Raw genomic sequence first — 72,089 nt, 5'->3', positions numbered from 1 at the left:
GCGGCCCGGATCGCCGTGCCGAGTTACAGCAGCCCAAAAAACCTCGGCCTCCTTAGAGAGGGTCGACAAAGTGACGTGTGCACTGCATAACCCCTGGACTTGTACATTCCGGCGCGCCGACTTGAACAACACGACCAGGTCAGTTTGGCAATACTTTTAATTAAACGTGGCTGACACCCTGAACGTTATTTCATTAAGCGCACGAGGGTTCGGAAGTCCTGTAAAACAAGTCGAAATTATCAGTGTGGCCTGCGCAAAAAATTGCGACATACTGTGTTTGCAAGAAACAAATTTTCTTCACCATTGGACATGTTCTTACTTTCAAACGCATTTTTAACCTAGAATGTTTTTTCTCCTTCGCGACATCACGCTCTAGTGGAGTTGGTATTATTATTTCCAACAGAACTCTCTTTCGAGATCATCATGTCTTTTATGATGGGACAGGGCGGATATTGGAATTTGATTGTGTACTATCTGCATTTAGATTACGGATTTTGTGCATATATGGACCCGCGCAGGCCATTAGGAACAATGATTTTTTTTCGTGACCTGGATGTGAATTTCCTAGACGGTCGTCACGTGGTGCTTGTTGGGGATTTTAACTGCGTCTTAGACGCCAGAGCAGATGTGAAAGGCCCGGGCTGTGGTCACCTGATTGGAACGCACGGGAGTTGCGTCGCCTCGTCCAGCACTTTTCGTTGCTGGATACATATCGACTTTTTCATGGTTCTTCATTTGCCTAGACGTGGCGACGCGGCGCGTAGTCAATGCCTATGTGCCAAACAGTTTAGCTCAGTATGTCAGCCGATCTGGTGTGATAATTTTACCTTCATTCCCTGTTTATATCTCCGAACACAGACAAGTTACACTTGAAATTCGCTTCCCTGCTTCCTCCCCAGTAAAACCTTGGCGTCTATGCATCCGCGTTCTACATGACGCGCGCTCGCGCTCTTGTTTGTCAAGAGTTTTGCATTCTTCTGTTTCTAGATTTGACCCAGAGTCACGCGCTCAAGGTGCAGTGACGTCTGCATTGTTCAGTTGCAGGACGTGCACTTAGATGACGTATGTCTGAAGAACTGGTGGATACTGCCACGAAACTCCGTATAGCCCTTTGGGTCAATCACCTGACTCCGTTGATGCGGTCATGGCAGCGTGAGCTACGGAGGCGTTTCCAACGCCTCATCGCAGCGTCGTCTTTGTCAGCTGCTGTTTGGCGATGCAGACGTAATCCGTGTGCACACCCTGAAGTTCTGCGCTTTGCAAGAAACTTGCTTTTTAGACAGGCGAATGCATTCGGTTCTGCGGCCCCAAGAGCACTAACTGTTACGTCGCTTCCCATGCGTGATTAGTCACTCTTTGTAACGCGTCTCTTGAAAACATGGCGCGTACGACTATGAAAATAGATCCTGTCTCTCTAGGATTTCGTACAAAGCTTAGTGGGCTGCCTCAGGTTCCACCTGAGGTAGCTGACCGTCTTTCTGCATGACTATTAGCCGATGAAGTGAAGGCAGCATTATCTTCCATGAAGCGTGGATAGGCCCCAGGGCTGGACGGGTTACCCCTTGAGTTTTATCTAACGTTCTGGGAAGATATTGGTGCCACTTTTGTATCTGTTATCCGCCGCTGCTTTGAAAACTTTGAATTCCCGTCTATATTTCGCGATGGTCGTACTGGGCTAATACCTAAGCACCATCCATCATCAGTTCGTCCAGAGGAATGAAGGCCAATAATGCTTCTCAACGTTGACTGCAAAACCTTCACTGCTGTTGTCACCACAAGTGGGTAGTCTGATACCTTTCTTAATAGGACACAATCAGGCATGCTCAGTCCCTGGCAGAGAGATACACAGTCTTTCTTTCGTTAGGCGTGACATAATGACATACACGCTGACCAGGTCAGCACGTGGTCTCTTAATTTCACTAGATCTAGAAAAGGCATTCGGTCGTCTTGAACATAGCTACATATTTGATGTGCTGACCTCGTTCGGCTTTTCGTCAAATTTTGCTGAACTTATTAGCAATGCCTATTCAAATATCCGAAGTACATTGTTCCTTGATGGTCGTAAAAGTGCGCCATTTCGCGTGAGTCGTGGTGTTCTTCAAGTATGCCCTCTATCCCCAGTACTATTTGTGCTCAGCGTTGAGCCATTTCTGCGCTCAGTAGTGAGAGACCCTTGTGTATGCGGTCTCCCACTGCCTGGTAGCGGTGTTGTGAAGGTGGCAGCCTTCGCCGATGACATCACGTTATATCTCAGGCATGAAGAGAGCTTAACCCGTAGCCTCCAAATTTTCACTGAGTACGCAAATATTTCAGGTGCTGCGCTAAAATTTTCAAAATGTTGTTATTTGCTCATTGGTGCACCACTGACACGCCTAAATCCCCTTTTCCGTCTTCAAAAGAGCAATTCTCTTTGTATTTTACGCCTTGATTACACCTATGATCGCATATCAGACTCTGTGTGGCTCTCAATTCTTGAATACGTAAGACGAAATATTCAAGATGTTCAAGGGTATGATTTACCCCTATTAGAAAGAAGGTACTTAGCGCAGTCTGTATTTTGCGGCCGAGTGTGGTACATTTGTCACGTTGTACAGCCACCATTACGGGTTACTAGGTCCTTGCAGTCCCTTCTCGGTTCCTTCTTCTGGTCGGGACGTCCACAACTTGCCTGTCGCTTGGCGCTTGGGCAACCACGCTCTCGCGGTGGGTTCAAGTTCCCATCAATGCCTGTCCGCTGCCGGCTGCTTGCTCTGGGATTTATGCTCCCCCTGTTACAGCGTGATCAGTGTCTTGCGCGTGAATTCGCTTGCTATTTCCTTGGCACAAAAATTTGTTCCATGTTACCGGGCGCGCACTTAAATCGCGGACCACAAGTGTTAAACGCACCTACATTTTACTGAACAGCCGTGGAATATTATCGCCACATACAACAGGTATGTCCTGATGTAGACGTTCTCGAAAACCTGTTGTAGATTCCATGTCAGCACCCCCCTGCCCTCCCCCCCCCCCTTATTTCCTCCTCTAGTTCCCCCAGCGCACCTCGCACGTTCCAATAATGTGTCGTGGGATGCGATAACGGCGTCATTTCTGCCTCGCTACCTACGCGACTTCATGTGGCGTCTAGGGTGGCAAGTGCTTCCAACTCGTGACAGGCTAGAGCGGTGGGGCGTTGTCCCATCTTCGCCGTGTCCTAATTGCCCGTTTCAAGAATCCAATAAATATGTGCTGCTGCAATGCGTTGTTGCCAGGATATTTTGGAGGGCTGTGCATACTGGTTTCCGTGGCCTTGGAGTTAACCACTTTGTTACATCTGGTCGCTGCTCACGTGGCCGCTTCGCGCGACTTTAAATTGCTGTGGGGGCCTTTTGTCTATGGCGTAACCGATGCGAGACAGTTGCGGTGGGACCACGTCGCCGCGCTCTGTCTCTACTTCTGGGGAGAATGAATGAATGAATAAAGCCTTTATTTTAAGGAAGGGCACGGCTCTAGGCCGCTGATGGGGATTAGGAGGGAAGGGAATGTGAGTACCCTCGCCACACCCCGTGGACCAAAATTCATACCTAAAGATATTGGCCGCAGGCTCTCCTAGCAGAGCACTGATGCATTACATTCGTACTAAAATAAAAGCAGACAGTAAACGGAGATTATTAGAAGCTACGCCAGTACATGTGTTTGATGACAAGGGCGCGGTTACCCGCACGGAAGAGGTTTTCTTGAATAAGGTTATGGCCAATGCTGCATACACACCACACATACTTGAGAAATGGCACCAACCCAGACAAGCTACGATTGCGAAGACTTACACCCGTTGTACACATTGCCAGGAGTCATGCAGAGCAGACTTGCAACATCTCATTTGGAGCTGTGCAGCTTTTTCACAAGGGAGATCCAAAATTCAGCATCTACTACACGGAGACATTAGAACACTAGGAATTGCAATACAAACTAACCCTGAAACGCAGAAAGCCATTGCGACATATGGCAGAGAAAGTGGCCTGTTTCGAGTAGTGTAGAAGGGGTCGATTAGCCCATGTGAGAGCGGCGGAACTGAACATGCACCTGAGCCTGCATAAAGCGGAAGATCCCAGACTGAGATGAAGAAGTGTTTCAGCCAACAGTCTGGGTACTTCTGGGGAGGCTCTACTCTGAGCTACTCTGAGCTACTACTCTGAGCTACTCTTGTTTCTATCAAAGGAGTTGTTCTTCCTTGAAGAAGAAGAGTACATTCGACAGTGGCCATGCCGTTTCCTGTCATTGGCTGATGGACGCGTATGGCTTAATTTTCGCTAAGCCTGATTCTTGTAACTAGCCCATCAAAAGTATTCATTGAATGCACGCACATATTATGTAGGTGCCCGTGATTTCTGTGTGCGCGTGCTCTCGTATGCATGAGAATTTTTGTATATACAAATCTCATGCCATTAACGTATACCTATGCAAAGTGCCACTGTCGCATCGTCAGTGTACATAACCATGGTGTACGCTCTATATATTAAACATCGTTTTATATAAAGTGAGAATTACTTAATGCGTAACTGTGCGTTCTTGTGGGTCTATGTGGTTATATGTTAGTGAGGTCATGTTGATTCGGACATTTCATTGAAAACGTACCTTGTGCATAACGTTCAGTACTTTGTAGATGTCATCGACCTTGTAGAATTGTGCCGCCATTGTGAATCAAAGCGTTCGTATAGTTTTTTGTTGAAATAAGCTTTTCCTAAACAACGAAATTTTCAAAACTGAGGTGTTGCAGATAGCGCAATTCTAACCTTGGAACTAAATTACTCAATGAGTGACATCACTTCCACGAGCAATCAAGTGCGTAGCTGACTAATCAAAGAAGGTGATTAATAATGTTGCTTACTAATTAGCTTACAGCGCAAATTGTGATTTACGAATTGTAGCTAGTGAGTTTGCACGGCATATAAACTTGGAGCGAATTCTAAGAATGTGACTGGTTTCGAGACATGCGCCGTCAAACGTGTGGTAAAGATGCACTGTTGTTCCCCTAGTTAAAGAAGACGCTGTTTTATGAAGTCCCAAACTATGCCGTTTTTAAACTAATGTATTCCATCGCACTTTGAAAATTAATAACTCGATACTCGTGTTATCCTGAGAATTCGTTTCAAGGGCATATGCTTTGCGAACTCACCGACTACAATTCCTAAATTGCAATATGGGCCGGGAAGTAGTACTCTAGAAAAATAATTAGTTCGACTTCGTTAATTATTCATTTAATCATTGTAATTAATTGAAGCAATGGTCACCTCATCGATTAATTTAGGGTTAAGATTGTAATATCTGCCACAGGCGATATTAAAAAAAATTGTTGCAGCAAAAAGCACACTTGGTATAGGTGTGCCATAAACAAAGGTGCATTACTTACCCTCAGAATAATCGGACATTGACAGTGTTTCTGGGCCCCTTAATGCGATAGCAGTATAGGTGGTCGTCGCACACTTTGTCCGTCTGACACTTTATCGGTCTGACAAAAAGTGTGGGCGGATCCCCAAGACAGTGTAATTCAACACAGCATTTCAAAGCTCTAGGTACTGTGAATGAACAATGTGGGAAAGAGGCGCGAGACGCACTCGCTAGACGTTTCAAAGAGCTCCTTTGGCTCGGAAGCCGCATGCATGCCATCGTGGTCTATAGGTTCCAGTATTGGGCCGGTACACTGGGAGAGAGAGGTTCGGTCGCACTGTCCGTCACGTATTTCTTTATAGTATATATTATACACAGGCTATACCCACTTTATGCGACATATAACAGAAAATTGCAGGTGTCTTCAGGGGTTGCGTCACAGTGTGCATGAAATGGCGAAAAATTTACTGACGATTACGACACTCACTAATGCGAAATTTGAACGCAGCTCAAAAGTGTTTTCATCTCGCGATATATTGGCTGGCGCGGACAATCTGTTACGTGTGGCACGTTCCAAACAGAGCGAAGAGTGGCGCGTCTGCCTCGCTAATCAGGAGATTGCGAGAGGCATTGCGTGGGTGCTACGCGGGTGCGATTCACAGCAGCCGCCTCAGACAGACCTCCGCTCGTGCAGCGCTTTCTTTCCATACAGACGCATGTTACACTGGCGCCATGTCGTAGCCGTTGTAGCCGCATAGCTCGTCTTACACGCCAAAACACTTTTCTTCTCACGCTTTCATTCCGCCAACGATGAGAGCGGCCCTTCGTCGCGGGAGAGTCGTACCACGGGTGTCAGCGGCGACAACACCCAAGGGAACGTCACATCGAGCCTTACTCGTAGCCTCTCGACATCGCCCCTTGCAGGAGTAGTGATCCCCGTCCCCCACGCTGGTAACGCGGGCTGACCTGAGTATAGCCCTCCCAATTCACGGCACATTGTCTCCCTCTCGGAAGCGCAGATGAGATCGCCCATGCGGCGTCGGTAGCTGCGGATGCCGTGGCCGCGGGCAACTCAGCGCATGCGCAGGCTGTCTCCCCTCCGCTCCTCCTCAGCTTTCTGCCTCATGGTTCCGCGGCACCCTTCTCCTGCGCTTTCCTCCTCCTGTCCTCGCTATGGCTTTACTTTTCATCTACCGCTGCCCTCTGCGTTCGCTTTTATTCTTCGCGCCGCTCGCTCACTCGGTTACGCCGAAGCTGCCGATGCTCACTGCAGGAACCGGTTATTAAAAGCTACGGAAACCCAGTCTGCGTATAATGTCTCGTCCCGTTGTTGAGTGGGTGAGCCTTAGCTTTTGCGCATTGAGCTGCGCTTCCATGAGTTCGTCAGCCTTGCATTGCATTCGGTCTGTGCGACCCTCTCCCAAGCAACGCACCCCTGGAAAGTCGGACGTCTTGCCGGGGGTTGCTTGTATCCGTGTGAGTACAATTAGGTGTCCGGTAGCGTGTCAGTAAGTGTCCGCCGGTGAGGATCGAAACACGCACGCACGCACATGCACAAAGCTGTTAGCGTGTATTGGGGAGGTCTGCGGCAAGTTGACTGATAGACGATGAGCTGGTTTGCGGAACAAAGTGCCTTCAAATCACCGGAGACGGAAAAGGAAAGAAAAACGGGAAAAAGACGAACTGTGCAGAGAGAACCACGCTGCTTTCTATTTTTAGCACCAGTGTATATACACACGCACGTCGGCACGCGAGCACGCGGTTCCGTTTCGGCTGTTTCGTGACCCCCCGAAGTTTAAAGGAGGCGAGCTGAAGAAGCGTGTCGCTTGCGTGTAAGCGACGAGTAGAAGAGAATTGTGGGGAGCAAAATAAATGTAAAAAACACCAGAGATGGAGGGAAACAAGGCCACCGTTGAAGGCGGCCATGCCCGTCATTCTCTGATTCCACTGGCAGCTGCAAGCACATTTGTTTAGTTTTTCATCCAGTTAAAGTACAAGAGAATATAGTAAAGCGTTTACAACTTTTCTCGTCCTCCTCATAAAGCAATTGATCCCTAACTCACTTTGCTTATTACCGCATACCACCTAGCATGGAACTGCAACTGTTTTAAACATTTTCTCGCACGAACTAGTTCAACCTATTCTTGCCGCAAATGTAAATCTTTAAAGAGTTATTGAACTAAAGGCATTTCCTAATCATATATCGGAACTGGCTACAGCGACAAGATATGTATACTCTTACAGATGTAGCATTCACGAAAGACGGTTTCTTCAGAGCTGTCCCTCACCCTCGCAAACTGGCATTACCTTGGCACGTTTGGTGGATCGTTGGCATTAGAAATGCCCCCAAAGCCATCTCTCTCCGCCTACCAAGTCCTGCATGTGCCCGTACTAGTCAAGACTTGATTTATGACTGCAACTTTCATTAGACTCTAGGGTTTTATGTGCCAAAACCACGATCTGATTATGAGGCACGCCGTAGTGGGGGACCGCGGATTAATTTTCACCCCCTGGGGTTCTTTAACGCGCACCCAATGCATGGTGCATGGGCGTTTTCGCATTTAGCCTTGATCAAAATGAGGCCGCCGCGGCCGGGATTTGAGCCCGTGACCTCGTGCTTAAGCAGCGTAACGCCAAAGCCGCTAACCAACCACGAAGAGTTGCGGCAACCTCGGCTAATTGCTCGTCGCAATACAACAGCGGAATACGGAGGAATTTGTCCAGTTCTGTCGGCCCTACCTCTACGCTATTAGGATCACAAATTGAGCAAGTTGTCAACGATTCATTGCGAGCGGTATACTGCTTAAGACAAAGACAGAAAACGAAGAATCAGAGGCCCCCATACGTTCGGTTTCATGGACTAAAGATTCCAGCTGCTAGTCGGTCGCGTCGTCTCACCTCCTTTCCATCCTGTTCGTATAATCTTAGTCGGTGCGCTACTGTAATTATGAACCAATTAGGTCGGATGAAATCTTGGGCTTTTGGTGGTGCAAACTTCAGCAAACTTGGGTTGAATCGGTTAACTATGTGCGTTGGTTTACAACCAACGCACATAGTTAATCGATTCAACGCGTCAACAGTCCAAGAACTATTCTAGTTTCAGAGATAACAACGTAACTAGTTTCTCGAACAAAAGACTCAGGTACGTTTTCTTTTGACGCGCTCGAATGCCGCACGATTGCGCCAGTTGCCGCCTTCGTTATGAAAGTATGCTTGTGTGCGGTGTTTGTAGATGGGTGGTGAGCACGTTTGACTTCGGTCAAATTCATCGACAGACAGGTAGACGATTCATCCCAGTTGAGCACATGAATATTGAAAACTTGAGCTAGTTAAATGGCGAGAGGAATGAATGCCTGCTGTGTCGATTGAACAAAGTTGTGAACACAGGTAAAGAATTCGCGCTGTCACCGGAGAGTGAAACGTGATGGTAAGAACAAGAACGTGGACAAATAAACGTGAGGGCCTATCTGACATTGAATAATTGCTATGTTAAGTTCAGTGGCAGAGAGCACTTATCACGCTTCGTACATCTAAGCGTGCTTTGTAATCCTTGGCTTACACAAACACAATTCTTTGCTTCTGGTTCGTATTGTCGCCTTGCTGTCTTACTTGCCTATAGGGAGACCGGCTGCCTGGTTGACGCGAGCACAGAGAAAGAAAGCAGCAGGGAAAGGGTCCTGGGCTGTGCGCTAGCAGGCATGAGTTCAACAACAGTTTTGTACGAAGCCGCACCAGTCGGCTGCAGTACAAGGTCTGCTATGACACAAGCGTCGTAAATTTCGCTGCAGCACGGCAGTCAACGAAAGTGTCGTTTACCGTATGTGTTGATAAAAAAGATGAATAGAAATAAGCGGACTTAAGTCAGTCCTTTGTCGCTGAACTCATTTAGTGCGACAGCAGAAGTATCTCACAGCTGTACAAGAGTGTAAGGTTGGTCTAGTTGGCAAAACATCATTCCAAGAAAAACAGCGGATCGACATGACTGAAATAAAGAGAAAACAACATCGCTGTTTGTGTTTTGTTTTTCGTCTGTAATGTTGCTGGGCGCTGCGTTTTTCTTGGATTGACTCTCAAAGATGACACCGCCATCTTCTGAAAAGCAACGTTGCGACTAACGCAACATCGTCGGTAGACACCCCTACTTTGAATCGATGTGGAGTACAATAGCGAGGTCATAGTATCCAGGCTCAAGCCGGCGCGTACCGGTATGGTTAACGAGTTGCGCTTTTCAGTGCACCATATCGCAGGGTCACCAGTTCTAACTCCCCTGGCGCTGGTGAGCAAAATTTCTTCAATATGTGCAAGCATTTACTTGGTTACCCTGCACACCTTGTTTGAAGGACTCCACGAAATACTGCGGATGACAACAGTATGACAGCTTGACACACTTGATAAAGAATTTTTTTGGCATAGGCAGTGTTTGATCTATATACGCGCAGCTAACTGGGTACTTAATAAAAGAAGGAAGATCACTTTCTTCCGTGACACCTCTAGTCCAAGTCGTCCTTGCTTGTGGAGTGGACCCTCAACGCTGTTGAATTGGCGACAGGTGCAGTCGCCCCATAGTTGGGGTGGACGTGGAGCACCAGGAGGAGCCACGGATTCTGGCTCAAGCCTTCGGGTGGTGCATGCCAGTTCACCCGGGAGTAAGACATGGATGGGGGGATGTCGGTGCGTCTGATGATATGATGTGGAGTGAGGAGAGGGCGCCTGGACATTCACAGTACGGGTATACCGCATTAGGACTCTGCGCGCAGACCTAGGAGATGCGGTGGCCCGGTCCACGCTCAATGCGATGAATAATTACATCGTTAAGGAAGGTTAGGGTCTGTTATTGAGGGATGAGAGACGCTTCTGCACGTAGAAACAGGTATAACTGTGTCGGAAGTAGCATGCAGGATTCGCGGGCTTCTTTGAGTCAAGCGCGTCGTTGCTTGCGGTGCATTGCTCGGCAAGCTTTAGGGGAATAGACTTCTGGGCATAGGAGTGGGATGCTCGGTGCGTCGACGTGGGCTAGCGAAAGACGTTGCCTTCTATCCCCCCATAGTCAGGAATGCATTTCAAGAGGTGTCGGAGGTTTGGATGAGATGACATATATGTGTTTATGTGAGCACTAAGGTAACAGGGAAAGGAATTATGTGTCTGATTTCGGTGCGCGCCTTGGCTGTCCGATCGCATAGTAATTGTGTCTGTGTCATGTGCGAGTTGGCAGAAGCCGTCTTCAATGGCCTGCGTTTCAGCACCCGTGACAGTTGGCACGCTTATATAGGAAGCGATGAGAGAAATTAAGGATGAATACGTTGGGCCCACTACTGCTGTAACAGTTCGCTCCGGTCTTTGGGCAGCATCTACATGGTACGTGGTGGGCGGCAGGTTTGGCAAGGCAGGTGGCACTGGCCTGTCGGCGACCCTGTTGAATACCCGCGTTCATTTTCTGAGATACCAGAAGTACATCATTCCGTGGAATCGAATCTCATGGTAGCGGGCTTGGTGTAAATGTTGGGAAGTGTGCAATATCATACCCAAGGCGAGCCATAATAGCCCGGTCCTGAGTGGACGTGGGGAGTCAGGGATGATGCGCTTGGTGATACGCTCGGTGTTGCGTTTGGATTTTTCTTCTAGCGTACTGTACACTGCTGCGGCTTTTACATTACTGTATACGCCGTAATTAGCTTTGATGCTTTGGATAACGCTTACGCGCAACGTAAGCGTTACGTGTCCTTTATTTCTGCCAACTATCAAGTTAACGTAATGTAGAGTTTCCTCGGGACATTCGGAAACACAACGTAAAAGGCTCTTATATTTCTTTCCAGCACTTACTAAATGAATTTTTTTTACAAAATCTCTATTTCATCCACGTGCGTTTACCTTTTCAAACCAATCTGGTATAGCGCGGTCTCTGTGTTCGGTAAGCGTGGTCTCGGTGGCACGTGTAGTTAAGCCAGGACAACGTGCTCAATATTATGCCACTCATAAAATACACTGACGAGGCTCCGGAGCCCTTTAATTCGTGATTTATTGCAAAAGAAAACAAAAATTCAAGTGCGTTGTTTATACCCACGCACTTGAATTTTTGCTTTCTACAAGTTACCCATACTGTGTCCCTTAGCTTTGCCAAATGCACAAGGTGCCTAGTTAAATTCGCCAAGGACAACGATGAAACTAACTACGAATCCCTTATGGCGCATAAATATAGGGAAAGAAACGAGGGTTCGGTAATTATTTGCACCGCTTCTAATTAAGTCCACAACGCGAAAGCTTCGCCACACATTAGAATTAACATTTCCCTTATTTTCACTGAATGTTAAAGGGGCGTCTTGCATAGATGTTTCAGGACATTGGGAAACATAGCGGATACCAGCGGTATGATACAGCGGAATGCATGAATAATCAGCTTTATACAGAAGCTGTAATTCACCTACACAGCTTAAACATTTAACGTTAGTCACTCTCAGCATGCTTGCTTCTTTAACGACTTATTTAATGATATTTCCCGGAGGAGCCCGAGGAAAAGCAACTACCTATCACGTATGAAACATGAAATTTCCTACATTGCATAAATTCCTGCATGCATAAAGTCATGCATATGGCTTTCATGCATAAAGCCCTGCATTGAGTAACTTTTTTGTAAGTACATATCTAAGCTACACACCTCAAACTTTTGATACTCGTCGAATCTAGGGTAGGCCGTAATTACTACAAATATGAATTTTCTGCCGTTTATAGTCCTCTCAGGAATATGGGGTAACATTTTGAGCATTTCATATAACGCCTGTAAACGAGCCAAGAGCGATGGTCAAGAAATTTTTGTTAAGCCATAATCGACATAACACTTAAAAAATTGCCTGCATATCGCCCATAACTTTCCTCATATTTCCTTAAAATACAAACTTAGCGAATAATATTGTTTTTTTTTTACATAGCCGTGAAAACTGGCATACAACGTTTTGCGGGCGCTGCAGTTCACCTGAACAGCTTCGCTGTAAAAACAACTTCGCCGCTTAGGCGAACGACTTATCCGTAGTGAGTGGACCTAACGCGCGCTGAAGCAATTTAACTGTGGTGCTTTCGTTCAAAAACCTTGATTTGTCCCCGAATACAGGTGACACAAATGCTGCCAGGCTCACATGCTTCTTCTGCCACCGCAATATGTAAAATCGGCAGCGCTACGAGTTTTCGAGTCACCACCGTTCGCCAGGTTATTGCCGGCCCGCAATTCGACCCTGAATTCTGTGACGCGCGTTTGCGGCCACTCCGCAACGCCTGCATGGCGCGGCCTTGTCGTTGGCGTCACCGCGACCAGCTCCTATCGCGACCAGCGAATCAGGGTCAAGTGCGCGGCCGGCGCCAAGGCGCGGCAATCCGCCGGCTCGGCCGCTGCCCGCACGTCCCGTCGCGGTGTGGATGCTCGCCTCTCGCGCTTCCCATGGGGGGGGGGCTCCTCTCTGAGCAGGCCGCGCAGGAGTGGACTTCTCTTTCTCGCTGTCCTCTCGATGCGTCTTCCCTCCTCCCCGGTATCTGCTGCAACGAGTCGGCGGCGCGATTTGCATTGCGGGGTCAGGGCGCGTCTTTCACGGGCAAGTGCAGCAACGCCGGCGGAGACTCAGCCACGCTGTGAGGCGCTCGCCGCGTCAATTAGCGGTGGACGAGCAAGGCTCAGACGCACTTTTTGAAGGATGTAGAGCACACAGGCACGGCGGCGCCGCGGTTGGCCTCTGATGTGTACTATGAAGTGCCCTGAAAGCGTACGTACGTGATACATACATACTTGAGCGTACGGACTTTTGTGCAGAGTGGATCCGTACTTGCGTTTTCCGATTAATATCCGAGACCATGACATGAAGCATTAGGATAACGTTTTAAGGTTCGCGCACATGCGGCTTTCTTTATCGTATAGCCCGGCTTGAACAATAGCCCCTTGTCGGAGGATAAAATACTCGAACGCTGGTCCAAAACGTTTTTAACGCGTGGCTCCACTTCTTGAAAACACCCGGACTGAGTGAGAGTCCTTAAAACGTGCCTCGCTCTGCTTCACGTCTATGCGCACAGTTTCTTTTGTTATCTTTTTACGTCGTCATGATCTCGTCTTTGTTTCTCTCATGTTTAATTCCATTTACCCCCTCACCCCAGCGTATAGGTTAGCCAGCCGGTGTTTACTCTGGCTAAGCTACCTGTCTTTTTGATAATCCGCCTCCCTACACCCCCTCTGCCGTCTTAAAATATATATTTTTTGGGGGACTGAGAAATAACGCATCAGCACAACAAAAACTTGAAGGAGAGGTAAATATGGCGAGCCATGTAGATTTTTATCTCTCTGTATGTTTATTTCTTGAATAGCTTTTTTATATTTCCGTATGATTTCCGTATGAATGCGGAGTGCCGTTCTTTCTTGCGTGATTACAAGTCAGATTTTATGTTTGTGTGCTTGGCTTTGATGATGTTTATTTGCTTTTAATGCCGGAACGAAAAAATAAGCATGACGTAAACGTCCTGCAGTGGACTTAAAATAGGTAGTTGTTGTTGTTGTTGTTGTTGATGATGATGATGATAAACGGACAGCTTTAGGCAGTCAAATGTGCTCACGCAGGCCAGTCGTCCTCAAAAAGTACAGAACTCACTTTACTCCCCTGTCTACTGAAGAACAATGGAAACGTTGTTCTAGAGGCGTTTCCATCGGCATTTAACGACCTTGCAGCCGTCCCATGGCTTTGGAACGGTCGATACTGGTAACGCGATGGAACGCACATGCTAAAAAATTACGTATATATCGCTCTTCTAGATGATAGAGTTGTGTTTACTTATCATTTTAAAGCAGCTTGCTCCCTAATCCGTGTTTGATAGCTCCAATCACATCACCGAAGAAACTTGGGGCCCAACACTGAGAACTGCGGCGGAAAACACTACAGTTCAATTTATCCAAGGCACGTGTAGCGTCCACTGCTTGCGTTTATTATTACGCTTTGCGGCAGTTCAGAATTATGGAAAAGACGCAGCTGTTTTCGGGAGTCGGAGTTCCACCTATGCTGCGCGCCTCATAATAAAATCGTGGTTTTGACACGTAAAATCCCAGAATTTAATTAAAGTTCTTACCTTAATTATTAATATCCGCGCAGTCATCTTTAGAAACGACATGTTCAGGAACGACTAGAGCGTGAAGGGCACCCTGCGGAAACATTTCTTCGCCTCACTTGAACTTTCGAATCGGAGTTCACCGCGACCCGTGAAATCTCGAAGGAAGTCGATCGTCAGAAACCGGAAGGAATGCGCATGGGCGCGCTCGGTCACCGTGACGGTTTAGCGGGGTGGCGACATTCTCGCAAGCGCGGCAATCTCGGCAGGTCGAACGGAACGAGCAGGAAGTTGCGGAGCGGCGGCCAACGGCAAAATTTAAGTCACCGGCATAAGCAGCGGCTGGTGCGCGGGCGACGTCATGACGCATATTTTTGTCGGGGCGTTTGCGGAGCACCCGTGCGCGTTTATGCGGTATAGCGTAACGCAGTCGCATGCCTCCTCCGCTTCTGGTCTCAGGAGGTTCTTCGGAATGAGACTGTGGCGACAGATGAGAAATGCATGTTTTTTCCCATTGTAATGACCTTGAACCGATTGCACCGAAACGGTCCGGCAGCACACTAAACTTTAATCTGCATGTCACCCTTAACGGGGTGCCAATTTTCAAGGAATGCGAGCTTCGTGTCATGTACGGCAGTCCTTTGTGAGAGAAAGCATTGTCAATCTCCAGATTGTAGCACGAAGCCAGCAGGAAGACGGGTTTCCCAGAAAGAAAACGATGACAGTTTTTCCTATCGTGAAGCCTCGACCACTTTGCGAACTTCCGCAGAACTAATTTGCCAGTGCTTCTGTGGCACTGAGAAACACAGCTGATAACGGCCGTATTACGCTTTCGAGCACTTGCTTGCGGAATTTTCCGGAAAGCCCGCACTATACCGACACTCTTGAACTTTGCTCGCGTTGCCCCTCAAAATCCTGACAATCGCTTCAAAAAAAATATGCCTTGCTAACTCACCGGCTAGAATTCGTAGGTCGCTGTATGTGGGCCAAGTAATAATGCATCATTATTACTTACAGCGCGCACTACAACACGGACAAAGAAGACAGACGAAACACGAGTGCTGACTCACGACTCGCCCAGCTAGATACCGTACTGCAACGAAGTAATTCGTTAAAAAGAAATCAGTAAAAAAAAAACGGAATAATTGTTCAATTGCGCATTTTTATTTATCATGCGAATAATGCCGGCCTCTTCGAAAATTTCGGCTGAAGTACTAAACTCGTGCTATTTGCCACAGGTGGTTTTCAAAATTCCTGCATTGTTAAAAAAACACCCGAGGAAAGAAAACCCTTGAACATAAGACAACTTATTTTCGAAGTAAAACTTAGTTACGCGTTTTAGCGTTTGTGTGGTGCGCCTTTGGTTTTATTTGGATGAAAATGAAGAAGGTGTTGTCATTTTTTTGTTGCATTTGGTGCACTTCGCCCTTAATCGGTATTGGCCCTGTTCAACACTAGCTCCACTACATCCAACAGTGATAGCGTCCCCGATGAAGCCAAACCACAGCAATGGCGGATGGGGACAGAAAGTGGTCTCGGCCTTGGACGCTGAATGTCATGTGATTCTGTGGATTGTGCCACCATTTCAAGTGCTTGTCGAACAAACGTGGTTACTAATTCGCGCTGGTTTTGTCTGCTTTCCTATTGGAGGTTAGCAGATTGTCTTAAGAAAAAAATATTCTAGCACAGCTTGAATGCCAATTGGAGCATAGCAATTCCCTCCTCAACACAATGGTAGGATCCTGAAACCACGTTTTTACGCAATACTGCCTGCTGATAATTCAAAAAAGAAATGCTGCAACTTAGGTCCCGAGTTAGAACAATGTTCGGGCTCGATATATCAGCGAAGCGTTCAATAAGGTAACCCATAAGACTGTGCTCGACAGCCTACGTGAACCAAAGCACGGACCTTAGACGAATAACTGCATCACAAGCGTTCTTCACTGACAGAACTGTATAAATAAAAATCTAATATTACACCAGCTCACCCTTACCAACTGACAAAGGCTTTTCCAAGGGTTCCATATTACCTCCTACACTCTACAACCCAACATTCAAAGACCTACCGATAAAACTTGCCAACATACATTTAAATTAAACATATATGCGCCAACGATATAACATTGGGGTGTGTACGTCAGGCCACCTTGAAGAACAAAAATCGTTATTGCAACAGAGCAGCCATGCAGTACTTGTTAGAGGCATCTTCAGCAGTTTTCTCATGGCAAAACGAAATACACAGTATTTTTTGCTTAAAACACTTAAAAAAAAGAAGCCCCAGAACGTAACTTCAATCACACCGCTGCTCATGACTAGTACGCCTAAGCGGACATCGTTTGCAAGAAAAACCAAAGCAATTAATTCAGTAATTAAACTAATGACAATGATGAACTTCTTAGAAAGACTACGGCACGCGTCCAAATCATAGTAAATGTATAGTTTTGTGTTTCAACATTTTAAAACGACCCCGTTAACTGAAATAACGGCCTCGTAATATGTGTCGAATTTACATCATTGCGCGCGCAACACCGCGAAGCGTGGCTCGCGGCGCAACCCTCCTGTGACGTAGCACGTGACGTACGTAGCGAAGAGGTGAAGCTGGGCTGTAAGGCGCGATAAAGCGCTTCTTCTCGCCTCTGCTGTTGAGATTACTACGAATCTTACGGCCAGTTACTCACGTCACCAGTAAGAATATAAGAATAAGGGAAGCGTGACGGCGCATTCGTTCGGTTCTGAACCCAACTACTGCGACAGCAACATTCACTTACAGTGTCCCCTACCAAACACCGCTCGAGCAGGAAAAAGAACAATTAGAGGCAATCCTTAGGAAAGCTTACAAATGCGCTACCGGTCAACACCTCGACGGAGAAATTCCTTCAGTTGGGCATAAACAATACAGTGCAAGAACACATGGAAGCTCAGCTTCTCGCGCAGAAAATGAGACTCATGCTGACTCCAACGGGCAGGAGCACGCTGAAGATACTGGGTATGAGAGATGCTTGCAGAGAAATTAACAGCACGGAAAGCATACCTAAAGAGATTCGAGAGATCATTGAGGTTAGCCCGATACCGAGAAACATGCACCCTAACTTACACAAGGCCAGAAGAAAGGCAAGATCAGAAGCACACAACAGATATTTCTCGGCGAGAAAAGACGTGTTATACGTCGACGCGGCCACATACAATGAGCACTCCGGGGCGGTAGTCAGCGTTGTTGATCACCAGCTTAGAGAAATCAATTGCGCTTCGATCAAAGGCAACAACATCCTGGAGGCTGAGGAAGCGGCAATCGCACTCGCCATCATCCACAAGGGCGAAGAGGCCACTACAACAATACTTACGGACTCGCAAGAAGCCTGCAGAAGGTACAGCAGTGGACGCATATCCACTGCGGCCATCCGCATACTCAAGACGAGAAAAATAACCTTTTCGAGATGCTTCATTACGTGGACACCAGGTCATGAGACTGTGACAGGGAACCAGCGTGCCGACGCCAACGCCCGAGCATACGCCAACCGGGGGGCGCACCACGACGGGGAACCGGACACAGCCACCAGACGCTATGGAGCAATTTTAGAAAACCAAAGAGCCCTAAGGAGGATCTACCCCCCTCCCCACAAAGACCTTAGTAGAGAGCAGTCGGTTGCCTGGAGACAACTGCAGACTAATACATACCCCAATCTGAGTCTGCTCAGCAAAATCTATCCGTCAACATACGACAATATATGCCCGCTATGCGGTGAACACGCAACGCTTTACCACGTTACATGGGCCTGCCAAAAGCCAAAGGTAGCGCCATTACACAAAACACCAACACCGGAGCAGTGGGAGGCTGCGCTATCCTGCTCGAAGCCTGAAGAACAGCTCAAGCTGATCGACAGAGCTAGCAAGATGGCAAAGGCCACTGGGGCCCTGGACTGAGAGCTCCACCTTCGCCGGTATACCTTCTTTGGGGCAATAAAGTTTTTCATTCATTCATTCGGACGCCAACTGGTTTCGCTCGCCCGCTTTTTTCTCTTATAACTGCGTTCACCTATTACAGGGAACTGGACAACAACCCAGCGATTATAGGATGGTTTGTTAAGGGGGTGTGACTCGTTCGCACAAAACTGTAATTGGTATAAAGCCAGAATCTGAAGAACAAAAATTTATTGTAATTTTTAGATATAACTACCATTACGATAGTACATAAAGAGCAGTATGGATTAGATATATAAGTTCTGACTTGCCCTTAATGCAAGTCAGAACTTAATGCCCTCAATCACACATGTGCGAAGCATGTAATTACATAGTCACAACCACTGATTATAGCAAGCCACGCAAAAAAAAGAACACTTCGGACTATCCATTAAAGAAATAGATGTGTCACGCAAGCTTTCCCTCTTAGAGATATATAAAATGCTTCCACGAGCTCCAGGGCAGTGACAGCTTTGATTCAGTATCTTGATTTCTCGGAAATCCAGAATTTGCCTGCGCATCCTTGAGAATGCTCAGGCAAATGCGCATTCCCTTCATTTTTAATCGAAAGCTCATGTTCCCTTCCACAGTCCTTAATAGATTGTCCAGTTTGCCCTACATATTGACTTTCCACAAGGTAACAGAATGTCGTAGACAACGCCAACCAGGCGTTTCCCATACTCTCGAGCGTGCTTTTTGCCTCAACATCAGGGTTCTTTCTTCTCTTCCGAAGACATTCTGGGGCAAAGCCCAGCCCGCTCTCGCGGGGCGGAAGAACGATCGGTACATTGTGCCTGCTTGCTATATTTTTCAGGTTGTGGCATAAGCTATGCGTATACGGCAACACTTCTGAACAACTCCTACCTAGGGGCCCGCCGTTCATTCTGGAACAAGCTGCTGCTTCTGTTTCACGCAGAAGAACTTCTGCAATTGCAGTTACGACCACGCGAAAGTAACCGGCATTAACCAATCGGCGTACCTGATTATTAAATCTACTCTGCATTGCATGTGAGCACGATTTGCTGAGGGCACATCCCAGGCAAAGTTTGTCGATCCCCCTTTTACCCAACTTGGACTGCGCAGAATCATATTGACACGTGTACTTATCTTTATCGGGCGACCACGTTTCGCCGCCTAACAAATGTAATCGCACAGCGCGGGACGCGCCTGCATGTATCCGAAGTTTCTGGAAAGTTATCGATGCTTCTACCCGGCTGTCTGTTGTCGCCGAACCTTGTGCTATCAGATTTCATCGCGTGACGCGAATGGTGCAGAACTTTGTGGAAGGCACGCGGGTCCCAACGATTAGTCTGGAACATTCGACGACTGTTGTATAAAAGCCGACGCGCTTGACCCGCTGATCAGATTTTCGACGATCGCCGAGCGTGTTCGCCGCTATCGTTGCGCTATAAGTGTAGCCTGTTTTGTGGGCACAGGTTCGCCCAATAAAAGTTTTCTTGTTCACAGTATTGCTACTGTGTTATTCAACGTCACCACCACGTGACAATATGGTAACCACAGCTTTCGTGCTCTGGGGCTATGCGCCAAACACACATGTTCCCTTATAACCAGGCGTAGTTCTAAAAACCGCAGTGAGTCGTCAGACGATAACTCATGGGTGAGGGCAAGCTCTTCCTGCTTTGCCGAAACACTTCAAGGATCGAAACAACAGACTTGTCTAAGGTGACATGGGACTTATTTAAAAAGATTAAAAAAACATCTATGTACCTAAAAACTTTGAGAACAGTGGCCTCGTCAATGACAATATTCAAGGATTGGTCGACGTCCGCTAGGAAGATATTGCGCAAGACAGGCGCAATACAAGGGCAAATGCAAATCCCTTGCTTCTGGACATAAAATACGCTCTCGAAAGAAACAAAGGTAGAACTAAGAAAGAATTTGAGTGAAATCACAAAATTATCGACAAACGGGCCCGCAGAATTCTGAAAAGTAATAACCCCACTTAGTTCAACGCAGTCACGAATCGAAGCAAATGAATGCTCATGTGGAACTGAATAGAATAACTATTCTGTATCAACAGAAAAGGAGTGATCAATAGAATTTTGTTGCTGCAGATACCGCACAACTTCATCCGAACTCTTGGTGGCAAAGGGATCAATGACTGTCAGCCCATTTAGGTGTTCAAGCAGAAACTGGTTAGCTAGGTGTGGCAATGATCCCCCACCATGAAATGGTACTACCGGCTTGTGTACTTTTTCAACGAAGAAAACACTGAGCGCATTTCCTTTACATGCACTAATAACTCTAGCCAGTCTATGAAGTTCTTTACCTATATTTACGGCCTTGTTCTTGACATGGACGGCACTTCTTTCACCGAATCGAAATTCTTATTGACGGCCTTCCTGGCCTTCTCAGCGAAGGATTTCGCACTCAGAACCACAAAACCGCCCTCCTTATCAGCCTGAAGAAGTCAGAGGTCATTTTCTCTAAAGTGCTTCACAACCTGATCTGTCGGGCCCTGGCGCTGACGAAAGTTTTTCTTGTGTACTGCCCTAGATAACACGTCAACACCTTCTAGCATATTGATCCTGAAGTGCTCTATTCGCAATGCGTCTGTTGAATGGCAACAGTTCGTGGGGAGGGATAACTGGTTCGTGGCTAAACTTGGGACACTTCTTGAGTAGAGGCTGAACGTCTTCCGGGATTTCCACATCCTCTCCTAGGAGCAAAGCCTCCGTCCTTTTTGTCTTTTCTTTAGAGCTGGTTAAGAACGCCACTCAAGTAAGAAGCCCCGCGCAGTGAAGGACCTTAAAGAGCGAAGCTTCACTTCAGCCTTCCAGGGAGGGTCCCTCGCATAGCACAAGTCTCGCAAGTATTCCTGGAGAGGCCGGATTTGCTTGCTTCCAAAGTTCAGGCCGAAGTATGCGGCACAACCATTTTGCATGCCCCGGGGATGGTCACACAAACCCAGACAGCCCCAAGACTTCTGCAGGCACCAGTACTTTCCGTAGGCAGAAAGCATAATACCTTGCTCGGCAGGTAGCAGCGACAATGCGGCTCACCAAAAAGTTGAACGTTGACGACGAAGCTGAATAAGAGGCATTGAAGAAAGAGCCCGATGTAGTTAGAAACGTGGTTCAATAAAACTTATTGTTCGGCGAGTTGGTTCATACTGCGAGGAAATAAATGTATTGCGCAAAATTCGCCGCAAATGGCTTGGGTGGGCACGATGTGTTATACGCAATGCTGTGCGCTCGGAGCCAGTTTCTGGGATTTTTTCGCACTCGCATGGTCTTTTCAATGTGATATGGTGTCTTCTACGTGGGAAAAGGTTCTGTGAAACGTACCAAAGTGAATTAAGTCGGCATGGCCGGAGTTTCTGCATGGAGCACCCGGCGCGATGTGTGCACGAGTGTTTGGGCCTGCAATAAGGCTCGGAGATCAGCTTTGTATTTCTAAAAATTAGTTGCACGGATGTAACTTTACTGCAGCATCCTTGCTGTAACTAAAAGGTCTGGTTTAGCAGCAATGAGTAGTTATGAAACGTATGACCATCTTAGCAGCGTTGGTACCGTTCTGTTACGGAATAAGATGTGCTGTTTACTTTAGACGAACGCTCAAATTGTTATATATAACTGCATTGCTCAACTGCCTTATTTGCTTAACGAGGTTCCCGCCCACGAGTATAATAGTTTTCCTTAGTAATAACAGTATACCGTACAGTGTAAATCACACTTGTGGAGTGATCGAGCGACGTACCGGCTGCTGACTGCACAATTATCCAAGTCAGTGCTATAGGTGCTGTGTTATAGATCTGTTTGTTTCCATATAGAAGATGGCCCAGGTATGTGGTATAACCATGCGAAGCCTTAGTGCGGCGTTGACCCGTGTTCAATTTTGTTTTCACGGAAGAAAAGATAACCATTTCTTAAAGTCTTGTTCGTCCCGTCCCCTACGACGCACTCGCCCATTTTTCGGCACTTGTGTCTTCATATATCCGCTGGATTTTTTTATGCGATTACCTTTGGATGTCATGCCTTACAAGGCAAAAAGGCAATGCCGAAGCACAAAGCTTATGTATTATGCTGGTTTACCAACCGCAGTGATCGTTATGTTGAGCAAGGCCATCGGCGTCACACAGCTGGGTAACGTAGACGTATCATGGTGCTTTCAAGTCCGCTAGACTTCACCTGAAGGAGAACAGTGCCTGCGGTTGACGCCAATATTTTATAATTAACGATTGGTGATTTGGTGTTTTTGGGGTTGCATTGGGTTCGCCCCACACGAGCACTCTCATGTTTCAGTTCCCACGCCAAAAAGACGAACAGTGTGATTTTCCACTTCATGCTGGCAATTCAAAAACGCCGATTCTCTTCGTCGAGTGAAAAACGATACGGCCAAAACAGTTCACAACGTACACATACAGCACGGCTGATGATGCATGGCGCGTATGTTTGCGCAGCCAAGAAAAAATTCCGCATGCTGTAATTATCGCTACACCGGAAGGCTACACAGTGGTTCTTTGACGACCTCGTACGAACTGTCATCATGTAAATTTTACAAAGAGCGAACTGCAGCATCTCCAAATCGTTCTGCGGCACGCAACCGCAACTCCTTCAAGCAGCGCCGCACCGGCCCACACAAGCCAGAAAGGAGGAAAGGCTCACCTCCTCGCCTGAAGAAAATGTATATCGAACGCTTTCCTAATAAATGTTGCTTTCTGAAATGGCCCTAAGAATTCTGGCTTCTGACCTGCCGTTCTCTATCTCTACGTCGAGCTCCTCACACAACCGCAACAAGCTAGCTCTCGTTAAACTCATTAGGTCAATGGTCACTACTTTAAGCTCAACTATACCACAATACTTGTTGCGAAACCCACACAGGTCTCAACGCAAGTAAAAACTACCAGCGGTGCAATTCTGTTTTTCCATGAGAATTTGAAGGCTGGCAAATACTGCAGAAACCAAACGCCTATCCACCAAAGTAGCACCAAGTCTCCAAGTTCTCTTCCACCGCATCCAATCAGTGTACGAAGTTGTCAATCCTTAGTAGTGTTCAATTGATTAGAATTCCGGTAGATCACCACGTCCCAATTACTCCCACATAGGTACGAGGTCTGGCTTTAGTAAGTAGTTAAGATCTATGCTGAAGGCTGCTTTCTGATGGACACGCTACAAACACAGCACCATTATGTTGATTTGTATACAATATATCGGTTTTTAACAAGTCCGGGCTAAAAGATCCGATGAATCGCAAGGGCAAAGCCAGGCACTCATCTCGTACAGAGCAGTCATGAGGGTCTACGCTCAAGCAGCCGCTCGCGAACCAGTTGTTTCCATCTCACCGTTGTCATCCATTTGTGAGGCCTCGGAGTAGCGTTTAGAGCAGAAATCATCCAGGCACAGGGATGACTACTTCCGGGAGCAGGAGCAAAATAAAAATAAAAGGTTTATTTTACGTATTTACACTGGCTCGAGATATCGGAGCTTACTTCATGTAGAAGCCCTTCATATGTATGAGTTCATTGCATGTTTGAGCACACTCATGTCAGCATACGTCAGGACACACTCACTGCACCAAAGGTGTCCAGATTTAAAGCAGTTTATTTCGCCCTTTCGTCTTGGAGGAAATTCAATGTCCGTCTTCTCGGCCAATAGGATCTGTGGCACAGTCGACAAAACACTCATCCATGACGTCACACCGGTCGGCAGGACTCCGCCTTGAATGTTGTGCGATCGCCCCTGCATACGACGCAACCACGTGGCAATATGGGATCCTGAACTCGACGCAGTTGCCGTGGAAGTCCTCGACGTTGGCCCCTTGCATCAATTAGTGGGTTCTCCGTGAAGGTCAGCTTGAAGCAACCTGGGAAGCCTGGTCTTCACTGTTGTTACCGCGTCTACAGAATCCGGCGGTCGTTGTCATCTTGACGGGAGGTTCTCTGTTGACCCGTCAACAGTCACTGCCAGGGCTCCATCATCGTATAGGTGGGTGCTGGTCAAGTGTTCGTTTCGAGGGAAGCATCCAAGCAATGCCCACTGACGTTTAGAGACGTAACGCTACCCTGCAGTATTCATCAGCAAAGCCCAAACTGGTTCACTCCTTAGGGAAAACTACACGCACTATTTCTGTCGGCTACAAGGTACACCGCAGGGCTCAATATGTGGAGCATGTCCCAATAGCAAACACAGTTTCGGGAATATACCCAGCTGCACAGCAGATAAAACGACAATATATAAGGAAGAAACCTGCTCTCTTCCAGCTAAACTCCTCGGAAAAGTGGATCGCTTCTCGACGGCTTGCCTAGCCAGAATTTTGGAATCGTTTGTCGATTTCGCCCAGCAAATTCTTGAAGACTACGGAGTAAAGGGCCGGTCGTTTGGTACCAGTAAAACATTCGTTCTATCTGTCTGTCTGTGTACTTCATGGCTTGTTGTTGAGTGAAACAATCCATGCTGAAACCAGCGAAGCATATTCCAGCTATTCCCGGGAGATAAGTTGATGCAACCACATTCTAGTATTTGAATATTACGTATTACCAGAAATCTGCCGTCAAACGGGGAGTAAACGTTACTCCCTTAGGAATAAGCTATGTAGTAAGATTTTTCTGTATGAAGTTACACATTACAATAGTGATATGGGTGGTTGTTTCATTTTCTCTTTATTATCAATAACGATATTATTTTGGTCAAATACAACACAAACATAAAAGAACAGAAAATACACATTCTACTAAAATTGCCATGCCTCTGTGCTTCTTTAAAAAAGAGAGAGAATTGCAGTGTACTGTATGCAAAATAAAATTTGTGTCTTTACTATCCTCACTAAACAATTTGTGTGCAGCTTTACTACCCACAAATGTATAGGCAGAAAGGTATGTTATGTGCGAGCCAATTGGTTTTAATTTTTTGAACAAGATGTAGCTGCTCTCAGAAGGCGTTATACCACTCAAAACGTGGCTATATATACTAGCAGAGCGGCTATGCATCTGCCGCGCCGGGCTGAGAGTCGTGTCATATTTCATATTATATATGTAGCCTGCTTATTTCTACTTGTATGACCTGTTACAACAGCAAGCCAGCATTTGACTCTTCCGCACTCAATTAAAAGTGCAGTTGTGAGCACAGTCATGGACTTAATAAGTTGTTTAAACTACAGAAAAAGTGAGAAACAGAAAACAGAAGAAAATAGAAAAGGTATGTTAATATATGTTCCATGCTTTGTCTGTAATTCACAAAAAGTTTTACTGTGTAGATTTATTCATGAAAGCCGGCTTGGGTTGCAAAAATAACTTCGAACGCAGTTGATTTGCGCTCGCTAAAAAAACCACGTGCAATACGTCTCCGTTTACGGCTACTTTGTTGGCCACGTGCCGTCTCTTGCCCTGTTCAACTGACCACCAGAACCAAAGACTAGGTCAGCTTTCCATCCGTCTGGCGGCGAGTACTTTGGAGACTGGTATTCGGGAAGGCCCCGTCCGGTGGCCACTCGCGAAGCTCCTCTCCGAGCGCTGCGCCCGAATCACGACGGTTTGTGAATGACTGCCGCCGCCGTCGCTTCTGTTCCGCGCACGTCAGTGCCGAGGCCCACCTGGCTGCCTACGCAGCCGTCAAGCCGGCGCACCGGCGCTCACGTCCTAGTAATAACGGAGACAACTTCCCGACTTACCACCTCCCTCTCGGCTGCTGCCTTTAAGGTCACTTCCACCGGGACGTGCGCACACCCTGCAGTCGGAATACCTGCGAGGTCCTTGGCCCCGCGCTCGCCAGCCGTCGTCCAGCCGGCAACGCCACGCTCGTAGTACGACGTTTACGCGCGCGCGCGTATGTGTGTGTATGTGCGTGCTGGGCGCGCGCGCAGAGGGGCATTTAAGGGTCCGTTTCTCTTCCCCCCCGGTGTGGAAACTACTCCGGCTGGTCGCACTTTCTGACTCGGCCGAGAAGACGACGATGGAGCCGGCGTTTTTCTTCCTGGCTTCCTCGGTTTCGTTTTCGCGCCGCCGCCGCGTGCTGGCCCTTTCTCTAAAACCCTCGTCTTTTTTTCGCCTTCGCTTCAAAGCTTCTCTCCCTGGGTCGCCCTTTCGTTATTTCTTTCTCTGTTTCTCTCTCTCTTTCGTGCCGTGTATGGTGTCCCGCTGTGGGAAGCGAGGCGTGATGAGCACGCAGCTCGGGCAGGCGTGCGTCGACAACGACGAGCGCGTGCCCGCTTCCTCGACAAGTCAGCGAGCTCCGTCGACACACTGCGCTGCTCTTGCTTCTGCTGCGAGCCGCCGCTGTCCGAACATTGCGTTTCTCCAACTTCTTTCTCTGCAGTGATTCCTTTTTATTTTATTCTCCAGCCCCGTCCTCACTCCCTTCCCCCGTCTCTTTCTTCCTTGATGCTGCTTCAATGGAGGCACATCTGTCCGTCTTCCTGCATGCCTTGCGCGGTTGGTCGGACCCAGACCAGCGGCGTTGCGGTAAACCGAGCCAGGACACGTGCGGTATGACCGAGGAAAAGAGAGCGTAATTAGAATTTCTTTTTCGTGATGTGGAGAAAGCGAGAAAAAGAAACGAAAACGAAACTGTAGACGTATCTGGCCTACTCGCACTAAATTTAGTCGACATGCGTTGAGATGCTCCACTCGAATTTTGTAGGAATTTGTTTGAAACGAGTTGCGGGCGTTCGGACAGCATTCGCGTCGCTCAATGACAAGTTGCACGAAGCGAGAGCTATGCGTGGAGCACGGCTTCAGCTGGCGGCTTGCCTAGCATGACGTTAGCACGGAAGTGTCGATTGTGATCTTTTCGAACAACTGGGTCCTCAGAGTTAAGATACACTTTGGTTAAGTCGGCTTTTCCACAGCAAATATTTCTGCTAACCATGGCTTACCCACACTTCTTTCTTTTATTTGGTGATCGAGAACTTTTTGGATAAGTTTTTATTCTTCAGGCAACTTGTTTGGCCTGCATGGAATGCAAGTTCATCGAGATCATGGGAAGCTCCGGATCAGTCGCTGATGATGTAAGAAGAAATTACAAATTGGCTCAAAGCTATGCCTTTAGACTGCGACAAGTGTAATGGAAAGGAAAAAAACACCAGCGGTTATCCAGTGAGAGAGAGATAAAAGGAATTCAGGAATGTTAAACAGCCAAGTGTCTGGTTGGCTACCCTACGTTGGGGGAAGGGAGAAGGAGAATGGAAGAAAGGGAGGGAAAGAAGGGGTAGAAAGACGTGCACGAAGAGCACTACAGAGTCAAAGGTGCTCGCACAAGACAGACGTCCACAGAAAGCACAAAACTGCCTTCACTGTCTTTTGAGCCGATGATCGGTGGCGACTGTGTTTTAGTATTGTCTTCACTCGGAACACGGTCATACAGTTTCCTGAATGAGTTGGACAGAGATTGTCTTTTTGCTTCAAATATAGGACAAGGGCACAGTAGGCGGTCAGTGTTCTTTTCGCAGCAGCAGACATCAGATGCAGGACTGTCAGCCATTCCGATTACTGCTAAACAAGCATTCGTGAAGGCAACTCCCAACCGCAATCGACACAGAAGAGTCCGGCCAGAGATCGGTGTTGCAGCGAACGACTTAGTCTGTGCAGTCTGGTGCACCTTGTTTATGTGGTATTCCTCTCAGCTAACGAGAATGTGCGTGCTAGAATGCGAAGTTGTTTCGCACCGTCTGTCCTTGATGACGCAGCTGCCTTATCTGCGTCGTATTTTCACTGACACCGCAATGGCCCGGTCTCGATCACAAAGAGATATCACGGCCTTTTTCTCTCAAGTGATGGATAAGTTTCAGGATTTCGCATGTCAGTTGATTGCGAGTTCCGGCGGAGAAACGACTGCATACATTGCAAGACCGACCTTGAATCGCAGAAGACTGCTCATTTTCCAGGACTCCCTGTATTTATCACATGTAGCGCACGACGGAAGAGCTGCGAACTCTGCATCTGACGACGTAGTGATATGGGAAGTCTTGAACAGTTGCCTTGTTGGTATAACTACAGTGCCACCGGAACTAGTTGATGTAGTTGAGCCGTCAGCATAGACTCGTGTGCAGTCGCTGTATTTTTCGTGCAATAGAAGCAAACTAAGTTGCTTGAGCGCAGAAGACGGTAAGTCCTACTTTTTCTGAAGTCCTGGGATTGGGAGGTTTACTTGAGTACGGCTCACACACCAAGGAGAAATCGAAGGTATTGCCGCAAGTGTGTAACCTGATGTAAGAGAGGCAGGGGGCGCGAAGACAGTTGCACTGAATGTCATGTGTGGCTTTTCTATTGCGAGGCTTGCGAGGTGGTGGGTAGGGGTCGGGGCGAAGCTTCTTATGTGCATATGGATTCATTCAATGGTACTGTGCGTTCTAATAGTCTAATTTTGAGTGACTGCAATAACTTCTGTCGTTGATACGCTCCGCAATTGACCAAGACCTGAAGACTTGGGCTTGGATACCTTGGATTATATTCAGGTTGGTTCTACAGCGGTTGGAAATGACTGTGTAGGCCGTACCGTAGGAATCCAAGAAAAATGCATTGTGCAGTTTGCAGCATGGGGTGCTTTCACACACCCCAGGTATTTCCTGCTAGGAACCTGAACATATGGCAGATTCCCGTCACTTGTTCTTCCCCATTGTTCACTTGAGGGGTCCAGGAAAGATTTCTGTCAATAAACACCCCAAGAAGCTGTGTCTTGTGTTGTACGTGACCAGCTGTCCGTCGACAGAGATCACATATGGACACATTGGTTTCCTGGTAAATGCCACTACTGCACACTTTTCCCATGTTATTTGAAGCCCTTGTTCCCGAACGTAATATGATGTTAAAGTGCCTGCCTTCTGAAGAAGGGCGCCAAGCTGAAGTAAAGTCACACCCGACGTCCAAACACAGATGTCATCCGCATAGATGGCGAGCCGAACGGTGCATGGAAGGATGTCGGCGAGTTAAATCGTTGTTAGATTGAAGAGAGTTCGGCACAGTAGTCCGCCTTGAAGGACATCATAGCTCTTGTAATGCAGGGAGGTGAGTGGTAAAGCGTCGATGTTCCAACGCAACTAGTTTCGCCAGCAATTCTTCTGCAGAAAACTTCAGCGATGTCAATCAATGTTGTTGATGAAGGGCGAAAGACTTGAAAGGGTGGCGCTGCTGAGGATTTCCATGGAGACCACGAACCGTTCCCCATATGTGAGAGAAAGGTTGTCTTGGATTCAAAGACTCTCATGACGGCATTCATCTTTGCGATGTGAGTTTGTCCATGCGGGCTCAATTTTCTTTTGAGATCGTCTGGCCAACCTCAAGCCATGTACGGACTTTGTAAGCCTATATCTTCTCTCTGTACGGTGACGACCTGCACGAAACTTATCCAGCTCAATAACATAGTCGGTGCGTGTAGACTTTCTCGAAAGGGAATCCATGGCCGCCTCTAGGACACCCTTTATAATGTCCTCTAGGCTAGAGGATAAGCTATCACGACATCCGATTTCCACAATTTATTTGAACATTGGCCAGTTGAGACATTGGGTGACGGCGGGTAACTTGGAGTTGTGGGAAGATATGTGGGCAGTTAGTCACTTTCCCGCGTTTCAATATCCGAAAACCATGTAACCTTTCCGGTGAAGGAGCGTGAAACAAAGGTGAGGTCCAGGCAGTCACTGTAGACAGTTACACGCAAAAAGGTGGGACATCCATCATTTAACAAACATAAGCCTTGTTTGAAGGCAAATGATACTAATATTCTGCCCCTAGAATTTATCTCAGAGCTTTCCCAGAGATAGTAGTGGGCAGTAAAATCTCAAGTCGTCACCAAAGGTTGCGGAGTCATTGTCTTGATTCGCCGTAACCGCTCGCAGTCCACCCGACTTGAGGGCGATGTGTAGGCTCCAGCTACTGTGAAAGTGAGCTTGCCTTTCTTAACTCTCAGACACACATACCAGTTTTCGTGGTCAGGCGGCACTGGATGATGAACATACGTAACATCACGTCGTATGAAAACAATAATCTTGCTGCATTCTCCGTGTGTGGCGGACATGAAGCACTCATACTCGGGCAGTTTGATGGCAGCTGATAGAGGCTCACAGATGACGATAATGGGGAACTTATTCATGAACACAACCTTTCGACATGCGTTAAGTCCCCTGTAGTGGTAGATGAAGTTATCATGCTGTTCAGTATAACGCGAATGGCGTTCATAAGAGACAGCAAAATGTTGATGACCTGGATATCATAAGCCAACGTCGTTTCTACAGCTGGCACAGCCGTCCAGGTCGGTGCGCTTTGAGGTAACTCAGCAGCACGTGCCCTCTGTAGTTCAGGCTATTATTCAGAACAGGTGAAATTTTCCACTTTCCTTTGCTTGTATGCGTCTTGGTGGTGCTATGCGTTGATGAGGCTACCCCCCTGATGGAAGATGGCGTGTCACTATCTGCAGCTGTGGTTTTTCGTGCGCTTCTTCGGTGTCTATGCCCACGTGGACGAAGTGCAGCAGCAGTTTCTCCATGCGTTGAATTGTCCCTCACCAATCATTTGAGGATTGCGAATTTCTTCTGCACCCATGGGCGATCCTTTTGAGGTCTTGTGAGCACCACTGCTGTTAGGGCACTTTAGAACATCTGTGCGGCAGGTGTCTTCTGACATGGACTTAGACTAGGACTTAGAACACCTCGAGCACACGACGTTGTTCATGCAGACACCCTTTACGTGGTCAATGTGGCAACACTAGGAGCGCTAGAAGAATTTCGGTACGAATGGTCATAGTGGATGGCGGACACATCCTACTTTGCTATGGGATGGAAGGATATATCTTCCTCAAACAAAATCTTCACACAGCGTGTGTTTCCAAGTCTGGAAATTTTCGTAATGAAAGTGCATTCTGTCCTTTATTTGATCAGCATTGGCAAGTCGTCATTCGGGATGGTGACGTCGACGTCATAAATGACGCCTGCAGTACCAACACCGCCTGTAGGGATCATTGATCCCACCTTTACATTGTCGATCTCAGTTATATTGCGTAGGCCTTGTAGGGCGCTATTGTGTAACCCGTCAACTGCTAGGGCATTGTTCCGTGAGTATATTTTCACGTCTTTAATCTCATTTGGGGCAATTTTTGGAGCAGCGAAAGGAGGAACTGCCTGTTTAGCAGCCGCAAATTGGTCGTCGGGTTCAATGGCCTGAAGAGCACATTGTGTCGCTAGCGCTGCGGTGTACTCTTCATGGCAGAAATACTTCTCAACAATGACGCCCGCAGTATTCTTTTTGCTGTTCTAATCATCATGAGCTTGAAGTCGTCGTCTGAGTGGTCGTAGCTGCCCGAGCCTACCTAAGTAGAATATAAGTGGATATTACATATATATATATATATATATATATATATATATATATATATATATATATATATATATATATATATATATATATATATATATATATATATATATATATATATATATGTATATCTTGCACTTAAAAGAACTTCGGGTGACCTCGGTGACGGCCTTATATGAGAATTTACAAGACCTAGCTCATAGTAGGAGCCAGTTCAATTTCACAGCATGAGTCCTCTCCCCCAACCACGAATCTGTCGCGTCTCGGTGGTGTAATACTGCTTCGCCTTTCCAGCGAAACTGCAGTATCTCTGTGTCTTTCTTTTTCTTTTTCTGTGAGCCCAAGTATAAGCGCCCCTGTGCATGACTGCTGTTGATAGTGATTTTGAGTCAATCCGGCTTGGCCTCATTTCGGTTACGGAGTGAATTGCACTGGGTGGCCCCAAATATCATGCACCAAGTCCTAAAAGAAGAGCAGTTGCTTTACTCGAAGGAAACCTAGTGCATATCGTTTCCAGTACAGTGGAACAGCCGCCAGTAATTCTTTCGCTCCTGAAATTTAATTCGATAATTGCAATTAATTATCTAGTTCGAGAAGTACTGTCCTAAACATCAAATTCTCATTGAGGCATTTGTGCGCACCCTCAAATGACATCTAACTGCTCTGTTTTTAGTGGCGTACTAATTGTGTGCGATTTTTTCCGACTTGCAAACAAACCTCACGAAATTTGAAAAATACCACGTGAGTGCGCTCCCACCCGCATAATAAAGCAGCGCCCTCAATAAGCTGACTGAAAGCAACTGCATTGCCTGTCACAAAGCCGAAAATGCAGCGCATCAGCTTGGTAACGGTACGGAAGGAGCACCAACAGCAGGTTTCACGGCTTTGCAGCTATTCGTTCCTCCTACGCAACATTTATTATCCGTCTCTCAAGACAGACTAACCAAATTATAACAAAATCCGTTTGATAACGCGGTCGAAGCGCCGCTCTGACGCCGCACGAAACGCGAAAAGCAATCTAATAGGCACAGCATGTTTCAAAATCCCGGCTTTGCTCGTGCCGCACCGACAGAGTCCGTGCGCATCTATAATTCGCGCCAGAAACTTGCTTCGCATCAAAGCCAACATAAAGGGATGACTTTATTTTTTATGAGAGTGTATACGTGCGGCAAAAACAGGGTCATGTCATCAAATAAAGGCGATATTGACACGTGTACTTGTTCATCTTTTCCGGGTGACTGCTTGTCACCGCCTAATAAACGTTATGACACAGCGCAGGACACGCCTGCATGTATCGGAAGTTTCTGGAATGTTATCGATGGTACCATCCGCTGTCTGTCACCGAACCCTGTGTAATCTGATTGCGTGTGTGCGCGACGCGAATAATGTAGAACTTTGTGGAAGGCACGCGGGTCCCAGCGATTACCCTGGAACATTCGACGAAGGATGTATAGAAGCCGACGCACTTGACCCACTGATCAGATTTTGATGATCACAGCTCTATGTTCGCCGCTGTCGCCGTTCTTTAAGTGTAGCCTGGGGCTCTATTCTGGACACGCATGGCGGCTGCACGGCCGCCATTATCCGCCATGTTTACTCTCTGATTGGCTGTCGAGAGGTCACGTGTTTTGAAATTTGTGCCGGGAAGCGGAAGTATTGCAAAATGCAATTTTGCGTTTTCATCAAGATGACGAAACGTGACGTGGAGCTGCAAATTTTATGGACTAATACATTTTTGTGGTCCTTGGCAGATATATTGTGATGTTAGCGCTTCAAAAAGAATGTGAGCGGTCTATAGCGTGCAGAAGCCAGTGCAATGCATCTGAAATTGCGCGAATATGTGGTGGCGATCCAAGATATGCGCCATGCCAGCTTGCTGATTGGCTGAAGGAATATCTCGTGAGGAGCGTCACAGGAAGGGCTGTTTCGTAATCGTCATTTTGACAATGCGTGACGTTGCGCTGGGCCGCCATTGCTGAGATTTTCCGCCATAATTTTTACTGCGACGAGCCGCGCGAATTATGCTAATGGGCAGCCATATGCAATGGCAGCCGAGAGGAATGCGTATCGCCACATTTTCCCCGTCGTTTGGCGCCACGAAAATCTTTTGTTCATAACGCGTGCTCATAGTATTTGCATCGCTCTCGGGTGGTGTTGGCATTTGTGTTTGGGGCCATCGTTTTTTAAAGAACGCGTTTATACGAAATAATATTGGTTGAATATAGCAAACTTTCAGCAATGTTGTCCACTTTTCACTGCTGCATCTGTATTGTAATCGAGATTAATGCCTTTTCGCACAATCAGACGTTATGACAACGGCCTCTTTCTAATTTATAAAAAGAAATGAACGCAAGGCGGCGCCTTGAAGTTTCCTCCCACGGTGCGAGAAACCAGCGAAATGAACAAGAGATGGCAGCGCCGGCGCTTGCGTCGCTCTAGTGGATATCTCTGGCGCGCGCAACGCTATCGGTGATGTTCGGCCGTTTCTCAGCCAGCCGAGTCGGGCTGAGTCACTTGCGTTTCACGAAATAGCGATAACGTGGCCTAGAACGTGCGCGTATCACCACTGGTAGGTCGCGTATGTTGTCTCAAGAAAGAAAACAAGCGCGTTGGCACCAACATGCGATGACTCATTCCATTTTCCAGGGACACGCATCCTAGCTATTGAAGCAGACGACGGCTTGTACGCAGCAGACGACGGAAGCGAGAAGCGTTTTCGACGGAATAATCATACGCTTTGAGATAGCTGCTTTATTTTTACTGCGGAGGAAAACTTTTCTACTTTACCGATAACGCTACATTCAGTGCCTTCATTTCAGTTTCTTAGGCAAAACGTCAGGTTGGCGTCACGTTACGTAAGCAAAACCGGGCCACCAGCGCCATTTTGTTTGCGTCGCACCTACGTCACGCATCGAAGAAAATGACGGAATGTCCAGAATAGCGCCCCAGTTTTTGTGGGCACAGGTTTGCCTAATAAAAGTTAGTTTCGTATTTCACAGTATTGCTACTGTCTTCTTTATACGTCACTATCACGCGACAATATGAACAAACCGAGATGCGACCCACGTGTTGAGAAATGGCAAAACCGATGAGTTCAAGAAAGTAAACAGCCACTTCTAAATGAGCGGAATTGGCAATCGGGACGCCTGCACAAAAAGCAAACACAAAAAACCCATCAGATTTCAGTGTGCCCTTATTATCTATCAATTCGTAAGGGCCGTTGAACATCAGCTGCACCCTTGAGGACTTGTTCGAATAGGTCTCCTTCTGCAGCTACGCAGTACTTAGTGCGCCTTGTCACATCTTCAGTGGTTTTTTTGATGACCGACGCTCGAATTCTACGGCAGACATCCGTTATCCTTGTCTTCAGCTAATCTGACATCCGTCTTGATCATATAAGCATGATCTTTCACATAACCCCAAAGAATAAATGTTATACACGTTTTATTAAGCTTTACGCGGAATACGCTGGCAAGGGTGAATGTGGTATTGTTAACAGCGACTTAACCTTTCACCAGGCTCCATATCGGTTCGATAGGATTGAACTCGCAATGACATGGAGGAAGCCTCACGACGTCGTGACCGGCACTGTTAGCGATAACATCCACGCGATAGGAGGAAAACATCTTTTTATTTTGGTTCACTAGCTCCAATAAATATGCCTTTAATTGGTCAGGGGAAAAGCGAAGTTCTTCTCCGCCAGCCAAAACTGAATGTCAATCTTTCGTGTTGACGAAGTTGGAACTTTCTCGAGGCAAACGCTATGGTAAGGGGCATCGTCCATTACTCCGACACTGCATGGTTTGGATGCTAGGCAAAAGCTGCTCAGTGAACCACTTCTCGAAGCGCGGCCCATCCATTTCCTTGTGGTAGTCAGCAGTTCCTTACGCTGCTCGGAAAACGACGCATGCAGCATTTAAGACGCCATCCTCGCTACCGGCATGAAACAGGACAAGCCTGACACATTTGCCGCGTGGGGAGGCACGGTCGGCCGTGGGCGTCCGCCCGGGCCGCTGTGTCTTGAAAGCCATCTGCGACGTGTACAAAATCAGCCGTGCGCTGTGTTTTCGCCAAATTCACGTTGATGCAAGCGGCTGCACGAAGGCCAATTCGCTCGCTGTTGCTGCCGTGATTACTCACTGCAGCGTTTTGTCAGCAAGTTTCCGTGGTCACCGAGTGAGATGCGTTCATGTTCGCTTGTGCACGCGTGACACCATGCTTGTTATTTTGCTTAGTATGCCGATGTTTACAACTTTATACGGCCGATAGAACTACTATCCTTATTAGTACAGCTGTCCGCTAACTTGCTATCGCAACCGATGCTTCACCTTGCCGGAGAAAATGCGACTTTCTTTATTATGGTAGCAATTATATGGACGATCGAGGTGAATTCTAGTCATCGGCTCTATCGCTGCCGTAGTGCCGTCCCGTTATCCGACGGTATACACGCGGCTTGCGCGTGATTGGGTAGAGTTTTTTTTAATAGGTGGAGTGCGTTTGGCTGCACAAACAATGAAGCGAAGTGTCAACGCTACATTTGACGACTTCCATGGCGGAACCAGGGCTGCATTCGGCATTTCACTGCATCCTGAAATCAGCGTTCTGCGCACGAACACCCCAAGCCCACTAGCGTTCCTTCTGAACTTGTGTTCTTATGCACGTACGCACAGGTATGAGCGATGTGAGCCGTTGGAGGTGGACGTGGCGGTCGTGATGGTGGTAAAATGTTTACTTTCTTTAAGAATGCAATCGCCCCTTGATCGAAGTCGTATGAAGGAAAGGGAAAGAAGCGTAAGGTAAAGCTAAATAAAATGTCGAAGATTACTTTTCCGGATATAACACAACAGGCTCTCAGAAAACTAAATCAGCACATCCGGTTCAGGAGTAGGATGGGGCCAAGCCCGCAAGTGCAGCGGGCTATTCCTCAGTGGCAGCATTTTCATGGCTTGTTGGCACTGCCGATCGGGACCAGGGCTACCCCACATGATATGCTGCAGGTCCTCAGGCGCGGTGAAGGCTGCGAGTACATTGCCTGCCATCTCCCGATCATCACTTTGGAGTCACCGCTGTGCGTGTGAGGAAACTGTAAGGAGTCACCGCTGTGCTTGCGTGTGTGGCCGCTGCACGAAGAGAGTTTGCAAGGACGGGTGTAAGATTTTCAAGTAGTGTCAGTTGGAGTGTTTTTCGTCGTTCTGAGCGCGCAATGGTCATCGCTTCATCGCAGTCGTGCAGCGGAGCCGAGATGTCTGAGGGGCTGAGGGGTTGTGCAACTTCTCCTGTACCCGCCGTGGTTGCTTTAGTGGCTATGGTGTTTGGCTGCTGAGCACGAGGACGCGGGATCGAAACCCGGCCACGGCGGCTGCATTTCTATGGGGGCGAAATGCGGAAACACCCGTGTACATAGATTAGGCGCACGTTAAAGAACCCCAGGTGGTCGAAATTTCCGGAGTCCTCCACTACGGCGTGCCTCATAATCAGAAAGTGGATTTGGTACGTAAAACCCCATAATTTAATATTTTAACTCCTCCCGTACCAGACGGTCAATACGCACGTTCCCGTGAAAGCCACTGTGACCAGGGACCTAAACGATTTTTACATGACAGCCAAAACTCTCGATCTGGTGGACTGCTTCATTAAGTCATGTACGGCGCCACTAATGGGAGGTATGTCGTAGCAGGCCCGTACAGCTTTCTGGCTGCCAGACATTATGTCATATGTATACGTCCAGAAAACGTCACGGTAAGTGAAGTAGAATCGAGGTCTACACAGGCGAGATCAATGGCTCCGCCGTCGCAGCAGATGACAAGCCCGTACATTCGTTGGGACCCTATATCCGCGTTTCGGACAGCAAACGTCAAGCTAACGTTGCATAATATTTCACTCGGTGCTCACTAACGTCGATGGCTTCTGCGGCTTCCCGTTGGTCTCGTCTCGTGCACCTTCGTCGTGCGATATCCTGCAATTCCACTGGCAGTTCTTGGCATTACTCCGGTGCTTTCAGAGGCCTAGTATCTGCCGGGGCGCTGCCCCTTACACCCAGCAACAGTTGTCTTGCGTTCTCTGTCGCGCCGACAGGTCGAACGCACGCATCGTTCGAGCACTGTCCGAACTATTTAAGCGCAATGCTAATCTTTGATATTGTTGTCAGTGCCTTCCCCTTCGGGCGAAACTGGAAACTTTTGCGACAATTCTTTGTTCACATCACCGTTCCATGTAGTACACCGAGTGATTGCGAAGCTGCGGACGATGACATGCGTAGCGTGGTTGCTATTTATGCAGGTGATGTGAGAGACCGGGCGAACACAGAACACTGGCTGAGTGCCCTACGGTTGAATATCATTTGCCGCCGCTATAGCATTTTGTCATAGTGGGAAAGTTGGACAAAGTCCTCATTACAAAGAAAGCTGCTGTAGCAGGGAATGATGATGATGAAGCAACATTCACTGGGCCCGAAATAAATCGGTGGTGCACGCAGGCACCAGACGGGGTGGTTCCCTAGTTACGGGACCCACATGTTTCCAGCAGCTCCTGGCCCCTGTCCGTCAGTGCGAGCTGAATCGGTAGGGCGGGGCTGGATAACAAGGTCTCCCATCGCTCAAGGGGTTGGGGATTGGGGGTGTTGGTGGGAAAGGGAGGAGGGGGGGGTCTTGAGTTCTGTGCACTCTGCCAAGACGTGCGGCAGGGTGCGCTTTTCTCTTCTGCAAAAAGGACAGAGCATATCGTATTCCGCAGGGTACATGCGGTTCATCAGTACGGGATGCGCAAGCGATCCCGCCTGCACTCGGCGCAGGATCGTCTGTTGATGCCTGGTGAGTTTGGGGTGCGGTTCTGGCAGTCTGCACCTTTCTTCTCGGTACATTCGGGTAATGTCGCGAAAGCTGGTAACTGGGTGCGGTAGCTCTTCCGGCTCGTGCTCGGCCCGGATTGACATTTCTCGGGCATGGTAGTCGGCGATGGTGTTGCCTGCTACCTGCGAGTGAGCCGGGACCCACATGAGCTCTATGGCTCTTCCCGGAGGCTTGTGCTTGGCTAGAATGGCTCGGGTCGCGGAGGAGATTACCCCCCTGCGGAAGCTTCTGTAGGCTGTCTTTGAGTCGGTGACTACGGTGTCCACGCTCGGCTGTGCGAGTGCGAGGGCTACGGCCGCTTCTTCGGCAACTGCGGGGTCTGTTGTCTTCAGGGACGCGCTGACGATCAGCCTCTCTTTTGAAGTAACCACCACGGCTGCACGGTCACTGTGTTTTCGGAGCGAGGCGTCCGCGTAGAGTACCCTGGGGTTCTCTTCAGCTTACGGGCTAGGGCTTTGGCTCGCGCGGTGCGCCTCTCATCGTCCTTGCCCGGCGTCATGTTCCGGGGAAGGGGTTTTGTCTGAATTATCATTTTCCAGTCTTCTGGAAGGGCCGTCTTGATGAGTACTGGCTCGATCTGCCATCCTATCTTGCGTAGGACGGCTCGTCCGTGTTCCGTGTGACTGAGCCGGATTCTCTGATTAGAGAGGTGGGCTTCGATGAGCTCCTCCACCATGTTGTGGGCGCCCATGTCTAGCAGTTTTTGCGTGGATGAGTATACGGGTATGCCCAGTGCTTGTTTCGTTGCCTTACGAAGCATCGTGTTTAGGGTGTCCCTATTCGCCTTCGTCAGCAGGAGATACGGGGCGGAGTAGGTAACCCGCGACACGACGAACGCGCGTACCAGGCGCATGGCATCGTCCTCTTTAAGGCCTCGGTTTCTGTTTGATACCCTCCGAATCATACCAAGTATCTGTTCGGTTGTAGTCTTGATCTTTGTGATGGCGGCCTGTGCCTTTCCGTCGCTCTGAAGTAGTAGGCCGAGAATTCTAATCTGCTGTGTTGGCTTGATGGTCGTTCCGGCGATCGTGATAATCACGTTCGGTGGCAGCTCCTTCTTGGTTTTTCCCGGTTGGGTCATGAGCAGCTCTGATTTCTGGGGAGCGCAGCTCAGTCCGCACGACTTTGCGTACTCGTGCACGGTCGTTGCCGCCCACTGCAAGACTTCCTCCATCCAGGCATCGGATCCGGCTCGGGCCGTCCACACCGTAATATCGTCGGCGTAGAACGCGTGGTCCACGCCTTCGATTTGCTTGAGTAGATCGGGCAGGGGCAGCAGGGCCAGATTGAAGAGCAGGGGCGACAAGACCGATCCCTGAGGGGTGCCCCTATCGCCGAGCTCGACAGGGTCCGACTTCTCCTCCCCTATCCTGATGGTCGCCGTTCGGTTTGGCAGAAAATCTTTTATGTAGCCGAATGTCTTTCTGCCACACCGGGTTTTGTTTAGATTCTGCAACACGCTCGCGTGGGACACGTTGTCAAACGCTCCCTTCAGGGAATGAGTTCCCTTCAGCAGGGAATGAGTTCAGAGCCTAAGGAATCGCTGACTGATGTTTATTTTTGTCACATTGTTTGTCTGAGCGACGAAGTTTAGTTTTATCATATTAAGCAGAGGGAAGGAAAAACTGGGCCTAACTTACCACCTCTAATTATCGGAGTGTGCGGCAACGTAGAATACTTAGAATATTGTGATTTTGACGTCTCGACAGCTGCGGGCGTGTGCATCATGGGCAACCTTGCGCGCTCTCATTTATCAAAGTGAGGTCTCTATATCTCTTATTTCTTTTGAAATTTCGCGCATGCTGTGACGCGCTCGTGTACGCTCAACAGACCTCGACTTTTTTGTAAGATACCTCCAAAGTGGGCGAAGTCTGCCTAAACGTTTATACAAAATGCGTGACCGACAGTGGCATCTAATCTCTGTTTGTGAGGAACTCTGTCAAGCTGTTAAAATTCCTGTCTTCCCAATGTATACCTTATTACAGGAGAGAGTTGTTTATAAGATCACTCCGTCCTGTAACAAGGTATATTTTGGGCAGACGAGGAGGTGCTTGAATGCGAGGCTATCTGAGCACAACTATCACTGCGCGGCTAACGATTCAAGTCATTTAGACTTTCATTGCAGGGATTGTAGCAGCAAACCTGTCCTGAAAGAAAAGGAAGTTGTGCGCAGGGAATACAAAAAAACAAGAGAATTTCTCGAAGCTATCGATACTGAAAAATCGTAAGACAACTATCAATTACCCTCGGTAGCATTATCTGACAAAGCGCGCCGCTAACTTGGACTTTGATTAATCCTAGAGTCAGAATAAAAAAAAATTCCATTTTTACTTTTTTTTTACTCTTGGGTTTGTTCCCGCCTCACTGCCGTCAGAGCATGTGCGTGTCTCAAAGGGCCCTACAGAAGGCGGGTCTTTGAGCAATAAAGCAGTAGTCGAAGTCCAGCGCCTGTGTACGTCCATTTTATGTGTACGTGAACGTGTCACATTTAGCTGCACTGCGTTAATGTCACCTTGATAAAAGCTTCTACTGTGGCTTCTCATCAAGCGCAGTCAGATGCGCAGCTCGGTTTACTTGTTTGATTTATGAAGGACAAGTCTACACCCATTTTAACTGTAGCAGCATGACTTGGAAACCAGTCTTAAATTTACCCTTTTGCACTGCTCTTTCAAATTATCTTTATTGTTCAACAAGGACACATTTTCAGGAGGCTTCAATTCCCGCCCACATCAGCGGCATTTCGATGAAGGTGTGATATAAAAGCGCCCGTGTAGTTACATTTGGGTTGCCGTTAAAGAACCCCATGGGGCCAACATTAACCAGAAGGCCTGCGCTGCGTTGTGTTTCACCGCACCAGTGTTACTTTGGACATTAAGCCCAATGAACAAAGCAATCACTGCATCTGCGCATCGCCAGGCGGGAAGGACGAGTCTTTTCAGGCATCTTAAGATTTCGATGACTATAGCGCCAGTCACGTCGCTAGATTGAACGGGAACGGCTTTCGCTTTACTATCGCCCTGAAATGGGCTTACATATGCAACCGCGTTACCTGCATTGCTACACTGGTTTCCTGCAGCCTCTTCTTGCTTTTTGAGACGTTGGGCTTTTGCCTCATAGGTCGGAGTCCCGCGCCCACGATGTTCTTCGTGTCGTGTGCGGAATGGGTCCTGTGTGCGACGGAGGCGTCAACAGCCTTCCTTGGCCCATCGTTTGCACATGTCTGCCATTTGGCGATTGCTGACACAGCACAATTGGTGCGTCTCTCATCTGCAAAGGGGTTTTCTTATTGCATATGAGCGTGAAAAGCGGTGCGCTCAATTGACTGCGCTTATAGTGCCGCAGACACTGGTGGGCTGCATGCGTGTCTCCGAAGACTTGTGTACTGTGGGCGCAGTATTAGAAAGCACCTTGGGCACCGTTTATACCGGTACCCAAGCTGTGTGCATTGTTCCTGAACCAGCTTTTAGATCCGAGGCGGCCGAAGGTTAAGTCTGCACTTTGCCAGGCGAGGCATCGACCACTTGTCTACGTGGACGAGGAGCAGTAAATGTTACTTAACCCAGTCTTTAGCATATTGATTTATTCAATTAACTATGCGCTATTGCCCACAGTCAAGCAAGTGACGCAGTGATCGCATTTATTCTTTTTTTAATGTTATTCGTTCAGTTTATCGAGGACGAAGATTGAGTTTCATGCTCTGCGACCAAATATCCTGCTCATTACAGCAGCCCATCGCAGAGTCACTCACAATGACCTGTAAAGGAGCCAACAATTAAATTGAATATGTAGACCTGGAAGCAGCTACCTGATACAAAAGGCTAGTTGTTGTGTCTAGGTTTATGCACATTTACTCCTTGTGCTGGAATGTAGGCGTAACACGGTCGTTATTTATGGCTATTTATGGTCTTTTTATGGCTATTGTGCTGTCCTGCCGTGAAGTTATAACCAGTGTTAAATGTTAAATATTTCCCCGTGGGGCCTTGCATGAATAAAATACCCAATGGCATACTGAGTGCACAGGATAGGCGTCTTTGTTAAGAGTAATGCATTGTAAAACTATCGGAACCAAGGCTTACCTGACTAATATCCATTGTTTGAACTGTAACTGGGACCTTGCTAACTTTGGGGATGAGTTAGACAGTTTCGCCACTTCGACACAGCGAATCTCTTGATATCACTTTGTATGTGACATTTCGGAATTCTCTAGCTCTACTTAGATCAACCAATTCTGAACACGTGATGGACATTCTTGTCTTGTTTTCCCTGGCATTTTGTTCAATCACTCTGTCATTATCTGGGCTCTTCTATTTAAGACGTGTACTTCACGTCTTCGCGTCTGGGGGACACTATTCAAGTACTCTTCGTGCACGTCTCTACACCCTCTCTCTCGGCCTTCTCTATCTTCGCCTTCTTCATTCCCCCAGTGTAGGGTAGCCAACCAGACTCTTGGCTAGTTAACATCCCTGCCTTCCTTATATCCATCTCTCTCTCCCTCTCTCCTTTACCTGCGACTCGATTCACGTGGCCGGTTATCCGTACAAGCGATTCATGGCTGTGCGAGCCTCTTGCTGACCGATGGCTGTATCGAAGACGCAGGGAAGTCACTAACAAGCCTCACATGCGGAAACATATATTAACTCGATAACCGATTCGTACATATATCAAATAGCCTGCTGACTGTATCACTTAACATGCAAAGCGCTGACGTAGAAGAAAGGGAAAATGGAAAGCCAACGATCAGGGTACAGGATCACACAGTAAATCGCACAATCGTGTTTGTCTCCGTTTTACGGCCAGAGTAAATCTATGATGCAGTCCTCGACATTGATCGTTAAGAAATTGCTGTTAACAGAACGCTAATTTCAAAAAGCTAGGCTAGTAACCGTGAGTAACCAAAAAAGCAGTAACCGTGATTGTTGCTCAGGGCCTCGAGAATCAGGGCACACACCGCTAAATTCTATTGTTTCTTCGAAATCCTAGCTTTGGTAGCGATGAACTTTGGGTGTAGCTACAGTAGAAAATAAAGAATATATAGGCCTTGAGTAAGTAAATTTCATTGTACATCCAAGAAGTCTTTGTTGCCTAAATTTGCTTCATGGCCTCTATCCTGTCGCCTCTGAGAAGCTAGGCTTTTACGCACGCGTAAACTTTTGTAAAAGAACCAAATCAGGAAACAGCAGACGCGGCCACCGCGGCAGTGGGGAGACGCTCTCAGAGAAATGCAACCGGGCCACACACAACACAACAGGGTGATCACTGGAGAAGAAATGAAAAGGGGACGGGAAATTTGCGGGCAGGGGGTTGGGGATCAGTTAGTAGCGAAAGAGCGGACGGGCCAGTTTTTGGAGCTACGTTTCTGGACAAGGCCTGGATGTTTCGCGCAGTGCACGTGCAACCAAGGGAAGAGTGTGCGTGTTTAGAGAGGCAGACAGCCGAAAGAGAACAACAACAACGCGTTGTCGTCTCCTCTCACCCAGAACGTTTCTCCCGGCCTCTCGGTCTTGCCTCTCTCACGAGAGGGTTCGGCAGCGGGGCTAACGGTGGGAGATCCCCACCGCTGCCGCTCGCTGCTTCCCCTCAGTGAAAGGCGGCCTGTCGTCTTCCTCTCGCCCCCCACTCGCTGGTCTCGGGCACCGTACTGACCCAGATTCGCGGCCAAACCCTTGTTTGCCCGCTCAGGAAGAAGAAAAAGAAGAAGAAAAACAGGGACTCTCCAGCGGCCACTGACTAATAAATGAGCCTCTTCACCCGATGCTACTACTGCTGCTGCTGTCTCAAGGCGCAGAAGCAAAAGAAGAGAGTCTAACCCCTCGCCGGCACTCTTTCGACTTCTCTTTCGTTCTCTATTTCTACCAGAGACAGCCAGTGGTGTCCCCCTTTCTCTTCCCGGTGTATTCCGCGGGTCTTTTTGGTCAAGTGCGGCGGGTGCGCGAGTGAGTGCGCTGCCTTAGTTTTCATTTAGCCCGTTATCCTTTCCCTTGACGTCGGCGCGCTTCCTCCTCGCCACCACTCGAGCGTGTTTTGGACACGGCGGGATATAAAAGTGAATGGGTGCCGCGTCTTACCACGAAAGGAGTGTGAACGTCTTTACTGCGGTGAGGTCTACGACGGCATCGTCTTAGCGAAACATCGGAGAACGGTTTTCTCGACTTGCTTGCCTGCCGACGTTGTGTGCGTCGATCGACGACCGGGACGAGTGAGTACCAGCCTGTGGCGCCGTCAACGCTTGTCATTGTTGCAAGGCTGGAGCTGAGTTTCGTTTAATACCGTGAAATTCACTGGTACTGTGATGCAGTGACGGATATGTGTACAGGAGTACGTTTGAGCCCGTCATAGTTCTAGCACTTTCGTCGGGCTGTATCTTCAAATTAGCATCGTGGCGAAACAACATTCGCTGGAATTTACTAAGGATGGTCATTTTATGTAGGAATATTGTTATAGAAGCATGCTCAAGTGGCGTTTAGCGGGAGGCACAGCGCTGTCGACAGCATTAAGAACGGACGATGTTTTATAGTGTGGTTCTTGCTGTGATGGGACCATGAGTAAGATCAGGGGCACCTGAAAAGTCCCGACAGCCACAATTTGCACCTCTTGACACATAGGATCCAGTATTGACAGAGTTCAGTGCGGCAACACTACATCAAGGCGTGCACTGTCAATCTCATCCCGAGTTCGCTGTGACAGCAGTGCACATACTTGGGTGAGTGAAGTCTTCACCGGCTCTTGAGATAGATCGGTACGAAGGATGGAGGTAGGATGATGGATTTGGTGCACCAGTAACATCGTCTTGCTGCGCCTAAAATCCTAAGCACTCTTTCATATGATGCGTTATCATAGTATCCAAGATAGTGTGACTACAGCGCGGATATGGCATGGAATTCGGTGCATTTGCGTCCTTACCAACCATAAGTCGCCATTACCCTTTGACAAAATGCAAACAAAGAGGACACAGAAAGACAGAGACCTTACTTGATCAACTGTGGCGAATGAGGAAAGCCTTGACCTGGAGCCTTTAGCGTGCAGCCAATGCTTCGAGATTACTTGCTCTGATGTCCGAAATTCGGTTCCAGCTGAGAGTTCCCTTAGTGACCCACTGATGACAAGTCTTCTGCCGATAGTCGCGCGGCACACAAACCGTGCTTGCAGTCCACAATTTAAACAAGACGATGAAAACATGCTAACGTAGGGCATGTTTTGTAGCAGCTATTCATATGCCTATATAAACTCAGTACGTAGTTTCAAGCTCCTTGGAACATCTACGTCACGCCGACGTTCATAACTCGAGAAAATCGCCTTCATAGACTTAGCCTAAGGGTTTGAGTTTTGTCGTTAATCAACCATCCGTTCGGTCATTCGAATTGGGGCACAGTCCTTACTGTCTTGAGTGGGAGGAGCATTCGAATTTAATGTTTGTGGCCTGAAGCAAAGCGGAACCAAGACGCGGTCATCATAAAGACAGAAACTTTCACTCCATCTTTAAGGAAAAGGTAACAATAATGGTAATACTGGCATGCAGATTTGGACTTACATTACTTCAAGATCACTTCTTTGTATTTTGATTGAGCCTAACTAGGAAACAAAGGGATATGAATGACAATAAAGGAGGTCACATTCGTGTTGTATGTAAGGTGATCAGGCGGCCCCATTTTGGCGGTACTCGTCCCGCTTTTAATGTCGTGGCCCCGCTGCCTCACGGCTTGTGCGCGGTGCGGTGTGTTGTCCCGCTTTGGCTTCTCGGGACCCCGCATAGACCCAAAACGCCTGCCCTTTGGCATCTCGAACCCACTGTCCACTTCTCGGGTGTCGTGGCACAAATTAAAAATGGTTGGAAAGGCAAAGACACAGATGGCCGAAAGTGAGGCGACACTTGCAATCTGATAACGGCTGCTATAGGCTGTACTGTTGGAAAGCCCCCCCCCCCCCCCCCCCTCCCCACACACACACCGTTATACGTTTACACCCTTCCTAAAACGCACGACCACTTACGATTTGTACTTTTTCTCGATTCCGCTACAATGTACTTCTCAATGCGTTGGCTAATGACCGTTAGCCATGCCAAAGTACACTGACCACGACATCCTTATGTCGTCTTGCTTGTCACGCACGAGGTTCGGGAAGCACGTAGAATAACGCCGACAACCAAGTGGAAATTTATTGAACAGATTGAAAAAGTGTTTTACTTCATAAAATGAAAACTTTAAATGTTGAATTTCGCTTCTATATGCAATCTCTTCCCTCCCTCCTCGCCCACACCTCCCGGTCCCGCTTTGGCATCCGATGATTCTCGTCACATTAGTTATAGGGTTCGACTCGGTATAACCTTAAACTAATATCACGGGGAAAAATGGGAGGAAAAAAAATATCCACAATAGCAACTTTAGAAACCTGAACTTTTGATAATAGTGAAAATAAAGAATGAGCCTTAGTTCGGCAATATTTTGCTAAATATTGCGATCTACAAGCGGCTGGAGAACACGATATCACGGAATTTGTAACATTTTCTGGCTCCAAAGCAAAAATATGTAAAAGAAATCGGATCAAGAGAGCGCATCTGAACTCAATAGGTTCTTTTCATCTGTATTTACTGCTGAAGATCATTCCAAAGTGTCCATTGTTCCTCTTCATGAATTTCTATTAATGGAGCCAATTGACATCACAATCCAAGGAATCGCACGCCTCATTACAAACCTTAAAGTATCTTCCCCTGTTGGTCCCAATAACATATGTTCTAAGATCTTCAAGAGCACACTAGCGCTAATAAAATATTATACCACATTTTGACGCACTCTTTATGAGCAGGGTATCTTCCACTTGACTGGAAAGTCGGAGAACTAATTCCAGTATTTAAAAGCAGCAACGGAAATATGGCAAAGAACTACCACGCTAACCCTGCTGACTTGCATATGTTGCAAAATGTTTGAACACATTGTTGAGTGAGATAACCTTATTTAGAATCCGGCGATTGGTAGGCCCGAGCTTGGAGGCACCAAATATTTATGACCACCTCTAGTCTAATATCTTCTTTTTTGTTAATCAACATGGGTTCCGCAAATATTTTTCGTGTGATACGAAATTACTGGAACTCACCACGGACTTGCCCTTTACCATGGATAATAAACTTGAAATTGATCACATCTGTCTTCACTTTTGGTCGCGTTTGATCGCGTTGGCCTCTGCTGCCTCATAAGTATGTTATCTTCTCTTGGACTAGACTCCCTATTGCTGTCTTGGCTTCGTAACTTTCTATATTGTGGCAAGCAGTTCCCAGTCGTCAAAAATTTTGCTGTTTTCTGACGTCACATCTGGTGTACCACAGGGCAGTGTTTAGGACCTTTACGTTTATTGCGATAGCAATTATATGGGCACTTCAATCGCATTTCTGCCATCGGCGTCGCTGTGAGGTTCCGTATAAAGTTCAAGGGCGATAAAATCGTCACCGTGGGCCGTTTGTTTTGTTTTGCCTTTAATGTTCAAATACCGTTCCATTGGTGCCAATGTTATTATTGCGAATACTTTACACATGCTATACGATACACTGTGATACTGTTGCCAAGTCATTGTAGGGTGCATCGACCTCTGTCAAGCCTTTCTTCTGGCTTTTTGTCGACACACCCAACATACTTATGATGATAATGTTTAATAAAGAATTGAATTGAATTGCATTGCGTTGTATGCTGTACGTGCGAGTGAAAGAGTGCGCGGGTGAGCCGGCGATCACGGCTCAATCGCGCGCGCGAAAGAGAGGAAGGCGGAAGGAAGCACGCCGTCTTCTGTCGCGGGCAAGGCTCTGGGGGGCGGGTAGTGGCAGGGGTAGGCGTTATATTCCTGGCGGTTCGTGTGTGTGTGTGTGAAGTGAATTGATTTTTAAAGGAAAATGGAAGAGATAAGTGCAGTGCAGTAACTGTCTCTCACAGGAGGACACCTCAACAGCACTGCACGGGGAAAGGGGGATGGGGAGAAAAAGATGGAGATAGAGACCGGAAGTGAGAAGGAGAGAGAGACCGGAATAGTAAAAAAAAAACGACATAATGTAGCTAAGCGTTTGCGGGGCCTACAGCCGCGCTCTGAGGTGTGTTGCTTTACAGAATTCCATCAATGCCGAAAATGCACGCTTGGTGATGGAGCTGTGAGCACTGGGGAAGAGCACGCACTGCAGATTGTTGGATGGCAGGCCACATCGGCGGTAGGAGGCGTACAGAGCCACCCGCTCGGTCCCGAAGGCTGGGCAGTGAAGCAGAAGATGCTCCAGTGTCTCCACGCCGTCGCAGCAACAGCCGCACGCGCCCAACCGGGCCGCTCTATCTTGGAAGCCACCTGCAGCGGGCAGAGTCTGCTGTGCGCTGTGTTTTCCTGGCGTAGTTCGTGTTGACGCCAGAGGCAGCGCGAAGGTCAATTGTCTCGCTGCTACTGTCGAGATCCCTCACTCCAATGTTTGGGCAGCGAGTATCCCCGGTCATCGAGTCAAATGTGTTAATGTTTGTTTGCTTGCGCGTGACACCATGCTTGTAAATTTACTTATTGTGACTGTGTTACAACTTTATACGGTATGGCTGTCCACTGATCTGCTATCGCTATCGATGCTTCGCCTTTCGGGTGAAACTGCGACTTTTTCTAATTTATATTAATCACCTAACTTCTACCATTTCCTCCCGCATGCGACTATTAGCTGACGACCAGGCGCTTAGCCAGGATTTTTTTTTCCAGGGGGAGGGGGACGGAAGGTCCCATTATTCTCTACTAAGTTTCCCATGCTTGGTACATAATAATACAACTGTTACATTGGGAAGGCCCTTGGTGTGCCTGAAGGCATGTACTATCCTGTACTTATGTACGGTGGCCGTTCGAATGCGTTCGCCTTTGTTGATAGACGACGTCCCAGGCATAAAAGGGAGCATGGTGCCGGCCGCAAAAAATTCGGGGGAAGGGCTGAAGCCCTGTCGGCCCTCCTGGCTACGCCACTGCTCACGACTGCATCGGACACCGCACTATTGAAAGTCATGATGACCACCTCGTCCTCCAAAGGGACCTTAGTAATGTCTATACCTGATACCTGGTGTGGTAACTAGCAAATGACGCTGAACGCGGCTAAGTGCAAAGCAATTTCGTTTAATCGTACACAGCCACTTTCTAACCTCATGTATTCTATAAACAACGTTTAACTGCCTCGTGCGGTGTTATACAAGCACGTAGGCTTGAACCTTGCATCCGAGCTTTCTTTGAAATTACATATCACTAACATATACGCTGAAGCGTCACAAACACTGGTTTACATACGTCGAAATTTGCTTTATTGCTTAGCTCATGCATGCAAATTGTCATATTTAACCTTCGTTCACCCACAGCTTGAATTTTCTTCGTCCATCTGGACGTCCTATCAAGAGTACTTAATTTCAATGTGGGAAACCGTGCAAAATAGAGCCGCTCGATTAATTTCATGCAACTATGACCGCCATTCCAGTATAACAAAAATTAAGGTAAAGATTCCACTTCAGACCTTACGCAGTCGTCGTTCTGTTGATGTTTTATGCTTAATACACAAATATATTCATAGCGTAACGCAATCACTTCTGTCATTTGACAACTCATTAAGCACACTTATAGGCATCTTCATGATCACCTCAGCATATCAAATACATATTTCGGAAAACTAAAGCTTTCAATTCTTCGGCTTTGCCACAAGCCTTCGCACTTTGGAACGGTCTTCCAGCTAACACTGTTTCAATCACTAACCGCGAACTTTTCCGCAATCATTTGTATGGACATTTTCCAAACTGAAAAAGTATAACGATGTCTTTGGTGTGTTCTTCTTGCTCATCATGTATTTTGTTGCATCACCATGACTGAATGCTCCGACTGGAACCTATGATGTAAATATAAATAAATCTTGCAGGTTCCGTGTTTTGGTAAAACTGTTCTTGCCTACTTTTGTCGGTTTTAAACCGAAGTGAACGAAAATGTAGTTTTCAGTTAACGCCAATGTGTCTGCACTTGTGTATATTTCTTTGCTGCATGCACCTAAGCTGACATAATTTTTCTAGTGAGAGCTACGTTGATCAACACAGAGTTTCTTACGGTTCCCGATTCCCAGAAAGGAAAGAATTTATAAAAATTATATGTGCGGTAGTTTACTGAACAATGAAATTGCCTAAACCTGAGGAAAGAACTTTGCCTACTGCATAAAGAAATGAGGGGGGGGGGGGGGTTGTCCCCGTGCCAAAACTAGGATGTTAGTATGAGGCCTGCCATATTGGGGGCCTCCTGACAGTTTTTGCCCTGTATTGGTGGGGTCTACCGACTACTTTTATCTTTAACATGCACCAAATGCACGATAAATGAGAATTTTTTTTTCATTTCGCCCCCGTCGAATTGCGGAAGCCGGAAAGTCGAACCCACAACTTCGTGCTTAACAAACACAGCGCCATAACCGCTTAGCCACCGCGGCGATGGCTTGTAACGCTTCTAGGGCTCAATTTAGTTTATTTTGTAAAAAAAAGCACGTGAGCGTGGGTAACTCTAACGGTAAAAATGAATGAATAGCTGCTATTCAGTTCGACGGTAGAATGGCGTAGCAGTATATTTCATCAATCATGCAGAAGCCTCGATCTTCGCCCGCCCCTAGTTTTTGGTTATGAATGGAAAGCTCAACGAACCCCTCTTGTTTTTGTTTCATTCGCAGAACATCAAGAAATATGACGTCTCCAGGATCTGCAGTGGTGGGCCTCGCCCTATGCGCCTTTCTACTAACGACCTTCCCGGCTACCAGCAGTGGCTCCAAAACAGTCTTTCCGTCGTCCTCATCTTCCGATCTGAGGCGAGGCGTCATGTCCGGTGCTACGCTGTCTCGGTTCTCCGAGGAAGAAGACCTTTATGGTGACCACGAGCCGGCACCTTCCATGAGTTCAGGCTCTACAGTAAATTTTCCGGACTCTAAGGCTTCAAAAACCGGCGCCTTGCCTGCTTCCGGGACCAACGGGGGAGGAAGCGGCGCAAGCGTCTCATTCCCGAGCGGCAGCAGCAACGCCGGTAGCGCCAGCCTAGGCGAGGAACCGATCACGTTCGTTCCTCGCCAGGGCAAGGCCATCACGTTTCCGTCCTTCCCCGGAGGGTCTGGAGACAGGGCTGCCGCGAGTCTCAATGGGCTTCCACCCATGCACCAGATCCCGTTTCCTGGAGGCTTCAATGGCATGCCGAAGGCTTCGTCGCAGGGACTCCCCGACGCCAGAAGTCTGCTGAGCTCTCTCGTGGGACTCGGAGGCGCGAACGCCTTGCCCATGTCATTTGGCAACGTCAACGTCAGCGACATCGCAGCAGCGACGAACAGGGTCGCCGACGAGCTCTCCAGGAGCCTTAGGATGGACGTCCGCGCCGTTTCGAAGGCGCTCGCCGTGGGCGGCGCTGCGCTGGGTTCGCTAGTCTTTCTTGGTGGCATGGCGGCGATGATGATGTCCGGACTCGGTTTCTTCAACTATCCGGGACTCTACGCGGCCTATCCGTACAGCACAACGTACGGCGCGGCCTATCCGAACCAGTACAGATCGGCCAAGTCTGTGAATGGTGGGGCTCAGGGAGACGCTAAGCGGCCCGTCAATCCCAACCTGGTCCCGGCCATCAACGAGCTCATCGGCAAGTTGGCCAAGGCGACGCAGGAGTTTGGCATGCCAAAGTAAAACCCGCAACGCCTCCAGTGATATGAGGACAAAGTGGCTTCAACTTTGTTCAGTATTTACAGTTTTAGAAGCCACTCCTCGATCACGCGGTACGGATGGACGCTTCCTTATTGTTTGCAGCACTTGGGAGTCAGTCGCTAGATACACTTAGAACAGCGGTTTTCAACGCCGCCCAGTCACCAACAACTTCTGTTTTTGCTCGACTTACCGACTGCGAAAGAACGACTGACGGAGTCGGTCTTTGAGTCCTTTTGCAGATGGCACTCCTTTCGGGCTGAGCTCAGGATCTCCATCTCTCATGCATGAAATACAAGTAGGGCTGCACGATAACTATCACCGGCACAACCAGATTAGAGCCAGCGTTAGCCACCATGTACTGCCATGGAAATGAGAAAAAATGAGAAAAAAAGACATTGGTTCTCAGGTAACTGTTTCTCGGTGATCGAGTCCAGAAGCACCGCTCACATCAAAGCTTTATTGTACACGTGTCTTTGAGAAATCGTTTATCCACGGTTTTCGGCACCGCGGGAAGGCCAATTATAGCAGATGGCCGGAATTCCAAGGGTCTTGGTGGTTCATTGGGCTGCCTCTACGCGTATGCCATAAACTCGCTACGATGCTCCTGAATGAATCAGCTAAGAGATTTCCAAATGAGCATGGCGAGAGTCGCTCGTCAATTGTTCTGGCCTATTTGTAAAGTGCTGGGTACAGCGTTTTCGCGAATTCGAGCCGATGGGCCAAAGTGTTGAGTGCTGTACATTTGCAGATGACGCGAACTATTAGGCCAGAGGCAACCGGAGAGGCAAACTAGGCTGCTTACGATTTAAATACAAGCCTTGTCACTGACCTTCACGGCGCACGACGCCCCTCTGGGCGTGCACAGTACGAGGAACTGACCAGCTGATCGGGTCAGTAAGCTCCGCAAAGTCGCGGAGTGACCTATAAAACCCTGATTGCATATGGAGCGCGCAATCCCGCTGCAGAGCGAATTTTGCTCGGGTTTTCCCTGTCAACTGCTTCGTAAGGAAGACAGCACTGGCTGGACGGTAACGCGTTGCTAAGATGTCATTAAAATATTTCAAAACCGGCAAAAGAAGAAATAATTTCGAACCTGGTCGAACACACACAAAAAAACATAAGTGTTTGATTTGACAAGAAATTTACGAAAGTATCGCCGGTTCTCTTGAGACGCAATGTACGCCATAAAAATAGTTGAGATTTCATGCCATAATTTCTTAGATGTTAACGAGTACCAGGGCCCATTTTGACGGGTTCAGCGAATGCTGTTTGCACGAATAAAAAGAAACGCAGCAGTTGATTAACACAAGCGAGCTTCGCCTCGGGTGATTGACTCGAATATCGTACTCATGTTTCGTTAAAAACCTCGCTTTCCTATGGACGAACAATATGACTTTGACAGCGCATTTCGAAGTACGAGCAATGTACAAAGGAAAACATCATTTTTATATCCGGACAATAATCAGAGAAATGCGAATCAAGAGCATCTGGGTTGGGTATCAACGAATCAGCTACGTCAGGTGTGTACGTCAGACGGGTGACGACATTCAAGAACGTACCTGTGACAGATAGAGTTATTAACTATTTGCTGGAATATGTTTTCTCAGCGAAACTGGTCGTTGGCTCCACGTCATTCTCCCTGACGTTCGATTGCTTCCTGAGAACGAATCATGCGCGGCACATCTTGTTCAGTCATTAGTTCTGTTGTGCCTCTGGTGCATGCACCCATGGCATGACGAGTTTTTTGACCCATGTCTTTATTGTACATTTACACATTATTTATTTGTTTTGCTTTGCAATAAACTTTCATTCTTGTGCATGACTACGCCTTTTGATTCCCTGCAACTCGGAAAGCACTTTTAAAGCTTGGTGGTTCATTAAGCAGGCACAGAACAGCCAGATAGTTCGTTAAGGAAGTTAGAATAATGGGAGGACGACTGCCATTGAATGACGACGTGGTCTATTAGCCAGTGGCGACTATGCGTTGGTCACACAGAAACATTCCGGCGCGAAACAGCTGTAGGTGTCCGGCAACAATCTGCGCAGAGCCTGGAATTCCAAAACTGGTGGGCGAAAGAGTTGCAATAGAAATACACTAAATTAAAGTGTGTTTTCCAGAAACGCGTAGAAAGGAATCTGCCGGTCAATTTAGCTCAGCACGCAGTGCTGTTCAGGTGTTATCAGCTGGTGCTGGTGCAACATCATCATCAGCTGGTGCATCAGCTGGTGCAACAAAGCCATATATTCGAATGGTTCAGTTTATAAAAAAGAACCTTTATTACATTTAAGCAATAAGCACATAATAAGCACTAATCTCAATGAGAACGAAGCAAGATAGTTGAGAAAGAAAACAAGACAAGCAGAAAAAAAGAAATCCCAGTCGTTGAACAGAATGACAGAACACCATTTTATCATAATTTTTAAGACACTCTTTATGTGTTGGCTGTATGCTGGCTAACCTTTATAAGCATTTATTGGACTTACATTGGGACTGTAATTTTCTCACATTCTATTCCTTATTGTTGTCATATAGAGAAGCTTACGAGAAGCTGCAATTCGCCCTGTTGTAATAACTTGATTTCGAGAGTTGCTAATGAAGTTTTTTTTGCAGTTCGAATGTTAATAGCATAGATAGGCTGAAAAAAAAAGAAACGTGATATAAGAATGCAAGCCAAGAGAAACTACGCGTTGCTGCAAGTGGGACTGAAATTGAATAAACTAAAAAAAATGGGGCAGTTTCGCCCGAAGGGCGAAGTATTGAAAGGGACAACAAGGTCTCTTTAACGTTGCGTTGGAGCCCTTGGGACGATATTCTCAGACGTTCCTCCACTCGAAGCACTTGCTCCGCTCATTCCATTTGAGCACAGCCTCGCTTCTCGACTGTAAAACACGCATCGCCTCTAAAAAAATTGCCGTGAAGCGTCATTGAACAACAGTGACCCCTTCTGTCCAGCGATGGGTTTAGTACAGCGGTGAAGGCCCGCACAGGTGCGACGGCGTGGTCGATGTAAAATGTTAATTCCACACAACGTTCATCAGAGCCACGAATTTGCTTTCAAAAGCAATAATCAATGGTTATAAAATAAAGGTTACCTTGCATATCTCTCATTTATATGGACCACTTATGAGTCGTCTTTAAAATAAACCCTGAAATTTATAATATTATTTCTTGCGTTACGTTATATGGGCTTGATGTTGGAGGTCGGCAAGGTACGTATTTGTCAGGCTTCGGCGGTGGAAGTTGGTGACGGACTGCCAGCCGACCACGATCGCGCCCGCTTGAAGCAGCAACTGCTGCCCGTTGCTGTTGTGGTCGAGTGAGGCCGTGCGCCAGCAAACCGATCTGCATCAAAGTACTTCCGCATGGTGTGATTGTAGCTGTCTCTGACGTATCAGTTGCCAGATTGAGATTGTTTATCCGAAGGGATATTTTTTGCAGCCAGATGGAGGGTAATGCGCGCGTTGCGTCTCTGCAGACCTTCTCACTCCCCTCCCCTCCCCCTCTCCCACGCACGAGCTGTTAATGGTGCTGTCAGCAGCTTTACAGAACGACGACAGTGGCACCGAAGGGATCGAAGGCGCCTTGAGGCGCCCATATAATTGCTGTCCTACAAACATGAAATGTCAGCGTTCAATAATTAGGGACCATGCAGACCAATGTCCGCATTGGCATCAAAGTGCTTGAAATGTAGACAGGAAAAAGAAAATAATAAAAAATACGTTGCAATAATTCAGCCATAAGTCCCCGGATGTAAGGGGCACCTCAACAGATACCGTGGGACATAATAAATATCACAAATCACTACGCAGAGAAACTCTTCAGAGCATGTTCGTTGACAGATTCCGCCCTCATAGAGCAAAGAACTAATGTTCGCCAGGAAATAGATGGAGTTGCACACATAGAGTGGGCAACAATGCAAATAGTAGCATGCAGATTTTTCAGAGATCGTCACAACACACTCAGGCAACAGTGAACAGATATAAGGAAGCACCAACGCCTGCTAAGCGCTTCTCCTTTCGATTCTTCCGTCAATCGATTTCCTTTAACGAACGTTCCCAATGGCTGTACTGTGCATTCTTACCTGTGTTTTTTTTGTCGTGTCCGGTTTAGTTATCATTTTATGCAACCGGTCAAATTCGCTTCTTAACATAGTGCGCTTAATTAATATCAGCCAGCTATCGAGCCAGCGGATTGAGCATCAATACAGTTTCGCCAACATACAATGGTAGTTTATTTTATAGGAATACAACGGAATAGGAATGGTCTGTTGAAAAAAGGTCTTCAAATTAATGCTAAAAAACTAAAGCAGTGTTGTTTCAAGCTAAAAATAAGAAAATTACACCAGAAACAGATTTGCTGATAGGGGCTCCCAAACTGAAATTGTAAACATAATAAAAGTGCTAGGTGTCTCCTTCAGTGAGCATATGACGTGGAACACCCATTACAACTTCCTGGCCGGCAAACTGACCCAAGCTGTAGGCGCAGTGTACTGCCTCAACTATCCTCCACGCAAAATAAAAATACTAGTTTACAATGCTTTATTCGTAAGTAACTTAAAATATAGTTGTCTAGTAGGGGGCATGGCCTCCAATACCAATATAAACTGTCTCTCTATCTTGCAGAAGAAAATAATACGCTTGGTATGTATTAAGCCTTACTCAGTCACTGTTCACATACAAAATCTTTTTCAGCACCGTTTGGCCCTGACGTCGCAAGGAACTCAAGCACACGGTTAACGGTATCCGAAATATAGCACCCCTTACGGAAATGCCATATCTGGACTGATATGAAAAAGGCCGTATATGGGAATATTAAAAGTAGGGCAGATATGGCCATATGTGGCACGTAAGGGCCATATATGGCCATATCTTCCAAATTTTAATATGTCAGAGATGGCCCTCTTATACGGTCATAGATGGAATCTCATCAAATGAACATCTAAGGTTATACATGTCAAAACGGCAATTTCATGATGGGGCACACTATCGGGATGCACTTCGAAACTAATCCTAATTGCCTGGGTTGTTTTAATGTGCACCCATTCCCACGGTACACAGGCACATTTGAATTTAACCATCGAAATGCAAGCGCAGCGGCCGGGATTCATTCCTTCGCCCTCAGTTTATTAGCGCAACGCCTCAGCCACTTTGGCAGGTCTGGAATTTTACACGTATATATCCTCAGTCAAAACATTTCGTCCGCCTATTGGCTTACAGGTCTCTTTGCTAACTGTAATTTCGGACCTTGATTGCCTACTAGCCTATTGGCCTACAAGCCTATACATGTCTATAAGCTTACATGTCTACGAGCATGTCGTTCTATGTTTGTCGGCATGCCATCACTGTGATTGCATTACAGTCATGCAGTCTTAATCAGAATATATTCTAACATCTCAGTATGCCAGTCAGTACTTATGATGGCTCACTGCATAAGTGAGCTCACCATTCCATCTAAAACTTCAATCATGGTATGTGTGTGATATGGGAATCAGATTTATAACACATAAAAACAATATGAGCAGAGATTAAACTTTATTGCAGAAGTTTCCTACTACAGTACATTACCAAACTGGTGCAAGGGGTACCAGTGCACTGTTTTGAGCCTCTTTTCCGTTACTACCTATGACACGGTGTTGTCCACGTCGATAAAACAGCTGCACAAAAAATGAATCATAATTGCCATAAGACAGAAAACTAAGTACAATACTTTCTGGCTTGATCAATACACTGAGAAACGTTGAGGAATTGAGTGTAAACGTTGTTACTAAAAGGTCAACAAGTGGTGAAAACAGTACAAGTAATAGCCATAACTGTTTGAAGCAGGCTTTGCGGCTCGCGAAAGGTCAATTGGAAGAAGTGCATATTTTCAAGCAATAGTAGACCATATGCACACCAAGCTGTTTTCCTTACACATATTCCTATTGAATAGCAGCCATAATCCCCAAAACGTCTAAGCCCTACTGCGTGCCTGCTGGTTTAAATAATAATAGCACAGACTGTAAGTATGCACACAATGAAAATTCACATAGCCCCCTCTCCCACACGATGACTATACTTGCAAATGAGCACTGCAACCAGTGGCCAGATTTTGATTTGATTTTGATTTTCTTCGACTAATGATGATAATGGCCAGCTTCTGATGCCAGCTGTTCTCTGGTACTACCAACAATGGAGTTATCTAGCACTATGTGCACAAAGCTACTATTTTCCATGCTTTCTTTTTGTCAGTCGGGGCCGTTGGTCGTGTCGCACATGCATGGAGTGATCAGACTCAGCGTGCCACAGGAGGTGGTAAGCAAGCTACAGCACCGGATTCAAGCTCAAAGCTGTTCAGCATGCTTTGTAGAACGGCAATTGTCCATTGGGAAGGCACTTCAGCGTCAACGAAGTACGCACCTGCTGTTAGAGACGGCAGCATGAAAAGCAGAATGCTACCTGCAAGACACGCAGGAATTCTTGTAGACCAAAGACTGATTTTTACTCGCAAGTTGAAATAGCAGTGCTTTAGGGCTCAGAAGTCTCTGGTTATACAGCTGTGCTATTTGAATTGAAATAATACAAAACAAGGCTCTCCAACTTTCAAGGAAGCAGGACTTTACGGCTAAAAACTTCAACGCAAGCAGCGACTGGATGATGCGCTTCATTTGACGGCTTGCGTTTTCGTTTCGAATGGGAACGACATGTCAGTGGCTGCCTTCTATACAAAAATCACTATTCGTCATCATCCCCTGACCCCAGGAGGCAAGCTTAAAAGGCCGCCAGTGGAACTGTTGCATGCATTGGTTCTAGAGGCACGAAGCATCATTTCTGATGAAACTGTCGTCAAGAGCTTCAAGAGAACTGGCATCTGAAGCTCAACTGAAGCTACTGAAGACCACCTACCATGGGACGACGTTGCTGAAGTTGGAGCAACTGGAGAGCCTGCCAGAAATGCAGATTTCTCAAGCAGAAATTCTTATTCGGAATGTGTTTTCAAGATTCGAAAACCAGACTTGGCCCATTCTTATAAGTTAGGCCTGCTTGATTCTTCCGTAGCTGGCTTATGGACACAATCTTAGTGCACCGTATGTTGAGCTGAACTAGTTGGCAGCGGAAATTCACTTAAAAATTTACCCTCCATATAGATGTACCCTCCAACTTGGTGCCATTTCCTTAGGTGTCTAATGTAGGAGTAAACATACTCATAAAGATATCTTGTGTGTACGCTACTGGCTGCAACGTATCAGCAGGGCTAGCATACTATAGCGATTCCTATCCCTTCATTCTATATTCCCTTCTTATCAGCCACTGCACATGGCCAGCCAATCATGATAGCGTAGGCAAAACGCTACCTTTACAACGTACCGGCAGGACAAGAATTGCAATGCCAGCGGTTATATACGCGCCGGCAAAATTCTCTGTTTTTCTAATAAAGAGCCCTCTCTCTATCACTCTCTCTCTCTCCTCTCGCACGCGCAATAGAATCATTACACTACCCCCGCTGTAGATGTTTTCACAAGGCGTTCATTTAGTACATGAGCGTTATACTTGAGCTAAATATGCCTATATTTGTCCACAATATTTTATAAATGCTAAACCACAAGAAAGTTCAACGTATCTGAAAAGTTTTCAAAGCAGAAGTCCTGGTAATGTTCAATTTGTTTACGTACATTCGTAGCTTTGACCAAATATTAATGGATATTAGCCAGTAGAATGCAGTTTAATAATACTTTATAGGGAATGTGGGTGGCCAGCTTCAAGCTTAAGTGCCATGTTGCATTAGCATTATTGCGGAATGAATGCGTCTTGTGATATGTCCAAGTGCTTGTGACTGAGCGTAGTTCAGCAAGTTGTTTAATGGGAAGTATGAGTTGAGGCAAAAGAGGCCAGAACAGGGACTGCCTGCACGAAGCCATTTACTCACGGGTAAGCTCGTCAAGCAGTAGCAAGGTACTTCAGGCCCCTAAGTTGGCGTTGAGCTGTGTCCGGTAGCGCCTGAGGCAAACACATATTTGAGCTTTCATGCGAACTTTTACTGCTGGCCCACTCATTCACACAGGGTAAAGACAAAATGACCTGCCTGTCTTTAGTGGGCGAAACTTTTCCAACGAGAATTTCTTGCTCTGCTACATTCGTTAGTGCGCCTGCTTACAGTTTCTTTTGTCTAAATGGCAACCGCTACTTCGCACGCACGTGTAATGAGTATTCCTTTAATTGCCCTTGATGCAGAGTTCCCGCCTCGGGTGCAGGACGTTGTGGGCTTGATTCCTACCACCGCTGGGCGCCCACCGGTTCAAATGGATGCAAGAGTACCACAGCCTGGCGTTCAGCTTTCTTCAGGGAAAGAAGCCTGTGCTCTAAATTCCAGTCGAAACACTCATGAGCACAAAAAGAGTAGGTTTGGGCATTTCCTGTAACGGCAATTTCCCCTGTGGCACCCCAAATACAGCTATTGAAGAGGGAGTACTTTGAGGTTGGAGACAAAACATCTCTTTACAAGCGTTGAAGTGCGATAGTGGCCGAGCACCAGGCCAAGAGCCCGCTTGTACCTATGTCACCGGTAGGTGCCCGGCGACTGTACTTGTCTCAAACAGCCGACAAGTCAACAAGGCCGACTGTGGTTGGACAAGAGCTGCCAAGAGACCACGCATGAAATATCTATTAGGCCCCCTTTCGAGATTTGAACTCCCACAGAAGCTTAGCACCAGGCCAGTGGACATCTCTACCCATTAGAAAGAAACGGAGGGTTTCTGTCAGCCCTGAGATTTGAGCTCAGTATCTGCCCCGTGTAGACAATCATCTACATAAACATGCTGCAACCTATGACACAAGGGCACCTGAACAATAGAACATTCCGCATTCAAGAAAGAATAACGGTCAGCAAATGTTTAGACATACACTTCCGACTTTACTAAACAACCTCACCTTACAAAAACTAGATGTTCTGTCCCTATAGCGCAAACAAAACTGCTTCCACTCAGACTAACTTTGTCACTGTTTACTGCGTTTGTGCATAGCTATACTGTATATGACCTATTTCTTTTCTTTTTCTGAGTATGTACTCTACTGAACATAGTGCTATGTTCAGTTTTTCTTTTCTTATTTTTTTCTGTCGAAATTGCTTTAAAGTAATCTATCATGCTCACGTATAAATTTAATACTTTCCTTGTGCACACAGACTACTAGATTTTGTAAATATTAAAATGTATTCCATATTTTATACATACATTTCATTTTTAAGTTGACGTTTACCCTCCTGTGTAATCGCATGTGAGCGTCCGCTGCCTCCAGTTGCCTTTCATGGCTTTTTGGGCTGGTCAAGTTGCTTGCGCGCAACTTTTTAGAAAGAAGCAGAATTCATTTTATGGGAAATAATGCCATTCAAAGCAAGAAGTGCATTACATGACACTCTCCCGGTACACCATGTAGAGCCTCCGGATATGCTCTGTGTATGCGCATATTTCACGCTGGAGATTTTGCCCGGTATTCGTTACAACAGAAACCCAAGCATTACTGATAGACAACGCCCATTTATGCGCACACGTTTTGCCTTACCATTCGAAGTACACGAAATCTGAAAGAGTAAGAGGCAAAATTTTCTCTTAATGAGCCCCGAAACACCCACGACGTTTCTTTAGACATACAATACAATACAATACAATACAATACAATACAATACAATACAATACATGGCCTTTATTCCCATAAACATACAATTTATGGGGGATTTAAGGAAAAAGTTGCTTGCAGCAACTTGACGGGCATTAAACCCTGTATGAGGGCAGCAGAAGCAGGCACAGCTACTGATTTAGGAACGACAAAAACAATACACAAGCAGAAAATAATGACAAGTTGGCTTATACATTATGCCAGCAAACAGAAATTCAATGAAAAAAAGAACTACGCAATCCGCAGTGTACACAAACTAGAACAACAAAAGCAGTCACAGAACCATTAACCATGTAACTATTGTAAGGAAAGAATAAGGCGTAATTCAACCGTTGACAAAGGCTAATATCAAACGGAGATGTGTAACGACAGTCTACCTCAGAAACAGTCACAAACAACAAATTAAGTCATACATATACACGCTCACTATCTTTCGCGAACATGGCGGCGGAACGCGTCGCGGGGAGCCCAGAAATGGAAAAATAAAATGCCGTAAAATGAATAAAAGTCCTCCGGGTCTTTCCGACCTCTTCTTCGCATGTAGCGAACCCGCCGCCGTTGCTTAGTGGCTATGGTGTTGAGCTGCTAAGCACGAGGTCGCGGGATCGAATCCCGGCCATGGTGGCCGCATGTCGATGGCGGCGAAAAGCGCAAACACTCGTGTACTTAGATTTGGATAAACCTTAAAGAGCCCCAGGTGGCCCAAACTTCTAGAGTCTCCTACTACGGCATGCCTCGTATTCAGATCGTGGTTTTCGCACATAAAACCCCATAATTTAATTTAAAACACAAAAATTTAACTTCACATGTCGCGAGGCAAACAGTGGCCCATACACTACTGCGGGATAAAATTGTTGCTAAAGTAGGCACGGCTAAGTATTTTGGCCGCCCTTGTGACTTGCGCTGTAGACTTCCCAACCTATCACTTTACCTCCCCCTCCCCTCTCTACCCAGCGTAGGGTAGCAAACCGGATCTTCTCACCTGGCTAACCTCCCTGCATTTCCCCTTTGTTCTTTCTGTCTGTATGTCTGCCTCTCTCTCTCCCCCAACCTGGGATTGATGACGGTGCTACCGATGCTGCTGAGCAGCGCCGCTAGCGGGACCGAATGAAAATGTCACTAGGCAGCGCGGTTGCGTAGGCGTGTAGTGTATATACGAGAGAGCACGGGCTGCGAGATTGTGTCAGCCATGCATTTGTTCGCCCAAACCTGCCATTCAGCGGCACAACAGCCTCGAAAACACGAAGGGCCGACACCCGGCCGCGAAATACCACATATCCCCGTGGCTGGTATAGTGTAGAAAAACCGAGAGGAGGACAAGCGCGCACCAGTGCTGTGGTTGGCATAGTCATGCAAGTCGCACTTGTTCGCTTTCGCATAGCAATTTAGATAACGTTTTCGCATGCGAAATTTTTATCCGTGTCATGAAGTCAGTCAAGGGGGCTCTCGCATGCAACTGCGGTCCATTGCTAAAGAACACTGGGGCTCGTAGTCTCAGGCTGGTCCTTGGTCTAGTTTGTATGGTTTACTCATAATGGCAAAAGCCTTTAGCGCAATTCAAAAGGACAGGGACGGGACAGAGACACAGGACAGCGCTAGTCTCCGCTGGGTGCCACTAAAGCCCTCAGATTTTTGCTCCTTTTTAATGAAAAGCAAAAAAGATCTAGGGACTTTAGGTGCCACCGCTAAGCGTCGACAGGAAAGGCACTTTCGCGCAGGTGCAGCGATAGGCGTAATGCGATGCGATATTGCTGCGCCTTAAAATAGAAAGCGAAGAAAGAGGCAGAGGATTCGTCAAAGACTAACGAAAGCGTGAATAAACTCGCTTGAAAAGCCGCCTCGCAAGTATGGCGAGTGACGATCTTATGACTGCGTCGCGTGGCACAACGACTGCGACGTTCCTGAGGTGTTCATGATAAATTTGTACCCTTGACACTTGGGCGCTTAGGAGCACTGTCGAGCCCCAATCGGATCGGGCGCTTTTACACGGGAACATTTGACAACGATTTAGCATGATCCGGATCCGGTATGTCGGGATCGTAGGCTGCCGTCTGCACCATAATGCTGAGTCAGCTCAACCAACTCGATTCAGATTGTTGGACTGTGCCACAGCTACCAACCATTCTTATCGGGACCGAAAAATTTAATCATCTGTATGCACCTTTATCGCGATCGAAAGTGCCCGTGTAGCAGCGATAGTAAAGAACGACTGAGAGCCAAAGTGATTCAAACCATAGCTTCCCATTTTTCACAACACAACTCGCGGAGGCAAGATGACACACGGTACAGTCCGCATTTATTTTTAGAAATGGGTTAAGCAAACACAAGAAAACACAATGTGTGTCGCACGCGCAAATCAACCAAGGCTCACTGCGCCACTCAAAGCACGTCGAAGTGAAGCTGCAGCGATATTCTCGTCGCCGCGACCAAACTCTCACGAATGAGCTGCAAGGCGAAGCAACAGCGCCAGCGCGGATAATAGCAAGCATTCAGTAAAACAGCAAGCTTTCGCATAATCATGTCGTGGCTTTGGCACGTAAAACATATTTCATCGCATTCTGACACTTGAATCTGCGGGCGGCCGTTATCCATACCTGCCTGCGTTCATTTCCGTACCATTTACACCGGAAACTGTAGAAACTGCAGGGTCCGGATGTCTTTGTCACTGTTGCGGTAGGTGCCCTACGCAACAGTACCGGGTACTTTCGCTACCCGACCGCCGAACAATCGCGATACAATGACGGACATCCTGAGCGCCTCACGGTGCCGGTGGCCTGATGCATAGTGACGCCGCTCTCTGCTAAGGGGCGTGGTGCTGGAGTCTGCCGGCAAACTTGAGGTTGGGATCCCTGCAAGAGCTTGCGCTTCATTTCATTGTCATGTGCCCGTTAAAGCAGTTACCAAATAAGAAGGCAGACACAAATCTGCCCACAAAGTGTGATCACTGTGCATTCTTAATGAAGAGCTTAGTCACTTGATAATCTTTGTTTGACTTAATACGAAATACAGGTACTGGCCACCTGCTTGCGTTATGCTATGCACTTTTAAATTTTCTTCAAATGTGGTGGCGCGTCAGCTAGCTGGGCTACTAGGAATACACAAAGGACATCTAAGTGATGCCCAACTCAACCAAAAACCTAATTAGAGTTTGCGATAGTTTGCTAATGACATGCATCCTGCAGAGTGAAAACTTTACTGAGCTCTAGTAATTCTTTTTCTGGGGCGAATTCCTCAGGGTAGTCTTCCTCCTTGTGTCTCCCCGGAGGTCTTCACCCACTCCTTCGTCCGTCCTGCATCGCAATGGTCGGCTGCCCTCAGTCCAGGGCTCCGCTGGCCTCGGCTGTCCGTTGTGCACGTCGCACTAGACCTAGGTGGTCTTCGCAGCGGTCACTGAACAGCAGTTCCTCCCCATGCTCCGCACTTGGGTGTGATATGACTGGGACTACGTCAGTTTGTTGACATGCCCATGTTATGTGGTACAATGTGGGTTTCTCATTGCACCATGGACATTTGTCCTTATATAATGTGGGGTGCATTTTACTTAGCACGTTGAGGTTAGGGTACGACCCTGTTTGTAGTTGTCTCCATGCGACAGCTTCTTTCCTGCTAAGGGACTTGTGCGGCGGGGGGTACCGCTTCCTGCTGCATCTGTGATTGTCTAAAATGGCCGAGTACTCTCGGGGTACAGGCGTGGGTTCCTCAAGGCTGTCGACGTTGGACGCTCAATAATTAGTGTACTCTCGAGTTATCCTGTCCGCCTCTTGGTTTCCTGCCACCCCCGTGTGTTCCGGTACCCATACGAGCTTGTGTGGGATCGCTTCATGTGGTTCGGTGGCTGTTTGTTGTTGTGTTTCACTACTGAGCAGAGTATGCGGAGAGCTCGATGACTGATTCTGCCATGCAAGTAGCTGCGGCAGGCTGCTTTGGAGTCCTAGAGTATTGTTAGCGACTGTCCGATCCGATAGCTCTTCGCTGCCGCTAGAGCAACGGCCACTTCTTCAGCCTCGACTACCGTGCAGTCTTGTAGCGAAACGCTGGTACCCTCTCGTAGCGCTGAGTCGATCATCGTTGCTACTGCATTCTTGTTTCCCCTTTGTATACTGTATGTGGCTGCGTCCACATACACCATTTTTTGGGGGGAGCAGTTTTACGGAAATATTCAGCCCTCGCCTCCCTGCGACTTTTATGGAGGTCGGGGTCCATGTTCCTTGGTATTGGTGCTATTTTAGGCGTGCTGCGGTACTCGTCGGGGATAGCTTCGGTCCTCGAGATTTCCCGTATCTGCTCAACGTAGCCGAGTCTCTGGAAGAGAGCTCGGCCTGTGGCTGTCTGCTGTAGTCTGCACGTTTGAGCCATGAGTTGTGCTTCTCTTAGTTCTGGGAACGTGTTCTGCAGTCCCAGGGCTAGGGGCTTTTCGGTTTTGGGGTAGTCGGAGCGCAGTTTTGCACGACTTGTGCATTATCGGATCCGTCTGTTGGACTTTGTTCTTGATGTGGCCGTGGTACGGGAGACTGTATGTCATTCGGCTGACCACCAGACTTCCAACTAGCTTGACTGTGTCTTCTTCTCGCAAGCAATGGTGTCTGTTCCAGACTCGCATGACCATGCGTGCGACTTGGAGTGTCGATGCCTTTAGTAGCGCAAAGGTGTGGAAACAGCACTGGTTTCACTGTAGCCACATCCTTAGGATTCATATGATTGTCTTTTCGGGTATGGGTGTTCCTGGTTGACAACACGAAAGAGCCTCAAGTCGATCGTCCATGAATGTTGTCACTGCTGAGAGAGGTTGCATGCATTTCATGGTACCGCTTAATTTGAGTGCACGTTGATAATATTCCATATATTGTTTGCCATTATAATTGCTGGATGAAATATGACTAAGTAATATATGGGCCGCAGATTGGCCATCCAAGCCAGCAACAAGAAATGTCGACATACGCGATTTTATTCCCTAAAAAGTTGTCTTGTCAGCAATATGGATTGATATTTGTTTTCATGTAAATATGTCACTCTTCAAAACACCTGATGAGCATCTCTGCATTTGCCCACATTGCTTTTATGTTAGTCATAGTGCATTGCTTAAATGCAAGGCTTAAGCTTCACTTTCTTGATGCATCAACTTAACGACCTATGCACAGCAACCTTACACACGGTGACAATTTGATCCATGGCTGAGCACATCTTTTATTTTTTTGCCTTGAATTAGGGTAATGTATTGAAAGGCCTTTTATGTCGTAGTGCTTCTAACCTTCAAAATCCTTCGTTATACTGGTCACTTCATTGTGAAGATAGCACACCGTACCGCTCACACTTGGGCAGGCTAAGCTCGTTCAAGAAGGGAAAAGATCTTATTTGACATGAGTCCAAGCGACTTGATGAAATAAGCCGCAAATATGTAGATAGTTTTGCACACTTCGCCTCATGGAATGTGCGACTGCAGCCGATCTTATTGTACCGACGTACGCTGCACGCTCCGCGGCAGAGCTCGGGAGCGAAGAAAAAATAAAGCTGCAGATTCTCGAACGCCGCTAACGCCTCGCTTGCCGTGAAAATTCTTGGTTCGTTCGCAGGCTCTTCAACACTATTGCTTTCGTTGAAAGTAACAGTCTTTCTGCCCTAGACGACTTTGAAGACGTCGTCGCGAGTTACCTTTACATACTGACGCTTTATTTATATATATATATATATATATTGCTCGTTTAATTAACCTGCGCTTCTCCAATTCACTAAAATATTTACTTACAATTTCCTCAGGGAGTTATCCGAGTGATGCGTAAGTTGCGCTGATGGCGTTCCGTTCCAAAGCCACCGGCTGCTGCACAGTTCTCGCTTAGTAAATAAAGGGGTGCCTAGTACGTGCCTGATTGTCTACGTCATGTGGTCACAGAGACGCGCTCGCGCCACTGCTCGTGCGTTCGTCGTCGTCTTGTTCCAGAGCTGGCTGGCTCTACCTTGAAAGCAATCCTCGTACGCGAAGGACGGGCGGGCGGGCGCATGGACATGTTTCTCATTGGGTAACCATAGAAATGCTTACGCATTTAAAAGGAACAACACTTTGGTGCTCTGCTCCTGCAGCGCTGAGAAGGCACTTCCGACCGGCCCGCCTGTTCCCTTCGGCGTCACTAGAGAGGGTAACGCTTCATTCTGTACAGGCTTCGCCATCCAGTGGCGCTGCCTAAAAGTCCGCGCGTGGCCTCCGAGACCAGAAGCGTGGCGCACCGGTGCCTGCGAACACTGAGTATTGTTTTCTCGCTTTACCGCGCAGTCAGTGGCACATACTGACCCAGGCAGACCCAAGTTGGCGAGAGGTTCATTGAAGAAGCGAGCGAACCGGCCTCCGTGCTGCCTCCCACTTCAACGCAAACTGAACGGCGAGAACGCAGCGCATACGAAGCCAGCAGCTCTAGGCATGCTTAGAATCTGTACCCATCGCAGATCGCTTTAAAGATAGGGCTCGCGCGGCCGCGCTCAGCCGTGCCGTACTTACCGCCGCCAGAGTGAAGCCCGGTCTTCCGATCGCACGGTCTTCCGCACGCAGGCGAAAGAGCGTGTGGACTGAACGAGTACAGGCCCTAAAGGCGGGCTATGGGGGAGCCTTTTTTGTGGTGTGGTGACGCGACCCGCAGTTCTCGCGGCAATAAACCCCCCCTTTTTTTGCGACAAAAACTTGCCCTTAAGGCATAATTCTTGGAGCGTATATGTGTATTATATGTGTGCTATGAGACCTGCGTTGTGTATGAATTCAAGCAGTGTTTTGTGGAATCTGTTGTCATGTATCCATCCACGCTGGAAACGAAATCGTATGGTGGGGCTTTACGCTGCGCTGCATCGAGTTGGTGAGCCCACGCTGCGGGGATGAGAGGGCGCCTGTGAGCAGGATAGAGAAAGAGAGCGAGAAAGCTAGGTGACCGCCTTAGTTGGTTATCAAGTACCTGTTACTGCTATTACAGCAGCAATTCGAAAAAAACCCGAACACACCTAAGCACGTCTTATGAGATCTGAACGCGAAAGCATTAACGTCCAATTCAACGGCGCTGAGCGGTACCTCGTGTATCGCGCTGCGAGTTCTTTTTTTTTATTGATATGATATAAGGAGATGTTGAAGCACAATTTAAGGCTCCAGCTACTCCTTAGCTCTTGAATGGTTCTATCTTACAACATACAGGGCTCAAAATTACATATCAAATAACTTTTTCACGTAAGCAGCAGGACTTCTCACGCAACGTTTTCACAGTAACGCAACGTTTTCACAGTACGACGTAAGAAACACATGGTACATACAATATACAAGTTAAACGTCTCCACAGTTTTGTGAAAAAAAAAGTCTCAAAACTACAAATGACACTAATAACACAGTCTCTAGTCAGCGGGTGGTACGCATATCGTGTAAATGCATCATCACATATAGTCACAACAGAACAGTCAACATAACATAATCCACAAACGCATAAATATATACAGCTACATTTAAATGAAAGGAACAATAAAAACGTTAATAACGGCCAAGAATGCCACTGTCTTCAAGAAAAGTCTTTGGTGCTTTTAAAGCGCTCTTCTGCAAAGACGTTGTTGGCCAAGGACCCAAAAATTTCTTTAAACTGAGAGGTCTGCGGTCTAATGTAATTAAGGTTGATTTAAGTCGGCGTCTTGGTGTGTCGTGAAGTGGGCAACCTATAGAAGGAGGTGATGTATGCCTTCGTCTACAAATCCACAATCATATTCGGGGGTTTTCTCACGGCCAATTCTGTGTAAGAAATGTTTTTTGTAGACAGTGCCCAGCCTTAATCGATGAATAAGTGTTTCCATATTTCTGTCTAATGACAACAAAAATTTGAATTTAACAAACTATCAATATGATATAAAGCCGAGGTCTTAGATTTCTGGTCAAACCACGTATTTCTACACATATTGAAAGACGTTGCCCTTATAATGCAGCGTAATTCATTCTTTGATATTGGGAGCGGAACCACATCATATTTGAGGTGTGCTTGTCGTGCTTGTTCACCGGCTGTTAATTGTGTTGCCAGGAATGGTGCAATGCCGTGGTATACACTGGAATGCTATTTCATGTTTCGCTTCGCTTGCCTTTGTGAGGTCTTTAAGTGTTTCATATATTATACTATCACTGATCGTTTTTCCTGTTGTGCTGCAGAGTGATGTTAGAGCCGCCTGTGAATCGCTGAAAATTACCCATTTTTGCGCATCTCTTACTGACAACACAAATTTTATCGCACATAGGATTACGAACAGTTCAGCCGTTGTGGACGAAGTCGCACGAGATAACTTAAATGATTCCCGTTTGTTGAGGTGCGGTATAATGAATGCTGAAGTTGAAGATGTTGCTGTACTGTAGCCATCTATATAGACGTGTCTGTATCCTGAATATCGCATATATATCTGGTAAAGTGCTAGATGTTGAGCAACTTGAATGAACATGTCTCTATTCCTGAATATCCTATCTATTGACAGTTCGATTTTTGGAAGTGTAAGCAGCCATGGAAGATGTTTGATGTCTGAGTTCCAAATTCATTTCCTGGCAATATATGAAGATTTTCCCGAATTTCTTTATGAACATAACTTCTGTCTCGTTTCATTATGTCTAGAGCCAATTGGTGGCTTTTAAGCTGTGTTTGAAGACGGAGATAATGTCAGCATGTTTCTGTAGTTCGCATAACTAGAAATGGTGATTGGCGAGCCTCAGCCATTACAAGACAGCTAGAAGTCGCTCGTGGAACTCCTGCACATATGCGTAGTCCTCTAGCTAAAAATCTTTGAAGTCTCTCTTCTGACGTGTGGGAAAGTCCGTGTAATATGGGCGCGGCAAACGCAATTTTCAGCCATATTAATGCATTGTAACCAGTAAGCGTGGGCGATGCTGATCCACTCCTTAAAGTACCTACAAGTCTGCGAAATACAGTCGCTATCGCATTGACCTCGTTTTCGAGTTTTTTTATGTGGGGTGCCCAGGATAGCTGCCTATCAAGTATTATGCCAAGAAATCGATGCTGTGTGACAATTATTGAGGGTGTGCTTCCAGATTGAGTGAAATTTTTTAACTGCCTCCGAGTGAAGGGAAATACAGCTGTCTGCATGTGACAGAACCATTCATTTCTCTCTGAAAAATTGGTTAATGATATTTATGTCGTCTTGCAATGCCCTCTGAAGTATTGATCATTAGACCCAGATATCCAAATACACACATCATCTGTATAAAGTGAAAACTTTAATTGTGATGGCAGTCCTCTAGTTAAATCAGCCATGACGCAGTTAAAAAAAAGGGCTGAGTACGCTTCCCTGTGGTACTCCCTGTTTGACAACATGTTCAACACTTTTTCCTTCACCCGTCTGAACAAATATTTTGCGACCTGATAAAAATTCAGAAATCCATCGAAAGGACCTGCCAGACATTCTGAGTTCCAACATCCTTAGAAGAACATGAACGTGACTAACAGTGTCAAATGCCCTCTTGATGTCTAGGAATGCTGCTATCGTCACGTTTCCACGTGCACGCTCGTGTTCCACACAGCTTACTATATCTAATATTGCATCCATTGTGCATCTATGATTTCTAAAACCTTCTAAGTAGTTGGACAACAAATCTATTTCATTACACCACCATTGAAGTTACGCGTCAATAATTTTCTCCATTACTTTGCATAAACAACTTGTCAAACTAACTGGGTGGAAGGATTCAAGGCACAGGGGCGTCTCACCCAGTTTTGAAATTTGGATGATTCGAGCGACTTTCCAAGAGTCAGATACAGTCTCTTCTATCCATAAATTACTTTAGATGTCTAAGAGAGCATTTGTATCTGGCGGCCCGAGGTTTCTTAGCATATTGTACGTAATACCATCCGGCCCAGCAGCAGACCTTTGGCGACATGATGCAATTGCACATTGAAGCTCGCTTAACGTTAAAGCATATCTAGTTGAGGATGTTGGGCCCAATAGCAAGCGGAAATTTTCTGCTTAGCTATCACTACTGAAATATCATATTCTGCACATTGTGATGAAAAAGCAGGTCTGGAAGTAAGCTCGCAAAATTAATATGCAATTATTACCTCACACGCGCCCGAGCTACAGTGACAGCACAAAATGGGAAACTCTGTGTTGCAGGTCTGCTTAAAGAACGAATTACTATAAAAATTCGTGGGACAGACGTGTGAGGAAACAGTGAGTTGCAGAAATTGCACCAGCGTCGTTTGCCTAAATTTTACAAGCGTCTACGTATTACATTGTGAATTTACTGAGCATTTTTGT

General features: G+C 47.1%; 1 protein-coding gene across 1 annotated transcript; it reads left to right on the top strand.

Annotated features, from left to right (window-relative positions):
- Nucleotides 1–44,340: 44,340 nt before the first annotated feature.
- LOC135907162 (uncharacterized) lies at nucleotides 44,341–53,994 on the top strand. The gene is made up of 2 exons (XM_065438832.1): nucleotides 44,341–44,692; nucleotides 51,173–53,994. The coding sequence occupies exon 2, from the start codon at nucleotides 51,186–51,188 to the stop codon at nucleotides 52,161–52,163; it is 978 nt and encodes a 325-aa protein (XP_065294904.1). The 5' UTR covers nucleotides 44,341–44,692; nucleotides 51,173–51,185; the 3' UTR covers nucleotides 52,164–53,994.
- The last annotated feature ends 18,095 nt before the right edge of the window (nucleotides 53,995–72,089 follow it).

This window comes from Dermacentor albipictus, chromosome 1, assembly GCF_038994185.2.
Source record: "Dermacentor albipictus isolate Rhodes 1998 colony chromosome 1, USDA_Dalb.pri_finalv2, whole genome shotgun sequence".
NCBI classification, from domain to species: Eukaryota; Metazoa; Arthropoda; class Arachnida; order Ixodida; family Ixodidae; genus Dermacentor; species Dermacentor albipictus.
Note: the sequence above shows the minus strand (reverse complement) of the source record. Positions and strands in the feature narration are given on the sequence as shown.

Coding starts and splice junctions, on each gene's coding strand:
- LOC135907162 (XM_065438832.1), top strand. CDS start 51,186: ATGACGTCTCCAGGATCTGCAGTGGTGGGCCTCGCCCTATGCGCCTTT.